At 40.4% G+C, this 72,089-nt stretch overlaps 1 protein-coding gene across 2 annotated transcripts; it reads left to right on the top strand.

The window, feature by feature from the left end:
* Positions 1 to 14,198: 14,198 nt before the first annotated feature.
* On the top strand, positions 14,199 to 47,244 carry Hdac2 (histone deacetylase 2). Of its 2 annotated transcripts, XM_087910866.1 has the most exons (15): positions 14,199 to 14,407; positions 28,626 to 28,738; positions 32,347 to 32,464; positions 34,495 to 34,569; positions 35,769 to 35,907; positions 38,108 to 38,249; positions 39,369 to 39,461; positions 39,537 to 39,645; positions 42,533 to 42,673; positions 42,940 to 43,048; positions 43,640 to 43,770; positions 44,109 to 44,264; positions 45,985 to 46,037; positions 46,211 to 46,268; positions 46,875 to 47,244. In XM_087910866.1, the coding sequence occupies exons 1-15, from the start codon at positions 14,356 to 14,358 to the stop codon at positions 46,922 to 46,924; spliced, it is 1,539 nt and encodes a 512-aa protein (XP_087766992.1). In that variant the 5' UTR covers positions 14,199 to 14,355; the 3' UTR covers positions 46,925 to 47,244. The 2 variants fall into 2 exon arrangements, with proteins under 2 accessions (XP_087766992.1, XP_048281193.1); XM_048425236.3 differs by lacking the exon at positions 45,985 to 46,037 and having other exon boundaries at positions 14,202 to 14,407.
* Positions 47,245 to 72,089: the final 24,845 nt, after the last annotated feature.

Below are 72,089 nucleotides of genomic sequence, written 5' to 3'. Positions count from 1 at the left end.
ATTTCAATGAGCCACTGTTTTAAGTTTTGAAAAGGTTGATTCATTATTCACACATTTGCTGGAAATTATGACCATCATGGGTATACCTGTACAAATTAAGACTGACAATGCTCCAGCATATGTCCCAAGGAAAATGAAATAGTTTTTTTTGTTTATTATAATATAAAGCATGTATACCACACAATCCCACAGGGCAAGCAGTTATAGAAAGATCAAATCAAACTCTAAAGGAAATGCTAAATATACAGAAAGGGTTAATAAATAACCTCAGAAATAGACTGCATAATACTTTATTAACTTTGAATTTTCTAGATGATAATGAGAAAGCAACAACAGCTGTGGAGAGACATGGGATAATAGAAAAAAAACTACAGAATTAAATCAGTCTGTATACTTTAAAGATGTGCTGACCTCAGAATGGAAACTAGGATATATGTTCCATTGGGAAAGGGGTTTTGTTTTTGTTTCTATAGGAGAAAATATGCCTAAGGATGCCATCAAAATTGATAAAGGTTCAATTTGAACAAGAGAGACCTCTAAATTAGAAGTGATGCTAGTTCATTAGACAATATGACCATTCAATCTAAACTAACCTACAAAATTAACAAATGCTTTTAATTGCTTCTGTCAGGTATTTAATGATAGCTGTCAAGGAAGTAACCCATACAGGAAAATGGTAGCAAAAAGTAGCATTGTTGGTCTAAGAAACTTCTTAGCTCTTCTGAACTGATTCACAAGTGGAATGTTAAGTTTGGAGTTCTGGTCTAAAGAAGCTGTGCAATGCTGAACACAAAGCTTAGCAGCCATGGTAGTGGGAATTTAAAAGGCAACGGAACATGTACAGTTTAGTCTAAGCTTAGGTTTCAGAAAGAAATAAGACTGTGTTGGAAATCCAGATAGAGGCCATTCTTGTTAACGTCATATGAAGAATCTTTCTGTGTTTTGTTTGTGTCCTGAAAATTTTAGCAAGGCTAAGTTTGGAAGAAGGCATCTCCAGATAGCATAATATTAAGGATTGGTCATAAATGCATATACATAATAGGCAGAGTAAATATAAGAGATTCATGGGCAATGAGGATCTGAGTTCAAATTCCCAGAGTACAGCTTAGAAAAAAAGCTGTGTGGTTAGAACAAACTAGGATTTACCACTCTACTCCCAATTTCAATGTGTGGAAAGATTTTAAGATTTAATACCCTATTCCAGGGATATAAAGAAAAATTTCATCTGGATAACAGTTGTTCGGTTTTACGTTTTCATGAGCTGTAAAACATTTGGGTTTTTTTTGTTTTTTTTTTTTGTTTTTTTTTGTTTTTTTTTTTTGCCTTCTTGCAAGTTAATGAGCTAACCTGCTAGAGATTCCTGGTTGCTGCAGAAGTCTGGAAATTTGGGGCAGGAGAGTCGGTATTTACTGCTCAAAGCCCAGCAAGCAGCATGAGAATCAGCATACCTGTGTCAGTTTCTTTGCCCTTAGCCCCACACGGAATATGTAATAAGCTCAGATGATATCTGCAAACGTAATGGGCTATATTGCAAAAGAGAAACCCAGTGCCAACAGCCAACGCTTTTGAAGAAGCAGAAACCAGGCCAGTCTCTTCCCTCTCATGGTGACAGATCACATGATAAGCAGGGTATGGTCACCTTGACCTACTTAGCTGCACACGTCTCTGTACCAACACTGATCAGTCTCAGGGAACAGATAAGACTTACAGTCTGTTATACAAGGCAAAACTATGCAAGACTCAAGGCTGATACTGGCCTGCTTCTTATAGAAATCCACTCCTAACTGTTGTTTGTAGAACTCAAATTTTCACATGACTGTGTGACTACTAATCACTTTGACAAATATGACTGGCACAACCTTCATTTTACCTAGTTTATATAGGACTTAGTTAAGGCATTGTCTTAGTTAGAGTTTCTATTGCTGTGAAGAGACACCATGACCAAGAAATCTCTTAAAAGCAAAATATTTAATTGAGGTGGTGACTTACAGTTCAGAGATTCAGTTCATTGTGACAATGTGGGACATGGCAGGAAGACATGGTGCTGGAGAATTACATGAGAGTCCTACATCTTACAGACAACAGGAAATGATCTTACTGTCACCCTGAGAAAAGCTTGAGCAAAAGAGACCTCAAAGCCCACCCCACAGTGACACATTTCCTCCAACCATCCCACACCTATTTAAACAAGGCCACATCCCCTAATAGTGCCACTCGCAATGAGATTATGGGGCCCAATTACATTCAAACTACAACAGGCACTATCAATATCTAAACTGTAGATCAAGCTTAATATATTGCATTGATCTCAATTATAACATCCAGACTTCTAAAATCCCATAAACCACTAGGCGCTGCTTTAGGAAGCCAATGGGTTTTTCCTTAATGCATCCTTCCTTCCGCCTATTATTTTTAAAAAATACTAGTCCTTTGGGAATTTATTATAATGTACTTTGATCATTTTTGCTCCCTCTACTAACTTCTTCAATATCTAAAACCCTGACCAACCTACTCATCTTTGTGTTCTTTCTCTCTTTTTCACTAACTCATCAAGTCCAACTTGTGCTGCCTATATACCCTAAGATATCTGGTCATCAGCTGGCACAGAGTCAACCCCTTAGAGGCCACACCCTTAAAAAAAACTGACTCTCCCTCTTTCATCAGGTATTGACTGCCAATAGCTTCTCAGTGAGGGGTGGGACTTTGGCCACCTTCCCTCTCCATGCTAGGTTTAACCACCTCCCCTCTCCATTCTCGGTTTGTTTGACTTGAGCTTGCAGAGGTCTACTGCTTACTGTCACAATCCTGTGAGTTCATATATGCATCTGACCTGTTGTGTCCAGAAAGCACTGATTTCTTATAGTCATAAATCTTCTCTGGCACTTACAATCTTTTCAGTTGGGGCTTCCTGCTTGTCCCTGCATGGTTCTGGAAGCCCCATCCCCACCCCCCACTCCACCCCCGTCTCTTTCCAAACCCCACCCACTCAGAGAGTCTCCAAACAAAGGAACGTTCCTCATTCTTAGCGCCTATTGCAACTTCCTCTCCTGTTGCCATCAGCCTCCCAAGTTCCCACCTAAGTGCTCAACTATTGACCAAACTTGGGTACAAACATAGCTTGTGGTAGACATATCATCACTCCCAACCTACAGTCAATAAAACTTTCCTGCCCTGGTTTAGGTATGCAAATTCTCTGGCTTCAATCTCTGAGACCAGTGAACCTACCCAGGAGTTGCTTTGCCCTCAATATACCTGTTGTTCTACATTTTCAGTCCAGCTCGATCTGGCTTACTGCATCAGTAGAGAAACATATGGGGGACAGAAAACCTTTTACTATCTTTCCTCCTCCTCTTGTCCAGTGAGCTCATGGAGGAGTGATATAGATGTCCCACTTAGAACAGAACATTCTGAATCTCTCATTCTCTTCACCTCAACCAGTAGTGGGTTTCTGTGTTATTTCCATCCACTGTAACATGAAGGCCTGCTTGTTGGGGTTTCTGTCCTGCCCAGTACCCACAGCTGGTAAGTCCCAAAGAAAATCACATAGAGCTCTACATGTTATAAACTGATTGGCCCATTAGCTCAGGCTTCGTATTAGCTCTTATAACTTATATTAGCCCATTATTTTTATCTATGTTAGCCATATGGCTCAGTAACTTTTTCAGCAGGGCAGGTCATATCCCGCTTCTTTTGTGTCTGGACAGGACTGAAGGAAAGCTTCCTTCTTCCCAGAATACTCCTGTTCTCATTGCCCCACCTCTACTTCCTGTCTGGTTGTCCCGCCTATACTTCCTGCATGGCTACTGGCCAATCAGTGTTTATTTAAAACATAATCGGCAGAATACAGAATTGTCCCACACCAATCCACTGCATAATGAAGCTTGAGAGAAGCACTAATCTAAAGGGATAGCCATAACTCATTAGGAGTCTGTTCAGTGTTATGTCTGTTTAGCAGGGTAATAGCAGTAGAATCTCCCATAAGATGTATAACCTGTCTAGCCATAGTTTCTTGATATTGATAACAGTTCCAAGTATGGGTTCTACCTTTTGGAGTAGGTCTTAAATCCAGTGAGATAGTGGTTTGTTACGCCCATGACATTCATGTCACTATTGCACCCTTGGACATGTCTTGCCTGGCTGATCATTACTGGAGCTCATTACTGGGTACACAATTTAGTATGACCTACACATTTCTCCTCTGGTGGTATGCCTAGCACCTTCCAGCACTATGGAAGCTAGACAATGGGGATGACATTTCTAGGTGAGTACCAGCTTGATTTCCCCATGTGTTTTGCTTCTTTAAGACTCCAAGCTGAGATTTCTCCTAGACTTAGTCATTAAGCCAGACTCAGCTGGGTGTGATGCCATATAGATTAATAGTCTCATTGGCAACAATCTCACCAGTGATTTGACAGGTTTTCTGGACTCAAGTGATAATTTCTGATCAGTTTAAGTTCAGGACAATTCTCTTAGCATGGTATCTAACTGACTCTTGTAATTGGAGACTGCACGTTCATTTCCTGACTGCCCAGACCCAAATAATCACATAATTATACAGAAACTATATTAATTAAAAAACGGTTTGGCCTATTAGCTCAGGCTTCTTTTAACTAACTCTTACATCTTGAATTAACCCATTTCTGTTCATCTATGTATCGCTACAAGGCTGTAGCCTACCGGTAAAGTTCTGGTGACATCTTTCTCCTTTCGGTAGCTTCATGGTGTCTCCCTGACTCTGTCTATTCTCTCTATATATCTCTTTTTGGATTTCCTGCCTGGCTTTACTCTGCTAAGCCATTGGCCAAAAGAGCTTTATTCATCAACCAAAACAGCAACATATGTACAGAAGGACATCACACAGCACACTCCTCCATGTAAGTAAAGGTTGCTGTTTCAGAAAGAACTTTGTGGTCATGTATGTGTGGTGGTAGACATAATCAATTTCAAGTTTCTTAAATAGTTGAAACTCATTTATGACCACTACTAGGGTACAAACTACTGTGATATCCGGAGCATAGAAATGGCCCTGTTTTTACTCAAATAAAGAAGAAAATAAGGTATTTTTAAGGAGGAAACTGTTAAGATTGTATAAAATCCCTAGTTGTATAAACATAATTCAAAACGACTAAGTTGATATTGCCACCAAAATAGTGACACAGTCCCCCAATCTAGAGGATCGTTACAATAATGGAGACAATTCTAATATCTTCCCTATTTCCTCATGGACAAGTAGTTAAATAGAGAAGATGGAGGAAAACATGCACTCAGAGACTGCCAGCAATTCTGAACTTGGGGAAGGTATGATAAGGACAGGAGATAAAAATTTGCAAAGCAATTTAGGGGCAGGGATGCCCAAAGTGAACCACAATATTGTCCTTCCCAGAAGCATGAAATACCCTTGGTTCTCAGGTTAGCACTGTGTGAGGGAACCCTGATTCCTTACTTCCTCGTAAAGTACTCCCTGCCTGGAAGCTGTATGTGAGAAGAGGCTTTGGAAATGGATATTTGGATCTTCACAGAGGAACTTAACTACATTCTTCCCCTGATTTCAGTCCATTTCCTAAAACATTTTACAGCCCGCTCTTGAGGAACTATGCTGCAGAAGCCTTAGTGGCCATCAAAGTGGTGTACCCTACCTTGCATTTCCCAGGTTACACCTGCCTTAGTCAGGGTCACTGCTGCTGTGATGAATCATCATGATCAAAGCAACTTGGTGAGGAAATCGTTTATTCTGCTTATGCTTCTACACATACTTCATCATCCGAGGAAGTCAGGACAGGAATCCAAGTAGGGCAGAAAACTAGAGGTAGGAGCTGATGCAGAGGCCATGGAGGAGTGCTGCTTACTATTCTTGCTCCCTATGACTTACTAACCCAGAGGTGGCTTCACCCACAATGGGATGTGTGCCCCCCCATCAATCACTTCTTCCTCCTCTTTAAGTATATGAATGTTTTGCCTGAGTACATGTGCATCACTTATGTGCTTGATGGAGCTCCTGGAACTGGGATTATGATTGGTTACAAGCCATCATGTGGGTGCTGGGAAGCACTAAGTGCTCTTGACCATTGAGCCATCCCTCCACAAACCCTCCAGGACTTTCTTAACTTTCTGTTCCAGCAAGCTGCAGGGAGACATGGCCTGATCCAGGCTGTGGGTTCTGGGCTCCATTTACAGACCTAAAGTCTGACTTTTCATTCTACTGTCACCTCCCTCAAGAGATAATCTGGTAGTCTGGCAGTCATCTGCAGCAAGAGACCACCCCTCAGGTAGGTTGTGTTACCCTCAGTCATGCTAAGGCAATGTGAGCAACTATCTCCTCAATGAAATAAAGTACTTTTCCTTCCCAGAACCCCTACCCTTTGGGCATGCTCTTACTGAGCCACTGCCACACAGTTCAATTTAAGCCAGCCTACCTTCTCTCCATCCTTCCTTTAGATAGCTGCTGAAGTTTACAGTTTGTCTGCCTTGTCTCTCAAGATCTGACAAAAACTGCCCTTGAATTTCCTACTGAGTCAGTTTCTGAATTCTTTTATTAGCAAAACTAAAAACCCTAAGACGGAGACCCAGTTTACCTGGTAACACACAGGTGCCCAATATAGAGATGCCCAAAGTTCCTAGTAACCACTGGAGAAAAGCAAATTCTGTGCTATGGATGATAGTTCAGAAACAATAGCTTTAGGAAAGAAAAAAGAAAAGAAAGGAAGGAAGGAAGGAAGGAAGACCTTGGAAAATAGAAGACAGTCTTGAACCTGCTTTACCAAGAGGCTCAGCCCCCCAACTGTTGAGCACTGTGCTCCCCAAGGGGTGAGTTTAGTTGCAGAGGTTCAGAACCATACTTCAAGATACAGAGCCACAGAAAATGGGCACTGTGTGTTTAGTATTGAATAAAGAGGATGGAGAGAGAGAGAGAGACAGGGGCAGAGGGAGGCACAGCTGAGAAAACCCTCTCTTCTCAGAACTTGAGCAATGCAGTGGTGAGAAGCAATTTTGAAAAGATACCTGCTGAAGTAGAGGCCCCATGGGTCTAAATGCAAAGAATTCCCCATTCATCCCTGTAAACTCAGAGCAACTGTTATGGGACTATGCTCTGATAGAGCCTACAGTGTATCTCTAGGTAGAGAGGAGGAGTGCTGATGCATGCAACAATCCGTGAAGTAGAAATCTGGTCTGAGACACAGAGTTGTATTACGTAGAGACAGATCCAGCTCCTGCATCCCACTTTCATGAGAAACCACGTGGAGCAGGTTTCACAGAGGCAAAATCAATTCCTGGACCGTATGAGGGACCATGAGTCAGGACTGGCATACACACTTCATACCAAGGGAATCCACAAAGGCAGGCCTAGTTCCTGTGTACAGGAATTTGAATACCCAGAACTCAGATGTGAGAATCATCTGGCTATGAGATCTGACACCCATATATCACTGGATAGTTGGAAATCTTTTTTATTCCCTCACTATTTCAGATGCATTCCTGATAAAGCTGTGTGCTTGGCAGGAAGGAGCAGACCTTCTCCTGTAGAGGAGGAATGGTCTTTGGTCAAGGGTATCTGAGTAGCAGTGTTTCCCTGCTAGAATCTACAAACAATGTCTCAGAACACATTGTAAATGCCAGGTAGCCATGGCAGCCCCCTCTGTAATTCTAGAGTTTAGAAGGCCAAGTTTAGAAGACAAGGGGTCCCCAGACCAAGCTGGGTGGCCAGACTAGCCATATTGGCAAACTTTGGGTTCAACTAACAGTCTCTACCTCAATAAATAAAGTAAAGATTGTTGAGGAGAAGTCCCAACATCAACATAGGGACTCTCTATGTGTGGTGGTTTGAAAGAAAACAGCCCCCAAAGGGAGTGGCACTATTAGGAAGTGTGGACTTGGTGGAGTAGGTATGACTTTGTTGGAGAAAGTGTGTCACTGTGTGTTGGGCTTTTTTCGGCCTCATATATGCTCAAGATTGTTGACAGACATTTCTGTCCCACCAGGTCCTGCAGTCATTCAGTCCCGAAGAAATACACAGAGGTCTACATTAATCATAAACTGGTTGGCCTATTAGCTTAGGCTTCTTATTTATTCTTACATCTTAACCCATAGTTCTTGTCTGTGTTAGCCACATGGCTTGGTACCTTTCATCAGTGGGGCATTCTCATCTGCGTCCTCTATGTCTGGGTGACGACTATAGACTGAATCTCTCCTTTTCCCAGAATTCTCCTGTTCTCATCCCACCTCTACTTCCTGCCTGGCTACTGGCCAATCAGTATTTTATTAAAAATAATACAAGAGACAGGATAAAAGACTTGTCCCATAGCACTAGATACCACCTGAAAGATGTAGAACTCTCAGTTACCTCTCCAGTACCATGTCTGCTCACATGCCACTGTGTCCCACCATGATGATAAATGGAATAAACCTCTGAAACTATAAACCACACCAATTAAATGTTTTATACTTGTAAGAGTTGTTATGGCATGGTATCTCTTCACAACAATAGAAACCTTAACTAAGACACCATGAATGCACAAATTTGCATGTGGACCCACACCCATGAGTGCCCACAAACATGTGAATATGCACACACATATCTATGTATATAACACACCCATATAGAAAGAAAATAAATAAATAAACCTACCCAAGAGTGTAAAGGGACTCTACAATGAAATATTTAAAAGACTGAAGAAACAAATTGAAGAAAACACTAGAAATTAGAAAGTCCTCTTCTGTTCATGGTTTGGCAGAATTAATACAGGGAAATGGCTCTAATATCAGAAGGGGTCTACAGATTCAATGTAATACCCATCAATATTTCAAAGACATTTTTCATGAAACTAGGAAAAAACTTATAAAATTCATAAGGAAGCACAAAGGATTCCAGATAGACAAAGCAAACCTGAACAAAAAGAGTAATCCTGGAGGTAACACAATGCTTGATTTTAAAGTATACAGCAGAGCTATAGTGACAAAAATAGCATGGCAATAGCACAAAGACAGAGTAGAGTAGAGAACCCAGAAGTGAATGCACACAGCATCTAATGTGTTGGCAAATACAGTAAGAATATCCACTGAGGAAAGGGAGACTCTTCAACAGTCAGCACTGGGAAGCTGGATATCCACATGCAGAAGATCCATATTTGAAACTGTATCCATATTTCTCATCTTGCATAAAATCAAGTAAAGGCCTGAATGTTAGACCTTAACTTTCAGAAGGAAACACATCAAGATACAGGCATAGGAAGGGCTTTTTAAAGAGGACAACTGACATCTCAAGAACAGACAAGTGAGATTAAAAGGCTTCTTCTGTATAAGAAAAACAAACTATGATGTGAAGACATGGCCTACAGTGTGGGAGGCATTCTTTGTTAGCCACATAGCTGATAGAGCAATGATTCCCAAACTGGGGGTCTGACACCTTTGGGGATCTAGCAATCCTTTCTTTCATAAGGGCTACATATCAGACATACCGCATATCACACACACACACACACACACACACACACACACACACATATATATATATATATATTATTCATAACAGTAGCAAAATTATAGTTATGAAATAGCAATAAAAATAATTTTACGATTGTGGTCACCACAGCATGAGAAACTGTATTCAAGGGTCACAGCATTAGGAAGGTGGAGAACCACTGTGATAGAGAATTAATGCTCAGTGTAGTGGTTTGAATGAGAATGCTCCCTCTAGGCTCCTGTGTTTGGACACTTAGTCCCTAGTTGGTGGAACTGTTTGGGAAGGATTAGTAAATGTGACCTTGTTGGGGGAGGCATGTCGCTGGGAGGAGGGCTAAGGTTTCTAAAGGCTATGCCTTCACAGTGTATGTTCTGTTTCCTGCTTGTGACTTGCAGGATGTGAGTTCTCAGCTGTTCTTGCTGCCATACCTTTGCTCTACAATCATGGACTACAACCTTCTTTAAGCCACTAAAATGCTATCTTTCATGAATTTCCTTTTTCGTGGTTTCTTATCACAGCAATATTAAAGTAGCTAATACAGTCAAAATATTTAAAGTAATTTGATATTTGGTAAAATAAAAAATTCAAACAACCCAGTTGATAAATAGGTTGTCAAGAAAAAAAAACAACAATGTTTAAAAGATGAAGTACAAAAGCCAGCATGAGGCACTGGCTATAGGAAGAAAATCCAGAGTTCAAGGTCATCCTAAGCTACACACCAAGTTCAAATATGCAAAGTTAGTATTTACCTCAACCCCAACTCCCACTACACCAAAAAACATAAAGTTCCAATGGCCAATCAACAACAAATGGAAGAAACAATGCTCAACATCTGAAACCAGAAAGGACACAAAAAGAAAAACTACTATGGGATTTCCTCTCACCCAAGTCTGAATGGCTGTCCAAAGTAAACAAGTGAGAACAAATACTAGCAGTGTGTGGTGGAATAGGTAGGGAGACCCTCATACACGTCGGTGGGAATGTAAATTTGTCTAGACATGATGAAAATCAGTATGGATATTCCTCACACCAATAATAATGAAGCTGTCATACAATTCACATGCCACTTCTGGCTGTACATCTGAAGGAATTCCTTCAACATATTACAGAGAGACCTGCACATCCATGTTTATCGCAGTAACACCCACAAAAGTCACGTTATTGGTGACTTTCAGCAGACAAATGGATAAAGACAAGCTACATGCCCAGTGGAATTCTATTTGGTCATAAAGAATGATATTGTGTCATTTTGTGGAAACTGGATACAATTACAATTAGGGAAATAAGCCAGACTTGAAAGATAAATGCAATGTTTTCTCTTATTACTGGACCTTAGATTTTTGATAGCATTGCTAAGCTATGTGTGTGTGTGTGTGTGTGTGTGTGTGTGTGTGTGTGTGTGTGTATGAGAGACATGTAAAAAGAGGGAGTGGGCAAGGGGAGGGGAAAAAGGAGGAGTAGAGAGGAGAATATGGATACAACATGATATACATGAAAGAAACTGTCTTCATTAAATCCATTAAGTTAAGAAGGAATATATTATATTAAACTTAAAAACAGACAAGTATATTATTAAGTGGAGAACCATTTATTTTCTGATTGTTAATGGCTAAATTCCACAGCCCATTCTCCAGGTCTGTTGGTTGGGGAATACTTGTCAGCGGGATACGGACAAGGCCACAGGAAAATGAAAGTTGAGAAAAATGTCGACCAACTAGAGAGTTTAGCAGACACGCTATGGTTCAAAAACCCTTTTAAAGTACAGTTTGAAAATGGTAGATAAATTCAGGGCTTAAATTATTCTCTTCCAGTGTATGATATTACTGTTCTGATTTACGAGTTAAAGTTTGCCGAGCTGCGGGAAAATAGAAGCATGCTTACGCAGAGATCAGAGCTCAGCTGGAGGCTTGCAGTCTGTGACAACACACTTTGTCACTGCAAGCCTCTACATTTTATATGCTCTTATGGAGCTGCTACACAGAATTTAACAAGCAAGTCTAAACTTTCTAGGAGGAGAAACAATTTCATACTATAACTCTTCCTACCAATTATTTTCCAACTGTCGCAATTATCAATAGGATCTAATTCTTAAGGTTGTGTTGTGTGTGCGGGTATGTGAGTGTGTGCACATGCCTGTAGTTTTTTGAGACAGGGTTTCTCTGTGTAACAGGTCTAACTGTCGTGGAACTTGATTTGTAGACTAGGCTGGCCTCGAACTCACAGAGATTGGCCTGCCTCTGCCCCCAAGTGCTGGGGTTAAAGGTATATACTCCCAGACTTGGCAACAGGATCTATTTTTTCTATTTTTTTGAGGCAGGGTTTCTCTGTGTAGCCATGGCAATTCTGGAACTCACTCTGTAGACCAGGCTGGCCCTGCCTTTGTCTCTTGAGTGCCTGGCAACAGGACCTATTTTGTGACATAGTCTGGAGCAGTTGGTTTCTAGACAATCCTGTTTCTAACCCTGATACGTTTAATATATCATCTTACTGAATAATTTTAGCATACTAAACATCTTCAAATACAATGAAGTTTCCATACACAGAACAGCAGCTAGAGAAGAATAGTTGAAGGCAAAGGGCAATCCTCGACTATATATTCTATGATCTATGCTTAGTTTGATTCCATCTTTTGTACATTATCTAAAACTTGATATTTTAAAAGGGTTAGTAAGAGTTTGAGCACAGTAAGTGATGTGTCCATAGGTTTTAGTAACTAATAATTTCAAGATCATTAAAGATGCGTGGAGACCTAAGTGTGACGGCAAATGTTGAAGACTTGATCAGTCTCCTTTAGTACCAGTTTCTGGTAACAAAATCCTTTATTCAATTCATTTATAGTTGTTAAATAATATCACAAGTTCTGCAACAAATTGATTTTTCAGCCTCTTCCCTGAGGTGTAAAGCTGGGTTCTAATGATGCAAAGAATAGCAGTAGCTATGATTACTCTTATGAAAGTGGTCATTACAAGATAGAACAGCTACGTGTGTGCTCCAAAACCAATTCCACATGTATTAGCTTAAGAAGCTTCCTCATAGTCATGTAAAAGTCATTTTATGGGTAAAACTATTTATACAGAAAATTCACGTGGATTGCTGAAAGTTCACTGGCACTAGAGAAATAATTATATCCAGGACAGGCTTGGCTTGTCCACCTGTGAAACTGTATCCTACTGATACAAGCAGACACGCTATGGGCAACTGTAACAGGTTAAGTGTAGCATGTACAAGGCACATGGTATTAAAAGTGCAGAAAACAGTCATGGGAGAAGGGAGGGAGCTAGAAGTCTCCCTGAAGAAATCAAGTCTTATTTCACACTCCACTGTCTTAGGTCCGGGGAAGAACATTTGTATCTACAAAAGGATCTCATTCTGTTTTTATCCTTGATTGACTTTGGAACTGAAAACAAAACTCAGCAAGCAACACTGTAGGAAACATTCACATTGAAGCTTGTATTTCTCCACTGTGGTTCCTGAACTAACCCTGTTAGTCTCCCAGGGTCTTGTTAAAAATAGAGGCTTGGGAGAGAAGGGGATTGGCAAGGAGTACCCTGGACTAATTCTCAATCTCTTGGGGGTAAAGCCTAGGCGATTGGTGTTTTAATCATGAGAGTCCTGAGGATCTGAAAGTACAAAAACAATTATTTTTGTTAGTGGCATAGTGTGGTCTCATTTCAATATCACCTCTTTAGGGAGGAGCCAGTGTGCATGTAGAAGGAATTGTAAGTGATAACAGTTAAGAAATGCGAGTGCTGCATTAGACTGTCAGCTTCCATCCTTTGACTGCGCCTTGCAAGTTGTCTTAGACAGTCACTCAGTAGATGTCATGCTATTAATCATAGGGACTCAAATGTTCAAATCCTTTCTTTGATTTCTGCTCTTCTCTTAGTGCCCAGGGAGTAGCACATCCAGTCTGATGCAGCAGGTAAAACATGTGAAGTCTGGAAAAGTCCCACACCCCTCGGGTTCTCACACCATTACTTAGAGCTTGACAGCACTGCGTTCCTCCAGCTACCCACACCTATGAAGAACAAACGGACATGGCACGTGCTTCCCGGCACTTTTGACAGCTTTACAAACAGGCAGCGGTGCTGACAGCCCTGCTTACAGATGGCTATTGAATGCCTATTAAACCCAGGAGGTACATACAGCCTGCCATTAACGCCTCTAAGTCAGTAATCAAGAGTAGTTATCAGAAGCTGGGGAGGGAGAAGAGAACACGCGAATGGGAAAGTGTGTGAATCTCCGACCATCACATAGGCGGGGAGCAACACCTTCTGAATCCCCGGGGAGGGCTCTGGCGGGTTCCCCTCGGGGTCCCCGCGGCACGTGGCGGGCTGGGGCCGGAGCGTCGCGGCGGTGGGGGAGGGGAGCGGCGTGGGACCCGGCAGAGGGGTCCAGACAGCCCGGGATACGTTTGAGCAGACTCCGAGTGCGCAAGCTCGATCCAGGCGCAACCAGTGCGCGCAGATCGGAGGGGGAGCCCGACGGCTGCGGGTCCCGGGCTCCGAGCGCGGGGCCGAGGCCGGTTCCTTCGCACCTCTGGAGTGCATGCGACACAAGTGTGGGCATACTGCTCCCGCCCCAGCCGCCGACGTCCTCTGCGAGCCGGCCGCTGCGTCCGTCCGCAGCCGCGCTCCTCCCCCTGCGGCGCCGCAGTGGTAGCGCCCGCCCCCCAGCCCCGCCACCCTGGGCCTCCCCCGGCGAGTGTCGCGCGTCGGCGCCGCTGCCACCCCCGCTCCCAGCTCTCAGCTTTCCCCGCTCCGGCTCCCGTCCCGCTCCGGGCTGCCCTTGTGCGCCCGCCGTCCCCCTCAGTCCCCGTTGTCTGGCCGCCGGGCCGCGGCGGGCGGGAGCAGCCGGAGGAGGAGCCGCAGCCGGGAAGGAGGCGGCGGCCCGAGCCCATGGCGTACAGTCAAGGAGGCGGCAAGAAGAAAGTGTGCTACTACTATGACGGTGGGTGGCCAGGGAACCTGCGGCGGGGCGACGGGGAGGGGGCGGCGGGGCGGACGCGCGGCTCGGGGTGCTTAGGGTGGCTGTCTGCGGGGACAGGGACACGGCCTACCCGGCAGCGCGGCCGTGGCCCGGGATCGCCCTCGCTCTTTTCGGGTCCTCTGCACGGACACGCGCAGGTTTGGGGTACACTGCCTCAGACCAGTCCCTGAGGAACCCCAGTTGGCACCCCGGGCCTGACTGCACAAAGCCGGCAGCCTGGAGCTCCGCCCCACGTCCCTGTCCCCTCCCCCGCTCGCCGGGTCCCCCTTCTCGCCGGCTTCTGTCTGCGCTGAGCTTCCAGCCTCACCCGGGACCCCGCGGCTCGGGTGGGGCTGCGGAGGAGTTACTCCTGGCGGGGGGCCAAGTTCGCAGAGCGGCGCTGTCTCGCCCGTGTTTCGCGTGGACTCCATCCGTCGCCTTTGTTCGCCGGGTTCTTTGAGCGCCACTTTCTCAGGGTTCATATGGAAGAGCTGCACTTCCTCGGTGACAATTAGGGGTTTTGAGTTGGCGCTAGGTAGGCCTGTGGGGAAGTGGTAAGAGGAGGGAGGCAAGCTTGGAGTTGTTCCTACTTGATGGGTCCTAGCTTGCCTCTGTGGGAGGTTGTTACCACCCACTTCTTTGTTGCTCTTTGTTCGCGATGCAGTTATACCCTGCTCTGGGGGGTTAGGAGAGCATCAGACCCAGTGTGGTGGGGACTCCGCTGCAGGAAACTTTGAGTAGTGGACTAGATATTGTAAACAGGTACAAGGTGTACAAGGTGGTGGTGAGGATTCTGTGATTTGGAATATGAGCAGTAGTAATAGTCTCCGACTTCTGTTTGCTGAGATGGTCCAGTTACACTAAGTAGTGCCCCGTTGTAAGGGTTTCCCCAAGACATTAGTAGGTAACTCTTGGGAGGAGGAGTAATTTGACGAACTAGCCTCATTGACCTGAAAGACCTGATTTCTGCAAAGCGATACAAAATCGGGAGCTGTTTGCTGTATTTGTTGTATTGAAGTCACAGTATCTTGGAGAAGGAGATTAGAGCCCCAACGACAAGGCCGAACCAAACAGACTTTAACTTGAAAATAGTCGTATCGTACGTTTTTTTGACTTGACAGAAATTTTTAATGCCTGTTTTTGTTGTTTGTTGTTGTTGTGTTTTGGGGGTGGTGGGGGAGGTTTCAAGACAGCTCTGTAAACCAGGCTGGCCTTGAACTTCCATAAATCTGCCTTCCTTTGCCTCCCAAGTGCCCAGGTGCCAAAGTGCATAGACTACCATGCCCAGTTGAATAGCAAATTTAAGAGGACTACATATGTGTTGAAATAAATGTATTTGCAATTACACCATCATGGGGGGCAGAGACGCCAATTTAAACATGAATTATATTGTGAAGTTGGATTCATGGCGAACACTTGTCCAGCATCCTCTTACCCACTGGAAAGGATGTAACCCTATAAATGAATTTGAAAAAATTATAATTATAGCCCCCCCTTTTGTTTTTTCGAGACAGGGTTTCTCTGTGTAACAGTCCTGGCTGTGTCAGAGCTCACTTTGTAGACCAGGCTGGCCTCAAACTCAACTGAGATCCACCTGCCTCAGCCTCCCAAAGTGCTGGAATTAAAGGCGTGTGCCGCCGCCGCTGCCCAGCCAAGAGTCAAGGGAGAAGTTTAACGGTCGGAACTGGGGCTCAGGCTCTTCAGCTGCCTGCCATTTTCGGTGATGGAGAACCATGCAGTACTCTGGTTGTTTGCGGAGCAGCGATTTGTCCCTGGGTCCTTGTGTGGGCGTGAGCCTTTGTTGAGGGGCGGGGTAGGCCCTCTGTGACCTCACAGAGATGGGTAGGATGGCGGGATTCTTTTTCAGTCGTGTGATTTTTGATGTATGCCCATACAAACTGCCTTATCTAGTTGTAAGCATGCAACTGTATAACTGATGGCGGAAATCTGCTGGATTGCCAGTCTCTTGTCCAGCTTTCTTGGCATGTCTTTAGAATGGACTTAACTTATATACATTCTGAATATTTGCTAACAAAATTGCAGAAATTACTAAATTGATGTCGTGATTATGCTAATTAACATGGGATGTCATGCTAGACTACACAGATTATTCTCTACACTTCTGTCTTCATTACCAAAACCCTGTTCTTCTTTTTTTATTAAAAAAAAAAGCAATGATTTTTTAGTTGTCTTTTAAAATGCGGATAGAGGATTCAAGTAAAGTAATTTTTGTACCAAAAAAGTGTATGTGACTTTTAGATGCACAAAGGGTTGGATTGGCAAAGGGCAATGCCAGTAGTAATGGGACTTAAATAATATAGTGATTGAAGCTAGCTGGGGTTTTGTTTTTTTGAGACATTGTAGTCTTGGCTATCCTAGAACTTGATCTATAGACTAGGCTGGCTACAAACTTAGAAATTTGCCTGCCACTGCCTCCTAAATGCTGGGTTTTAAGGTGTATGCCAGCAGCATGCTGCTCTAAGCTAGCTGGTTTTAACTTGGTAGAGGAAGGATAGGGAAGGAAAAAAAAAGGAGTGAGGAAGCAAATTCTGTAACCATGTGTGTCCATCTTGAGGTTTAATCAGGCCAGTAGGCACAGAGCCTCTTAACAACTCAGAGTGCTTACTGCTGGCTCTGTGTGCTTAATGAGGAATACATCTGAAGATACAGTTTTCTCTGTATGTTTTGTAGTCTACAGAAGTGTGCTCTTTAGATGACTGAGCCACTGATACTCAGTGAACCTTTGGATATGAGTACATGAGCGATCCCTGTATCGCAAAAGGAAATTAGAATTGTTCTTACTTAGTGGGCTTTGGCTATTTGCTCATCTCCATACTTTCCAGAAACACTTCTGAATGTTGGTCATTCTTTGTGACTCTTCTGGAACCCACTCTAGACCAGGTTGACCTTGAACTCAGAGATCTGCCTGTCTCTGCCCCCACCACTGCCCAGCACCACCACTGCCTGACAGTCATTCTTTTATATACTAAAAGATCAATACTTTGTAAAATGATATATAGCAAGTTATAGCTAATCAGATAAATACTAAGATCCTTTCTCACCATAAACTGATGTTATTTTTCTCTACTTTAGCATAATTTTGCAGATTGAGTTACATTTGGTTCTAATTGCAATGCTCACATTTTTAGTATTTTATCTGGAAATGTAAATTATGCCTTGTTTTGAGTGAAACTTGGGATCAGTCATGCAGTGCCTTCTGATGTATACAATAAAGAGAATTGAATGTATGCATAATGTATATAATTAAGCACCAGTTGCTTTATGCTTTGTTTATTTTTTCTATGATGGAGATAATCATAATCAGAGTGTTTGGAGACATGGTCCAGAGAAAAACAGCACAAATAAAGCCTATCTATCACAGTTATCAAAGGCTTGCTTCCCAGTGTCCTCCTTTACTACCAGATATGAGGCTTGTACAGAGCAGCCAGCTCTTCTCATACTTGTTTCACTTTGGTTTAAAATGGTGGCATCAGTGTCTTTTGCCAGGTAACTTGTAGTGGAGCTGCGTTAGCCTTTAGCTTCAGTAGCATGGGTCTGTAACCAAAAAAACAATTGTCCATTTCATGGACAGACCCATGCTAATGAAGTATTGAAGCAGTCTGTGAATATTTGATGTTTGTCGCACACAACATTTAAATTTGATAGGTAACTCTAAAGACATTTTCTGTGCTTTTGAATGCCATTCCCACAGAATTCTTGTGGCCTCCCTCACATTTCACCCTACCGGAGAGGCTTTCCTTGGTCCTCAAATGCCATTTTTGTTTTTCTGTCTGTCATTTCTATTGCTCAACTTTTTTTTCTCTTCCCACTAGAATAAAAGATTCATGAGGACAGTGTCTAAACTTGAACTTTGAATTATTGATGAAGAAATGACTAGTGAGTCTTTATGAATAGTGTAGGTAGAGCTCATTCACTAAGACATCCATACATAGTTTTTATTTTTTAAAAAGTTTTGATTTATATGTGTGAATGTTTTGCCTACATGATATGCCCCATGGTGCCCTTGAAGGTTAGAAGAGAGTGTTGGGTCCCCTGGAGCTGGAGAAAGGGGTGGTTCTGAGCTACCATGTAGATGCTGGAAACCAAACCTGGGTCTTCTTGAAGAGTGGTGAGTGCTCTTAATCCCTGAACCAGCTCTCCCTCCTCACCATGCTCTTTAGTTCTTGTAGTTCCAGGCAGGAGGATGGATGGGTCTACCTCTCACAGGTGAGAGCAGGGGACTACTCCCTTAGACGACCACTTTCCTTTCCCACACTGGTTCTTGTTTTATTGTCTAGGGAAAGGTTAATGTCTGAAATCCAAAGTTTTTTCATTTGTAGAGTTTTGTTCTGCTGTCGCCCAAAAATACACTAATAATTGTTTCTTTTCCTTAACAAAATTAAATGTTAAACAACTTCTTTAAGCAATTGGTGTTGGTGAAGAAAAGTGAAATTCCTTAGGGTCATAAAATGAAACGTGGTGCCATTACTTTGAGGTTCTACTCTGTCGATGCTCACAGTCAACCTCACGGTTCTGGTGGTTTTTATTCCAGTGCATGAAGCCAATTTTGGGCTCAGAAACGTGAGAATGCTTTAAGTCCCTGCTGTGTCCCGTGTAGACTAAGATTACTTACAAAGGACATGGATGTTTGTCATAGAGTAAGAGAGGAAAGGAACCCTTGGTAGAGTGACAAGACAAGCCTCTCAAGGAAGAAAATACAGCAGCCTTTAAGATGACCTCCCCACAACACTACTAAGGCCAAGACCTAAGAGTGTCATACCAAAGATGTCATACCAGAAGATGACATGGGGAGCCAAGGGGTGCAGGGCTAAGCCATAAAGGGCCAGGCCACAACAAACTTTATTGGCAAAGATTTTGACATATTTAGGAAGTATCCTGAAGCTTTTAGAGTAGAAGCCTATCTTAATTCGCAAGAGGTAGGATGTAGGCTGAAAACAAGAATTAAATATGTTTGTCTACATAAAATGAAACAGTTGTATTTTGGATAGAAATGGGTACATTTGAAGAATGTACATAGAAATGGGTACATTTGACGAATGTACATAGAAGTGGGTACATTTGAAGAATGGTTTATAGAGGAAAAGTGAAAAATGTTGACAGCTAGGACATGGGGTTAGAGCTGGGGAATTGTGATTTCTAGATTGAGCATTTGGATAGAGGAGAGACTAACACATTGAGGCTGTGTAGACTGCTCGGGGGCTCTATGTTGGCTGTCATGTATTTGAGCTCTTTATTTAGGGCAAATGAAAATACATAGGAAAGTGACCTCTGTGAGCCTGAAACCTAGGGAGGAGGAGAAACTATTGAGATTGTATTTCCCAGCGGACAAGCTCATAAATTATTGAGGTGTTGAAGGAGATAATGTGGAGAGACGCAGCACCAAGAGCCGTTCCTGAGAAAAGGGACAGGACAGAATGCTATCCCTGGAGTACTTGGACACCTCACTTCGTGACTGCCTGACCAGTAGCCGGCTCTTGTTAAATGGGTGAACTTGGAAGGGTGTTGGAGGAAGTGTGCTTAGGGAAGGAACTGGAGGAAAGCAATATTGTGAAAACCCAAGCCCGGGATGTTTTCCAGCAGAGGGCCAGCTGTGTGAGAGCCTTTTACAGGACCAGTGCTCTGTGGCTGACAAAAATTACATAGTAGTCTTTTTATTTGTTTTTTTCTTGATTACTTTTGACAGCTTATCTGTGTGCAGGGGTGAAAATACATTCGGTCCTAAAATTAAAATGATCTGAAAAGTACAAGTTTATCCTGAATTAATATAATTCCATTTATTATCTTTACTCTACTTACTGTGATAGTTACATATTTTTGCTTCAGAAATACATTTGATTATAGAATGTTGCCCCAGTTTTAGTACATTATGTATTTTTATCTTGAGTTGAGTTTTTCTGGATATCCTTGATTGCTAAAATGTATTTAAGCAAATGTATTTGAACAAAAAAATGGGATAACATTTAAATATGCCCAAATTATCTAACTGACAGAGACTATATAGGTCTATAAATTAAGAGAAGAGAAGGGCACTGCTGCTCTTCTAGAGGACCTGGTTCAATACCCAGCACCCACTTGGTGGCTCACGGCAGTCTTTAACTCCAGCACCAGGGGTTCTGATGCCTTCTGCTCTCCACAGGCACTGGGCACAGACAAACACCCATACACATTAAATACATTTTTTAAAGGATCAGTTCAGTTAAGATTTTCTTAAAAAGAAAAGAGCAGGACTTTAAGAAGTAAATTCTACAGGATAGCCATATACAAAATTGATACTGAGCAGGACAAGTTAGAAATTATTCTCCCTTCCCTCACTCTTCCAAGAATTACCTGTCCTCTGCCACTGGAGTGTTATTGTTAAAGGCATGAGCTGCGATGCTCACAAAATGGTTCTTTTTTTTTTTTTTGAGGTTATGATTGCTTCATTTTCTTTTTGCCCCTTCTCCCTCCAAACTTTCCTTTTTGCCCCTTCTCCCTCCAAACTTTCCCACTGCTGTCTTTCAAATTCACGACCTCTGTTTTCTTTAATTGATGTTACAAACATACACACACATACATATGCGCGTGCGCACGTGCACACACACACATACACACACACACACACACACGTATTCCTAAATACATAAATACAACCTGTTCAGCCTGTATAATTTTACTTGCAGATGTTTTCAGGTTGACCATTTGATATTGGATAACCAATTGGTCTGCACTTCCCTGGGGAAGACTATTTTTCCTGCCTTCATTACTTAGTTGCCTGTAGTTCTTTGTCTGGGCTTGAGGCCTCATGAGCATTCCCTGATCAACATTAGCATGTCTATTAGTGTGATGTAGGTGGGTGTTGCTTTCATTGGTTAATTAATAAAGAAAACTACTTGGCCTGATAGGTCAGAAAATAGGTAGGCAGGGAAGACAGAACAGAATTGTGGGAGAAAGAAAGCAGAGGCAGAGAGTCGCCCGCTATGAAACTGCCAGGTCAGACATGTTGAATCTTTCCCAGTAGGCCACAACCTCGTGGTGATATACAGATTATTAGAAATGGGCTGAATCAATATGTAAGAGTTAGCTGAAAAGAGGCTAGATATAATGGGCCAAGCAGTGTTTAAATGAATACAGTTTCCTTGTAATTATTTCGGGTAAAGCTAGCCAGGAGCGGAGCGGGGCAGGACGAAAAGCAGCCCAACGCGCCTTCAGGTAAAGCTAGCTGGGCAGGCGACAGAAAGCAGCCCTCCGTCCCTTCTACATTAGTGTCCTTATTCAGGTCATGTTTAGGCAGCCACACTGGTGAGACTTCATGGGTGTAGCTTCTGATGTGGCTGGGAGAGAGTCTCACAGCAGCCTCCCTATTCCTCTGGCTCTTACAGTCTTTCTGCTCCCTCTTCCCCAGTGATCCCTGAGCCTTAAGTGTAGGGGTTAATATTGTAGTCCTACCAATTGGTGCTGGTCTCCACAACTCTGCATTTTCAGTTGGTTGTGGTTTTCTGTAATGTGTAAGAACAAATATGTAGAATATAGATAGGGATGGTGCTGGTTTAGTAAAATGGCAATTGTAAGTTGTATTCCAAGATCAGCCCTGGGGAGTTGGCTAGGTTTTCAGTATGAGGCATGATTTCCCTCTTGCTGAATTTGTCTTTCTTATAATTAGAAAACTGTTGGTTACTGCAAAGGTATGCATGCCACTAGCACACTAATGATGCCATGGTGGTTGTTATTGGGATTCATAGGTGTCAGAGCTGGATGGGACTGTTGGGTGCTTCCTTCCTTGGAAGCTTACAGAACTCCTTTCTGTAACACAAAGGGTAGACCTAGAGGAGGCTTTCAGATCAGGTCTAGCTTAGGGGCCTCTGGGCCCAGCTTCTGAAACGCAATAAACAGTTACTTTCCACCTCTAGGGGATAACCAAGGCCAATATCCTATAAAGTTTTGGGAATCTCTTGGTCAACCCTGACCAACAACTGGAAAGAGGGCTTTTCATGCCCAGTATTGGGGATTTTGATGGCTAATAGCTCAGGAGGGGGCATTTGTATATTTATACACTGACTTATGTGGATTGTAGCTATTTTAGGCTGATAATATGATTATTTTTGACTTCTTGAGACATCCTTACTGTTATTTTACCCTCCTCCTTCTTTGCTCTTTTTCTCCCTTCCCCTGCCTACTTAGAGCCTCCTTCCTATATCCCCCTTATATTTCTTCTTTATCTTCTCCCTTTCTCCTCTCCCCTTTCCTTCTGTGCTGAGTAACTAAACCGCATATACTAGAGGAGGGTTCTACCTCTGATCCTAAGCCTATGGAGGGGTTCTGAAAGAAATAATCATCATCTGTGGCTTGACTGCACTTGGAAGTATATGTCTTTAGTTTGAGTGAATATTCCTAGTGAGAATAAAGCCTCAAAATTATGATAGACGTTTGTTGAAAGCTCTATGTATAGGAATATAAATTTGAGGCTCTTGTAGTTACATGTTACTTTCATAAATTAGGTAGGTCATTTATTTTGTTCATATTCTGTAAGTAACAAAGATCATGCTTTTATTAAAAACATTTATACTAGATTTTTTTTCTCTTTAGCCCTGGTTCTGACTCTCTTGTGACCCCATCATTGCTCTGCTGGAGACAAGACAAAACAATATTCAGTTTACTCCTCTCTGTGTCTGAATGTGGCGCCTGACAGCTAGTTGTGTAGCTTTGGCTGTGTCACCTAACATTTTCGGATGCTACTTCACAATTATAGAATAGTAGTACATCCACAAGTTGAAAAGACAAAAAACTGTTATAAAGTAGTAGATGAATGTTCTTTATATCACTTTTTTCCTCCAAACACTAGGATTGAAGGTTGGGTGGATAAGGAGAGGATCTGGAAGGGCTTTACAAAGGGAAAGATATGATCAAAATATTTTTAAATTTAAAATTGTTTTAAATAATAAGAATATGTAACAAGTATTTCTCTGTCCTGTGATCAACTCACAAATAATGACACAGAAACTTACTGTTAATTATGAAGGCTCAGCCTTAGCTTAGGCTTGTCCCACTAGCTCTTCTATCTTAAATTAACCCATAATTTTATTAATCTATGTCTTACCACATGGTTTTTACCTGTCTTTCATCTTGCACCTCCTATTTCCTCTCTGTCTGTCTGGCCTCTCTGCCTCTCTTCCCAGAGTCCTCTCTGTGCCTGGAAGTCCCACCTATACCCCCTGCCTACTTTTTGGCCATTTAACTCTTTATTAAATCAATCAGAAGGCATCTTGACAAAGACACATTGTCACAGTATGTATAAAGATTATTTCCCTCTTTTTGTCTAAATAAACAGGAAAGATTTTAACTCTTAATGTAAAACTATAGATAACAAGAACAGTTATCAAGTGAGAATTATATCCACAATGTTTAGTCCATATGTGTTTGGCAAATTTGGAGAAGGTACTGTATTCTCTATCCTATCTTAGTGAGTTCAAAGTTTTATATCTAAACCATTTTCTGTCATAACTCATATTACCATCCTAAAAACATCTTTTTAGACCATAAAACGCTTAGATAAACAGCTTTAAACTTTTATGTTTCTCAGTGTTATAAATTTTGCATCTCTTATGTAAGTTTCTTTTCTGAATTTTGTAACAAGGAAAACTGTAACTATAACTGGTCTTCAACCCATCCAAAGACCTGAGAAGGATATAATATTACCCAATTAAACCAGAGGTGTAAAACAAACAGCTTTCAAAACTGTAGAAATAGCAGAAGCAGCTGGTTGCCTGGACAGTCTCAAGGTTCCTCTGTAACATCAGGGCATCCATCTTTGACCTACAGGCCTAGAATGTCTGACAGACTTTTCTGTGAAACAGGAATTTTGAAGGGCTGTTCTACCGTTTCTTGGCAAAGTTGAGCAGTTTCCTTCTTTTGTGTCCTAATGACAGCACACTATCAGCAATCTAGGCCAGAGCAGTGTCTTACCCAGTGCCACCTTTGCCACAGCAAAAGTAAACTCCACATGGAGCTTATTTGATGCCCATCATCATTTTTTGAAGTAAATTACTGCTGCCAGGAGCAGATGTGGCTCACTGTCATGAAAAACCTTAGGTTTTTAAAACATCTTAAATGCCATATTCTGTAGGTTTCTGAGTGTTTGAAAACCACGTATCTAAATTATATCTCTATTTAATCTTGAAAACATATCTAATATAACTACATGTTTGATTATTATAGATGACTAGCTAGTAACCTGTATTTCTTAATTATATATTACATTTTGAATTGGCTGTATAGGTATAATAACTTAGACAAGAGTAAAACCATATATACGGTATGACAAAAATAACCTTAATTTTGTATCAGTATATAAAAATTTATGCTCAATATAAAATGTTTGAGACTAGTGGTTGTTCAAAACTAGACTCAACAATCCACCCTTTTATCTCATCATTTCTATGCTATATGCCCCCGTTTTCCCCTCAGATAGATATCCCTGAATCTAATCTCCCTTGTTCAGTTTTTTTCTGACCTTGACCAATGATAACTTGTAACCAACCCCAGCATATTGACAAACATCCATAACCCACCAAACACCCTACATCTTGAGAATTTGGGCATCGTGTTGTCTGGGGGCAAAGGCATTTTAGGAGACTCTGAGAAAATTGGGATAATGGTCAAGTCCTGGGACAGCAAGCTGTTTTTTGGTCTTGTGAGGTAAAATCTGAAGTCTGGGCTGAATATTCAGTGATACTGGACCATATCAGATAGCAGCTTTGAAGTTGTTCAAAGATTTTGTAACATTTTCTAAGATTTTGAGGAAACTGCAACAGAGACATTTGAGAGCCTGGGTCATCTGGGCTACTTACCTTTATTCATATCTGGTCTGTTTTATTTAAAACATAAAACCTTTTTAAAGGTAGCATATAAATCTGCATTAACACAAGTATGGAATGTACAGTATACACAAGTCAGTTAAAAATGATTTTGTGTTTTATGTTTGAGCAAGTAAAAGGCATCTCTCAACTCTTTAAGTTTGTTTGGACTGTATAACCAAGCTATAATATAAATCTCTGTACATGTCATATGAAAGGATGACATGCAATATTAGTCATGAGGATTCTCTAGCCAACAAGATTTATCATATCTCATCCAGTCTCGGAGCTGTTCCCATGTCGAGAGATCAGCTTGTACATCACCTGTCTTTTAGTCTTTCTTGGCTTTTTTCCCTATTGTCTGCAGCCAAGATCCTCAGGGCGTCTCCTCTGGTCAAATCTAGTCTCCGTTAAATTTGAAGGAATCCATAGCTTTTCATTTCCTGTGGAAACAAAAGCATAACCTCTCCCCCAGCGTAACACGTGGTTGGACTCCACTTTGAAGCCAAGACATCTCTAAAGTAGGTAGTCTGGTTTAATTCAGCAGTCCCTTCCACAGCCCAGTGGATCTCAGCAGTCATCTCCCTGTTCATTAGCATTCAAAACTTCAAAGTCAACAAAGTATCATACAGGATCCAGGTGCCCTGTGTATTTCTTGTCTTTACTGGGCTTTTTAAAAAATACTATGTACTCTGTCTTTAAAGACTTTATTATTTTTAAACTATTTTTTCTATGACTGTCTACAGCCATTTCTTCAGTATCTAAGCACATTTTTAAATGTAGTATGCCTTTTTAGAGGTTTTCAAGCACCTGCAGTGTTCTCTGACCACGTGTGACAAATCTTAAACTGCCATGTCAGCATCTGTGCAGCTCAGCTTAGCACATAGCACTGGTGACTGACTTCAGCCCGCAGGCATGTCTGTATGCCACCAAGCTTCGGTCTGCCTGACTAGGACTAGGAATCCACACCTGACTCCTTGTCCAGAACTCTTTTTTAACTTTCTCAGACCCTGTATTTGGACATTTGAGCCCCATATTGTGTGCCATACATAGTGAGTCTTTCTCAGTTCTGCCAGCTAGCACCCAAATGATAAGTAAATAAACATGGAAACTTGCTATAAATTATGAAAGCCCAGCTTTACCATAGTCTTGTTCTACTAGCTCTTACAACTTAACCCATGTTATTAATCTATGTTTTACCTACCATGTGACTGCTACCTCCCTTTGATCTTGCACCTCCTGTTTCCTGTCCATGTCTGACTAGTTTCTCTGCCTTTCCTTCTGAGAGTCCTCTCTGGGCCTTGAAGTCCTCCTATACCTCCTGCCTAGCTACTAGACATTTAGCTCTTTATTAAAACAACCAGAAGGCTCCTTTCCTAAGACACATCTTCACAGTGTACATAAAGATTATTCCACAACAGAAATAATAATTTGCAAAAAGTAATTGTCTACATAGGCCAACAAGATGTGCTGTTCCTCACTCTGCTGTTTGGATTTGTCTTTGAAAAGATGGTAATTGAAAAGATTACCACCATTCTAAGTGGTAAATAGTCTGTAGAAGATCGCTTGTATTGAAAATGAAATTAAATAAATTGGGGTACTATACCAACAAATTCAGTCATACTGTTAGGAGACAGGTTTTACAAAATGAATGTTCAGCTGGGGTCATGACAAAAGTTTATGGTCTCTAAATCAGATCATGAATTCAATGCCTGCCTGGGATACATGACTAGAATTTTGTCTTAATGGGGAGAAAAGCAAATGTTTCCTGGATGATTGTCAACTAGATAGTATGAAACATCTTAATCTTTGATTTCCTTTGTACAAGTGGAACAGTATTATTAGGGAAGTTTCTGAAGGGGGTTGTTTTGTTTTTGAGAAAGGGTCTTACTATGTGACTCTGGCTGGCTTGGAATCCTGTGTGTAGATAGATCAGGTTGGCCTTGAACTTACAGAGAACTCCCACTGCTTTCCCAAGTACTGGCTGTACACCCCTACTCTGAGCTTAACCGCTGTTGTTTTAAGTGCAGCTATAAGAGGTTTGGGGTCTAGCTTTTAGTATATAAACCTGTGTTGATACAGTCATATTTGCAGGCTGCTAAAATCAATTCAACTGTACTAACAAGTGTTTGAATATTTTATGTAAACTCTAATATTACTGGTAATTTCTCATTTCCTGCTTGATACTGCTGTTGTTAAAAAGTATCCCTTATAGGGCTGAAGAGATGGTTTATCTGTTAAGAACACTGGAGGTACCTGCTGAGGACCCAAGGTTCTGTTCCCAGTATGCATATGGTAGCTTAGAACTGATACCTTCCCTCCACAGGCACCAGGCATGTATGTAGTCTACTTTTGTACATGCAGGTAGACACTCAGATGCATAAAATAGGAATAAATAAGTAAACACATTTTTTTAAATGGAATCCCTTATCTTAGAAAAGAAATACATATTTTTTTCTAAGTCTGTTCACTTTCTCATTGTCAATATTTTATGATAAGGTAAGTACAACCTTACTTAAAAGTATTTTGTTGATGAAAACCAGATTTTAACATTATTTTATGTTTTACTTTAAGACATTGGGATTTAAGACACTCTAACAGACAGGCTACAACTGTCTAGTCATGATGACAAGACTGTTCTTAGTACCCCTGAAAATGCCATGAATGTGTCGTAGCATAGCAAAAATTCTTTTAGACCCTAAATTTCAGTTACCAATCTCCCCTAATAGACACTGAACATTTAAGCCCTCCCATAACACCAGCTCAACTGTAAGAGATTTCTGTGGGATACCAGAAAGTCATCCGAGAAGCCAATACTAGCTGAACAAATTAAATCATACCCCAAACTTGAAGAAATACATTTTATGTATCTAAATTTATAAAATAAACAACCAAAAAAATCCACTAAAAATGGGTTTCACATTAAAATTGGACAACTAAAAGCCAGAAAAATTTTCCTTCCTCTACAAAGAAATCGAGTCCTCGGCATGTATAAGATCTGCATAATATATTAGGTTTCTAGTATTTGAATGTTACAAAAGTAATCTAATTTTTAAGGGATTTTTTTTAAAGATTTATTTACTATGTACATGAATGCTCTGTCTTCCAGTATGTCTGCATGGCAGAAGGTGGCATCAGATCCCATTATGGATGATTGTGAGCCACCATGTGGTTTTTTTGGGAATTGAACTCCGGACCTCTGGAAGAGCAATCAGTGCTCTTAACAACTAAGCCATCTCTCCAAGCCAAATAATCTAATTTTTAACAACTCTTTGAGTGATAATTTTTTTAAGGTTGAACACACAAACATAAATGTCTGTGTTTTCTAATGGCCATCTTTTATCTTTTAGGTGATATTGGAAATTATTATTATGGCCAGGGTCATCCCATGAAACCTCATAGAATCCGGATGACTCATAACTTGCTGTTAAATTATGGTTTATACCGAAAGATGGAAATATATGTAAGTACTCCTTTGGCACTGTTTCTCTAAACTAGTGTTTGAAAGCTTCTTATATTACTGTGGGAGATACATTTAGTAAATGAAAAGATCTGAGAGAAGGCAGCTCTTTTGGTTTTATGCATCAGAGAAAGTCCACATAGAAGTGATAGTCTCTTCCTTCCTTGATTATCTCAAACCACCACCTCAGCCCACCCTGGTCTTGGGCTGTATTTCTGAAGAATAGCTTTGCCCAATATACCAAATATTTTTGTGACAATATTGTTGTGTGGCCTGTGCTGCTAAAAAGAATTGACGTGGTGTTAGTGAGATAACTTAATAGATAAAGAAAGGCACTTCCCACTAAGCCTGATGACCTGAGTTCAGTCGCCAGAACTCTCACAGTGGAAGGAGAGATCTAATTCCCCCAAGTTGTCTTTAGATTCCACATGGGTGCAATGAAACACACACCTCCAAAAATAAGTAAATACAATGTAATTTTAAAAAGAAAGAATTGATCTGGACTATTGCAAGATTTATAGAAAATTAATCTTAATTTATTTGGTTATCACATACATATATATGATATTTGTAATTTATAATTATATAATTATAAAACATATATGTGTACTCACACATATATATATTATATTACTGTAAATATATATATATATTACTGTTAATGATAGCCAGGTAACTAAAAAAGTTGTGTAAGATCCACAGCCACAGTATGAATTTGCACAATCAGGTCATGGGTGTATATAAAAAGTGTAAGATAGGATGATACTTAACTACTCAAGGAGAAGAGGATTTAAAACAGTTAACAAGTCTGTAAGCTAAGACCTTTTAGCCAGTCTTGTTCCATCAAACCACATTAGCCTGGAAGGAATCCACAGGTTCTCATCTTCTATGGAAACAAAAGCAGAACCTCTTTTCCAAAGTAACATATCCTTAGACTCAAATTTTGAAGTCAAGATACCTTTAAAATATATATGTATGTGTGTGTTGGTTTAGCTTAGCAGCCCATGCAATGAAATGTCTCTCTGTACTTAGCTCATTCACAGTCAAAAAATTCAAAGAAGACACAATAATAGACATAATCCAGTATTTTCCCTCTTTATGTGGCTTATTTTCTTACTCTGTTACTTTTTAATATTTAATTATCTTTTCGACTTTAATCTATGACTTTCTGTACTTTTTCTTCTCTCTCATAAGCCCATGTACATTTATCCAACACTGTGACCCATTTAAAGGTTTTTTTCATCTGAACCTGTTTTTATTACATATCTGTAATCATTTTCTGACCAGGAGTGCTTTTTTTTTTATGATAAACAGGCACTGTTAGGGCCCACTCTGTGGATAGCTCCACGCAGTCCAACATGGCAGAGGTTTGTTCACCTTTTTTGCGAGCCATGCTTACCTCCCCAGCTGCAGGGACATAGCAGGTCTATGTTCCCATTAAGCAGGTACTAGCACACTGCTCACAAAACCACATTTAAGTGTAGGACCTCCCAAAAGAGTCACACTTTGTGAGACAAGCATGAACCAGGAAGTTGCCATTTCTTAAAGAAGCTGTGCAGGTTTTGGTGCTAATACTGCATCAGGAAGCCTTCTTAAAGGAGTGGTATCTCTGCTTGCCGGCAAACAGAGCCTATCTGAAAAAAATGTAGCTACCGAGAAGCTGCACTTGACTCCCATTTTTGTGGGTCTAGAAGGCCCCCCTTTTTTCTTAAGCTTTTTTAGGTCTTATGTGGATCCATGCCAGACGGTAGGCATCCATTTTGTAACTAGAGACTGCTCGTTAGTTTTCCTGCCATCCAGATCGAATTAATAACACAGAAACTATATTAAGTATAACACCATTGGGCTGATTTCTCAGGCGTATTTCTAGCTAGCTCTTCTATCTTAAATTAACCCATTTCTATTATTTTATATTTTATCACAAGGCTCATGGTTACCTTCTGCTTCTTGGGCAACTATATGACGTCTGCCTCTTTTGACAGCTACGTGGCATATTTTTGACTCCACCTATTCTGTGCTCTGGTTGTGGTGGCACTTGCCGGTAGGATTTGCTGAAGGAGGTAGGAAATCCGAACAGAGATATATAAAGAGAGTAGGCAGTCCAGGAGACGCCATGTAGCTGCAGAAGGAGAAAGATGCCCAGAACCTTTAACATGACACATGTCTGCTTCTGCCAGCACCAGTTAACATCAGAGAGGTTGATGGGCATTGAAGAAACTCATTATGAAATTTGCCTTCGTTGTGACAAGGCTACCCATTTGGGCAAAAAAACTGCACTTGCCTGGACTGCTTGATGGTATACTGTATGAACTGGACATGCAGAACCCACAGAAAAGTGACTGCTGAACTTTCCAAAAGACAGAATGGTCCTTCAGGGTTCCTGCTTCATAGAAGAAACTGCCAGACATTCTGCAGGACACAGAAGAAAATGGCCAAGAAACTGGCCTTTCAAATTTTCTGCTTCATGGAAAAGTCTGCCAGATATTATGGGCCTGTAGGCTGAAGGTGAATGCCCCAATGGTACAGAACTTTGGGTGACTGTCCAGGCAGAGATATTTCTGTCAATTCTAGAGTTTTGGAAGTTGCTTACAGTGTACTTCCTGTTTACTTAGGTAATATTATATCCTTCTGGAGTCTTTGAAGAGTTGAAGACAGAGTTATAATTTTTCTTAGTTATTATAAAGGATAAATTAGATATAAAACTTTTGATTCACAAAGATAAAATAGATGATAGAGTATTTTTCTTAATTTGTCAAATGTAAATGTTACAACTAGCTGTTTTGTACATGTAATTTTATTATGTTAAAGTTGAAACCTCCCTTTTTAATTAGACAGAAAAGAGAAGATGATGTGGGATGTCCTTCTGTAAATATATTGGTTGAATAATAATAATAATAATAATAATAATAATAATAATAATAATAATAATAATGAATAAAGCTATTTTGGCCAATGACTTCGCTGAGTAAAGCCAGTCTGGAAGAGATGGCTTAGGTGGAGTCAAGGAGATGTCACATAGCTGCCAAAGGAGGCAGACACCATGTAGCTGCCCAAGAAGCAAGAGGTAACAAACAACAAGCCTCATGCCAAAATATAAGATAATGGAAATGAGTTAATTTAAGATGGAAGAGCTAATTAGAAATACACCTGAGACATTGACGAAACAGTGTTGTAATTAATATAGTTTCTGTGTGATTATTTGGGTCTGGGTGGCCAGGAAATGAACATGGTAAGTCCTGTGGAAGAAGTATGTCATAAGTGAAATTGAGCTCTTCAGAATGAAAATTAGAATAAATGAAAGGTCAAAGTAGATCTTAAGTTGATCCGAGCAAATATTGATGACAATCAGTGGCTAGAGAGCAATAGGGTGGGGTGGAGATGAGAGTCTGAACGTGTGAGCTTTTCTACCGAGCAGGAGTGGGTTTGGCTTTCAGAGGATCTGACTTCATCCTGGAAGACCAATGCATGAGTTTGTATTGCCTTCGTAATTAATGTCACTCAGGTAGATCTAATTCATTTGAACAGACTAATTGTGGGTACTCATACATCTCACTTGAGAATTCTGTTTTAGTAACTAATAATTCCAATTTCTTGGTGTTTTTTCTTTTCAGAGGCCCCATAAAGCCACTGCTGAAGAAATGACAAAATACCACAGTGATGAGTATATCAAATTTCTACGATCAATAAGACCAGACAACATGTCTGAGTATAGTAAGCAGATGCAGAGATGTACGTTGTGAATGACATATATTAGTAGTACTGAATGTAAATGAATCTTTTTGTTGTTGTTGTTGTTACTTTGTTTTTTTGAGACAGGGTTTTTCTGTATAGCCCCTACTGTCCAGGAACTTACTCTGTAGTACAAGCTGACCTTGAACTCACAAAGCTCCACCATTTTATGGGATTAAAGGTGTGCACCACCACTGTCCATCCCAGAATAAATCTTTTCAGTGACTTAAGTGATTAGGTATTTTTTTCCTACTAGTTTAAAATATTAATATAATTTTTAATTCAGAAGTTCTTTGGACCAGTATTAATGTTGCTTTAGAAAACAAACTTTTTTGAATGTCAGTTTAATCTTTTACATTTTATTTTGTTCCCATAATAACTTTGGGATTGGTCAGAGCACACTGTCTTACAAAAAAGAAAAATATACTTACTTCATCCTTTTGTTGTTGTTTGTTTTTTAAGGTTTTGAGACAGGGTCTCCCTTTCTAAGTCTGGCTGTCCTAAATCTTACTAATGCAGACTAGGCCGGCCTCAAACTCACAGATGTTGTAGGAAGGAGCGGGCTCTGTCCCGCCACCCAGCTAGCTTACCCCTGAAATAATTACACAAAAACTGTATTCATTTAAACACTGCCTGGCCCATTATATGTAGCCTCTTATTGACTAACTCTCACATCTTGATTAACCCATTTCTATTAATCTGTCTATCGCCACTTAACATGCTTACCGGCATGAGTCTAACCAGCGTCCATCTTGGGCAGGAGAATCATGGCATCTCTCACACTTCCCTTCTTCCCAGCATTCTGTTCTGTCTACTCCACCCACCTAAGGGATGCCCTATCAAAAGGCCAAGGCAGTCTCTTAATTCAACCAATGAAAGCAACACACAAACAGTAGACCCTCCTACACCACACAGAGGTCCACCTGCCTCTGCCTCCCATATACTTCAGTGGTAACATGCCTGCAGTTTGTCTGCTATTTGTATGCACTGTAACATGAAGACTGTTGCTGCTTTGGTGGATGGTTAGTGAAGTAATCTCCTACGTGTTCTTTCTTATGGCTTAGAGATTTTGTTATTAGAAACTATAGTGAATTGAAGAAATATTGCAGAATATCCTAAAATGTTCAGAATGCTGTCTTTTGATGCTTAGTACTGGAATCAGTTTCCTCAATGAGAAATGGACTTTTTTTGATGTACTTCAGTGAAGATTAGATTTTAGATTTAGTTTAGTTGCTAAGAATTTCCTAGGTTCATAGAACTGCAAATGTTTCTCTACAATAGACTATCCCATTTGATCGAATCAGAGCTGTAATAGGACAGATATTACTCATCTACAGGGTTTTTGTTGTTGTTTTCATTTCAGCACAAAAGGAACCAAGCATGTCAAAACAGTGTGACTTACGTATCTATATAAGTTATTCTCTTGTCTTCAGTACCCTTTCTTCTGTATCTTTGTTCCAGGAAATTGTTTTTTTATTTTCTAAAGTCAATGTTAGCTGCAGGAAAAAATAAAATATTTTAATTTTTTATACTAAAATACATTTCAAAGTTAGGGATACTCAGTGTTCCTAAGGAGTTCTAAAGATGACTTAGAAAGAAGGTGAAGCTACTTGATTTTTAAAATTGTGACTAATTTGCTGTCATTTAAGGAGAAAACCAGATTATGCCTGTTTTACTGTATATAGGCTTTTGATTTTGTTGTTGTTGTCTCTTGATTGGGAAGAGATACTTCACAGGTATCCTGATAAGATTAGTAATGGGGGAGAGGAAGCGAAGGGAGCGGAGAAAAATATATAGCTCAATAAAAGCAATTTTTAAGAAAAGATTTAGTAATGGTATTCCATAGACAACAATTTAATTATCTTGACTAAAATATGAATTATATTTTAAAATTGCAAATTTTATATTATTACCATGAAAGGGGTATGTTTTATGCCTGCCTGAAACAAAACAAATTTTAATAGTTTTTAAGAAAAAGCTTTCAATCATTTGCATAATGGGTTGAACTTAATGAAATTTGCCTTCCACAGTTAACGTTGGAGAAGACTGTCCAGTATTTGATGGACTGTTTGAATTTTGCCAGCTTTCCACCGGTGGTTCAGTTGGTAAGTGTCCCGAGTCACTGAGATTTAAACGTGATCTGGAGGGCGCTATGGTGTCTCTGTAGTTTTTGTCTAAAGCAGACGTTTTAGTGGCTGTAAGTTTGCCAGACTGTGCCACCCTGGTAGGCTCAAACTCATAGTCCTCATGCAGCTTCCTCCTCAACGATGAGGTTACAGACATGTGCTATCGTGGCAACTTAACAGTGATAAATTTGTTGTTTTATTTTGTGAGACAGTCTCACTGCAGTGTCCCGGCTGGCCTGAGTTTGTGGAGTTCCTCCTGCCTTAGCCTCGCAAGCACTGGGATTACAGGCATGTACTGTTACAGTATTGTTGTTCCATCTTCCATTGGTGTAACGACTCATAGCTACTGAGTGGACACCGTTTCAAGGTCAGCCCTCCAATGACACCACAGTGGTGACTGAATGTTTCATGTGGTGCTGGGGTATGGTTCAGATTTTCTTTGGGCTCCCAAATAAAGACATGGAGACTTAATTATGAATCCTTGGTCTTAACTTAGGCTTGTCCCACTAACTCTTTCAATTTAACTTGTTTCTATTTCTTTACATTCTGCCTCAGGGCTTTTTACCTTGCTTTCATTCTGTGTCTTCTTGCTTGCCTCCTCCTTGTCTGGCTGACTGGCCCCTGTGGTTATTCCTCCTACTTATTCTTTCTGCCTGCCAGCCCATCTATTATTCCTCTACTGCCTGGCTATTCACCGTTTAGTTTCTTATTAGACCAATCAGGTGCCTTAGGCAGACAGAGTGAAACAGCAACATCTTTCCATAGTTAAACAAATGTGTCATATCTTTCCATAGTTATACAAACAGAACACAACTTTGCAACACTGGGGAGGCATTTCAGGTTCAAAATAGCACATGTAGTTGTCTTTTAAACCCCTGTGCTTAAAAATTAAGACTTTAAAATTCCTCTGTTTAACAATCAAGAAAACAGTTAAATTGTATTTGCTTAGAGACTTTTTCTGCCATTTTTACAACAACTTTCCTTGTATATTGTGATTTAATTAGATAAACTGTAGGAAAATAGTTAATCTACGGAAAACGTATAATTCTAAGTTATAATCCTTAGTTTTTCAATGTCAAAACTTTTAAGCTTATACATGGCTTATTTAATAGTACTTCACTTAAAGAGATTTTGTGTAAATTATTTTATAACTACAATAACATGTTTCTACTTCCTAGCTGGGGCTGTGAAGTTAAACCGACAGCAAACTGATATGGCTGTCAACTGGGCTGGAGGATTACATCATGCTAAAAAGTCAGAAGCATCGGGATTCTGCTATGTTAACGATATTGTGCTTGCCATACTCGAATTACTAAAGTAAGTTCATTCATAACTTTCCCTGTGGTCAAATCTCTTAATTAAAATAAGAAATTATTTGAAAGAATATCAAATAAATTATAATAGATTAATGCTGATTCAATATGGACTTATCACAAGCCAATGCAGAGGTATAAGAAAATAGCAATTTTCTTAGTGTTGTTTTTCTGTGGCTTGAGAACATAATGGGTGTCAGCTTACATTGTATTTAAGCCCAGCCATGGCTTCTTTGCTGTTGAGGACTGGCCTTGACCAAAATATTTCTTGCCAGGATAGGGGCATGGGAATTCTAGAAATATAAAAATATAAAGACGCATAAAAAATAACAGGACAGAAACCATAGAAAGTATTGGGAGGGCATTCCAGTGACTGAAATCACCCACGTTGATTTTTCCACAGCTTTTATACTCAACGTAAATGGGCGGGGGGTTTAAAAAAGAATTTTATTAACATGATACAAAGGTTAACTCACACAGTCACTTTATCACGCTGAGACGTCAGATCATCCTTAGCATTCTGTTGTCTAGGTAGTAGTGAGAAACTACTCTAGATCAAGTATGCTGAAGGCCACCCCTCCCCAGGTGACCTCATAGTTACAAAAGAAGGGGAAGAAGTATGTTTGCATGTCTTGACCATTTATCAGGATTGAATGGGGCTCTACTAATGTCAAAAGAACCAAGCAGTCACACCTTGTCACTCCTGAGTTAGGTGCAACTAAGCTTGTCAACCTCCAGACCCTGACCTCAGACAAGGTGGAAATTAGGCTCACACTTTGTGCCGCCATATTTTGGATAATAAATAAACTGTTCTGAATCACCTGCAGTGACAAGACAATCATTTGACTACTTTAAATAGTGAATTTAATTTTTTTGAGATTTATTTATATTTTATGTTTATTGGTGCTTTGCCTGTATATATGTCAGTGCCCACAGAGGCCAGGAAAGGCCAATAGATCCCCAGGAACTGTAGTTACAGACAGTTGTGAGCTGTCACATGGATGCTGGGAATTGAACCTGGATCCTCTGGAAGAGCAACCAGTGCTTTTTTTTTTTTTTAAATTGTTTGGTTTTTGTTGTTCTAACCACTAGACCAACTTTGTACAACAGTGGCTTTTCTTCTTTCTTTTTTTTTTTAAACACCAAGTTTTTTCTAGTGGCACTTTGATGTAGGTATGGAACTAATGCCATGTCATTCTCCAGAAGTGCATTGGAGATGCTGTGACTGATCTGTAGTGTCCAGCGTGTCAGCGAAGCAATGAGAGTACTTGTGAGTGCTCATAGTTACTAGCTATTGATGGGGCCAAATGTAATCATCCTTTACTAAAACGTTTTATGGAAGTGGAAATTTGAGTGTCCCATGTTATAAAATATTCTTGGTTTGATTTAATTTTTGAGCCTTTGAAAACTGGGGAGTGGTATTGGCACAATGAGACATTGGAAACTGGGGAGGAGTGGAGACATGGACACACTTCCAGCACTTCACAGGCACCCGGGGGTGAGGTCAGCCGGGATGAGAGCACAGCCATCAGAAAACCAGAAAGGAAAAGGAAATGGTGTAAAATTCCACTCAATTCAAAACTCTTTAAAAAAAAATAAAAAGAGTAACTGGATTACTTAAACCACTGTTGCCATGGATTGTTTTATAATGATGAAATTTTGTTTTAATGATTTATTCATTGTTTTGTGTTCATTGATGTTATACCTGCATCCCCTGGAACTATAGTTACAGACGGGTGTGAACTGCCTTGTGGGTGATGGGCACTGAGCCAGGGTTCTCTGGAAGAGCAGCCAGTGCTTCCAACCAGTGAGCTGTCTGCAGTCCCCATCTTTCCTTTCCTTGGTTTTAGTTTTTTTTTATTTGTGTAGCCCTGCCTGTCCTGAAGCTTGCTCTATAGACCAGACTGGCCTAGAACTCAGAGATTCACCTTCCCAGTACAGGAGTAAAGGCGTGCACCACCACGCCTAGCAATGCTGAAATTTTCCAATATAGCAGTTGGCATAATCTTTGGGTGTGAATATATAGAAATACATAGCTGTCTTTAATGTGTATAGAAGAGGGCAGGCCTCAGAAAGTCCTAGATTTTCTTGATTGCCCAAAGGTCTGGATGCTCTCTTAGACTGGCAGTGAGATAAGAAGGGTTGAGCATTGTAAGATCAAGAACAAGTTACTGAATCCTGGCTTACTTCTGTTCTGCTTCCAGGTATCATCAGAGAGTCTTGTATATTGACATAGACATCCATCATGGTGACGGTGTTGAGGAAGCTTTTTATACAACAGATCGCGTGATGACGGTTTCATTCCATAAGTATGGGGAATACTTTCCCGGAACAGGAGACCTGAGGGTAAGACCAAATCTGTCTGAATTTGAGATGAACTTAGGAGGTTGCTAATTTATGGAGGAGCCCTGTTGTCTTGTTTTTGTTTTGTTTCTTTGTTACTGTATTTGTGATGGGATCTGGCCGTCTGGGGTTTCTTGGATAGGTATATGGCCTTGCCTTAGTTTAGCAATTGTTTGGGTCATTGTTCTCTGTTAGGATTTGTCAGGTTGTGGGCCAGCTGAATGGTGTGTGCTGTTTAGTTTTGACCATTTCATTTATGTATGAATGGAGTGTAGGAAATGGTTTCAAGTCAGCTGGCATAAGTGCCAATCTGAAAAAGTTCTGTGGTCTCTCCAGGTTCTGCAGGTTGTCCTTGGGTAGCAAGGACTGTTATCACAGTGGGAAGAGGAGTGAGGTGCAGGATATCACACTGTCTTCAGTGGTGGTGGATTGGGGAAGGCCAGACAGGGTCTTTATTCAGGATCAAGGGCACAGAGGACCACATGGTCCCAGGCTGTATAGGTGGTGTTTCCAGAAGACTGATTTGGGGTGCCTGCCTGGGGTTGTGGTCACAGCTCCATGTACTCATAGTGGCTCGGTGGGTGTGCTGGCTGCAGACAGTTGGAGGTATTGACTCTGGAGATCCCTACCAATGGTTCTGGGTCATAGGACTTCTCTCAGTTCAGGAATGATGAAATAAGTGGGGTCTCTATTTACATCTTGTAAAATTGTTTCATGCCTAATGAGATTGAGGTTTGTTAGAACTTTTGATTTATTTGTGTGGGGAAGGGACAATGACTGTGCCATGTTAAAGGATGCCATGCAGGAGTCAGTTCTCTCCTGCCCAGTGGGTGGGTCCTGGAGATGGAACTCAAGGAGTCTGACTCAGTGAGCTTTCACCAGCCCAAGCTACAGGACTTGTGTTTTATCTGTATTGACTGTATGCGCCTGTTAAGTTCCTTCTTTAAAGTTTGCCTTACAGCTTAGTAAGTACTTCTACAAACACTGGAATATGTACTTGTTTATTTTTTATTGTTTCCTTTTCAAAATTGTGTGTTACTTGGTCTTTTAATCACTTAAAAATGATAAAAGTGACAGACATTGTTATGAAATAGTCTCTTAAGATCTATTTCTGTGTTGTAGGATATTGGTGCTGGAAAAGGAAAGTACTATGCTGTCAATTTTCCCATGAGAGATGGCATAGATGACGAGTCGTACGGACAGATCTTTAAGCCTGTAAGTACTGCTTTCAGAAGTAAAGTGGAGCTGTAAGATATCCTTTGATACTAATGTGTCGTGTTTTGTGGCTAGATAATCTCAAAAGTGATGGAGATGTACCAGCCCAGTGCTGTGGTGCTGCAGTGTGGTGCAGACTCTCTGTCTGGTGATAGGCTTGGCTGCTTCAATCTCACTGTCAAAGGTGAGCACTGCTTCCCATGAAAGTTCTCATCGTTAAGTGCTGGAGAGATGGTTAAGAGCACACTTGTTCTTTTTGCAGAGGACCTGGGTTCAATTCCCAGCCCCCACATGGTGACTCATAAGCAAATGTAATTCCAGTTCCAGGGGATCTAGCCCTCCTGATTTCCACTGTACCCGGCATTGTACATACACATTATATATATGAGAAAAAAATTCTTTTGTTATCTTTTGCTTGCCAATTTGATGTGAAACTTTGTACTTGTATTTTCATGGATTGTTTTTCTTTTCTGGGGGTGGGGTATGTGACTGACTGGTTAGTTAATCTTGTTTCCCAGCAAGTACTTTCCATGTCACCATATTTATGGTAATTACGCATTTATCCATGAATAGTTTGTTGCCATCCTAACTGGGGCAGGAGTACCAGTAGTCAATGTTCTTATCAGTTATATCAATTTTTTCCAGAAAACCTGTCTTTGTTATCTGATTAAATTATTTCTTTCCTGTGCAGAGGCAAGGATTTTTTCTGATCTGCATGCACCCTTCCCTAATCGTTCTTAGATGTAAGAATGGGGCTGGGGTGCTCATTGCTTAACAGCAGCAGCAGTTTCTAGCTTAGCAGTTTTCCCTACTTGTACAAGTCATCTTTTTGCTGAGTTTTTGTTTGCTTGCTTGCTTAGTTTTCTCTTTGTTCATTTCTGAACTGAATTTCTAAATCTATTATGCTCAGCTATATCGGGCGCTCTGTCGCTGACCTAAGAACGGTCTTCTGATCTCCTGTTTGAACTCCGTGTCCTCATAGGTCCAGTGGGCATGGGGCTCTCTGCTTCTGTTACTGTGTCTCCCTGATCAATGTGCCCTCCATTTCCCGCTTTGTTGTTACATCACACTATGGTGGGACACTTTGTTTTTGTTTCTCAAGACAGGGTTTCTCTGTGTAGCTCTGGCTGTACTGGAATTTTCTTTCTCTATAGACCATGCTGGCCTTGAACTCAGAGATTAGTGGGACTCTGCCTCCCAAGTGCTAGAATTAGAGGCATATACCACCCACGCCTAGCTTAGAGTAAATATTTTTAAAGAATAAGCCTTCGTAGTTAATGTTTGGATTAGAAATGGCTTACCATGCACATTGCGTATGTTATGGTAGCGTCCTTTTTCCATGTGAAATTTTGAGGTAGCAAATAAATTTAAATGAAGACATCTTTTTTTGATTTCTCTTATAAGATATAAACAATTCTAAAATAGAACTTTTAATGTAACTAAATCTAGATGCTAACAACTGCTTATGCTTGCATACTGCAGACCAGTCTTAGGAATGTAGTATATAGTCTGTTACTCTACTTTGTATTGAGTTGGGCAACACAAAATTAGTTGCTAGCTTTCTTGGTAGGTCAGCATTCAGTTAACAGCACTGTCATGATGTTGTCTCTCAGGTGTTATAAAAAACTGTCTGGTGTCAAAGCAGATATGAGTTTCCTGAAGTGACCAATCTGATGTATCCTTCTTTCTTGGTGCTAGGGACTTATACCCTACCAATGAGCAGTAATCCCAATTCTAGTGGATACTGTCAGTGTTTGCTGATGTGACGGAAAGTTTTCGGTGTTTGTATTTATTTAATACCTTTCATTATAAACTGCATTTGCACACACAGAGTATATCTTGTATTTCAGCAGGTAAGCAGTTCATTTGTGTAAAGCACCTAAGGATGTTTGTAATTCCATTTTCAGAATTAGAATACAGTTTTCTGAGCTTCAGCTACATACTCCCAGGCCTAGTGAAATCAGTCAGCCACTGATGTCCAACTTGCCCCACCTTAATTGTGTTTTTTTCCATGCTTTCTCTTAGGGGTTCTAGCTTCACTTTATAAAACCCCTTTATAGTCACCACCAGCCTGGGCTGGATGGTAGGCTGGGTGTAGCCTGCTCTTTCCTGTGGACTGTAAAGTAACGTCTGTCCTTACTCTTGTCACATGCTTCTGTCTGAAACACCTGTTCCAGCAGGAGAGGCCTGGTTGAGAATTACATGAAGAAAACAGATAACTAAACATTAAAAATAAACTTCTTTAGGTAATAGGGATTTTATGCCATTTTAATTTTTTTCAGATATTTTCAACTTTGTTATAGAAAAATTGCAAAAACAAAACAGAAAAACCATCATACACTGAAATTAACCAGACCCAGTGACTATAACTTACTGATCATCTATACCTAGAGTAGCCACCATCTAAGTAACAGGCAAAAGTCATGCAAAGGGATTGTTTTTTAATTAAGGCTAAAACCAATAAGGAGTGGGGAAAATATTCTTTAACAACCATGAATTTCTGTTGTCATCACTAAGGGGTTTTCTTTCTTTAATGATTGAGTTAACGTGTCTGAATGATAATGGCCTCAGAAGTTACTGATAACTCATAACTTGTGCCCATGTTAGGTTTGTAGTCTTAGGCAAGTTAAGAAAATGATCCCTAATACAGCACCTAAAGACAGTCTGTAGTCACACTGTGTGGTCCAGCCTTCCGTAATTCAGCCACACGTGCCTGTGTGGGACAGGGAAGCAGAAGTTCAAATTTGTCTGTGGTTCATTGCTATGGTTTTTCTCTCCCTTGTGCCCTCTCTCATGAATATCTTCATTGTGCATGGTCTAACACTAATGCGCTTATTTGTTGTAGAGTCTGTCATCCCCTTCCCCCACCTTGTAGTCAGACTGGCTTCCAGATTCTGACCCCTACATCAGCCTCTAGGGATGTTTTCACTGGCATGAGGCTCTGTGCCTCGCTGTCTAGAAATCCTATTTTGGTTGAGTAAAATTTTGTTTGTTTTTATCATTTTTAAGGTTATTTTTAAAGTTGCTACAAAATACATATTTTGTTGTTACACAAATCTTCTTTGTTGTAGGTCACGCTAAGTGTGTAGAAGTAGTAAAAACTTTTAACTTGCCATTGCTGATGCTTGGTGGAGGTGGCTACACAATCCGAAATGTTGCTCGATGTTGGACGTATGAGACCGCAGTTGCCCTTGACTGTGAAATTCCTAATGGTAAGTGTTCAAGTTGTAGTGTCCACTGGAACATCTGGTATGTAGAAATAAAGGAATGGAAGCGTCTGCAGCCATACCCCGGGATGTGCAGTCTCCTCTGGTGGATGAACAGTTAGGTTGCAAATCTACAAGACAGCATTCCCTGTGTGTTCACTCTCAAGCTTTCCTGTGGGAATAGCTCTCTATCTGGATCTGGACTGTGTTTGTTAGCTCGTAGTAGAGACCAAGCTTTCAATATGTAACTTGTTTTTCATTGTTTTCAATAGAGTTGCCATATAATGATTACTTTGAGTATTTCGGACCGGACTTCAAACTGCATATTAGTCCATCAAACATGACCAACCAGAACACTCCAGAGTACATGGAAAAGATAAAGTAAGAAACCAGTTCGTGTTAATGAAAGCTTAGGAAACTTTAGAAGGTCAAATAGAGGATGTTATTTTAGGTGTGTGCATCAGTGTTTTAACAGGATTTGAAACGTTAAGAACACTGATGTTTTAATCTACTGTATGAACACAAATGTACAGCCTTTATAAATAAACATTTTTATTCAAATGCATTTTGAAATTGCCAAGGGCACTAAATTTTCCCCTTTCTTGCTTTGTTTGTATTATTTGAAACATTTGTTAGAGCTTTGTCTCTAAGAAATGTAGAACACACATCAGTATGGGCTGTGTCCTCTCTTCCATAGACTAGTGGTATGAGAGTGGACAGTTGTACTTGCTGCCTTATCATTACATGAGTAAATTAGTATTTATCTCTTGAGCCGTGGGTTCAGTTAGTGAGTGTGTGCACAGAATTGATGTTTCTTGTTCATTTAGTAGTTAACTAAATGAAAGGTGATGTTTTTTATTTAATGTTCTACCTTAAATAAAGGTATAAATAAATTATAAATAAAATTATAAATAAAATTTATAACAGGGATTTTACATAAAGTGGTTTTGTGTAATAAATTGTGTCATTTAGACAGCGTTTGTTTGAAAATCTTCGCATGTTACCACACGCACCTGGTGTTCAGATGCAAGCGATCCCGGAAGACGCTGTTCACGAGGAAAGCGGGGATGAGGACGGAGAGGACCCCGACAAGAGGATTTCCAGTAAGAAAACCCTTGAGACCCATTGTTGCACTTTTCTGGTTCATGATAACAAGACTTAAAACTGAAGGCACACAGGCATGTTTCACTATCACATGTTGTGATTTCCTTTTCTCCAATTTAATTACATATAGATTTAGCTTCCTGATATCTCAAAGCCGAATTAATATTACCAATTTAATTTTGTGTGAATACACAGATATGCCTATGTTCAGAAGTTAGGCACTTGGTATATTTGGAAAATACTCCATTTGCTCAGTGGGCTGATTGGAATGTTGTAACTGCTCATATATGTATCGACATAAGTGATGATTGTTGAACCTGTGGCTCTTGTGTATCAGTTCGTGCATCAGACAAGCGGATAGCTTGCGATGAAGAATTCTCAGATTCGGAGGATGAAGGCGAAGGAGGTCGTAGAAATGTTGCTGATCACAAGAAGGGAGCAAAGAAAGCTAGGATTGAAGAAGACAAGAAGGAGACAGAGGACAAAAAGACAGGTCAGTTTATAGTTTGGTGACTATTTCATTGTCACTACTTAAGAGTCGCACTATAGCTTTTAGGAGATCCCGCAGTCATGCCAGGGTCAGGGTGGATGCGCTCATGAGTCCCTTCTCCTTGTGTAAATGTGTTTCCGTCTAACGTTTGCTCTCTAATGCTTTCAGAATTCTTTTAAAGTTTTTTCAAGTGTGTGCACTCATATTTTCTTTGTGATATAGAAACTTTATCTCCTTGTTAACACAGAGTCATGTCGCAGAATGGAGAATACATGCAGCAAAAGGAAAGATGGAGTAGTTGTAAACATTGATCCTCTGAGCAGAACTGCATCTTAATATTTGTAGCTCAGGGTAGGCCTGAATTCACAGTGATCCTCCTGCCTCATCTTATGTGCTGAGATTAGAGACATATGCCAGTACACCTGGTTCAGAGCCAAAATTCTAAAATAATTTCAAGCTATTTAAAGTTGTCTTAATGAAGCAAAGGTTAAGTTCCATTGTCCTTTGAAAAGTCGCTTTAAACTTGAAGATTCTTTAGGAACTGAAGAAGATAAAGCAAGAAATAAAGAAAGGGACCAAGGAGCTAGGGCGCAGAGGATGGTTTCTGATGTCTTTGTGTGTTTGAATGCTTTATTTAGCATGCCATTATAGCACCTCCTTCAGGATTTTCCTTCTCTGGTTACTGTGCGGAACTGTGCAGAGCTAAGGAGTGGGAAGCAGCCTCTGAAACACAGTTCCTCGTCCTGACAGTGGTAATGAGTGCAAGGTGTAGGTGCCCTGTTGATCGTGTAGGCCTGGCTGTCTGGTCACTTACTGTGCTAGCCTCAAACTCAAGCCGTTGACCTTGCCCAGATTCCTGAGTGCTAGCATTACAGTTGTGTGCCACCACATCCAACTCAGTTTCTTTCTATTTTAAAACATCTTCCGCATTTTCTCTTTCTTCCAAATAGGAAAGTGATAGGGTAAGTTGTCTCTTGCTATTTTAGACAAAATTAGTGCTATTTTAAACAAACAAACAAAAAGACAAAAATGTATAAGCCAAAACCTACAATAAGAACCTGCCTTGGCTTTGCTACTAGGAGTAAAAGTTCAGCAGCCAAAATTAACCAAAAACTAAAGTGTAGTAAATTTCCCATTTTCAGCACTCACATGTGTATGAAAGTTGGCATGAATCACCCACACTGTCTGTAATACCTGAGATGCTGGTGTTCCTACACCTTGTCCTTAGGCCATTGCTTCATAACTGTTGTCCGTAGAGAAAACACTCCACACATCTGGCAAAGTACTTTTATTACTATATTTTAACTTAGGAAATTCAATTTAGTGGTAGCTAAAAATTACAGGTCAGAAGAATGGGATGTAGTTCTTGTGGGCCAACAGGACAGCTCAGCAGAAGTGTTTGCTGCCAGCCAGGCTCTGACGTTAGAGGATGATGGCTGATTTTTGCAAGCTGTCTTCTCAGCCCTGTGGATGCCATGTGCACCCTCTAAAGAAATTAATGTTTAAAACAGTGAGTTGGCTTCTGCTTGCCTTCAGGATCACATGTCTTCTTACGGCAGACACATTCGTCTTCAACTCCTGAAGTCTTAACCACTGCCTTCTTGCCTCGGGAAGATAGGCTGCACTCTTACCCACGGAGAGTTGTTTTTATCCTTTGGGATCTCATTTCAGTGTCCTTCCCTACTGACAGCTCTCCTGACCTGTGCTCTACTTTACTCCCAAGGTCTTCACAGTACTTGCAATGCTGTGGTGCTTCAGAACCGGAAGTTAGAGCAGGTGCGAGCACATCATCACTGTAACAGTGCTTCACTCAGCTCGGAACCTTAGGATGCTTTCTAGTCATGGGATCCATGAGTAGTGAGCTTAGTGCAGCTGTTTATATTTTAAGATAAAGTGAATATATTTTATCTATTTCAAATTAGGATTTAATCTTTTCTTTCTGTCTTTAGATGTTAAGGAAGAAGACAAATCCAAGGACAGCAGTGGTGAAAAAACAGATACCAAAGGGTGAGCGAAGCTTTCCCTCAGAGACTGTAGCAGGAATACTTGTGCTTGGGGGAGCCATGTATGCCTTACATGCTGGGATAACCCAGAGAACATCACCCTACAAGAGACCTTGTCTTCTGAGTGGGGGTATTGTGTCCTAGACTATTTTTCCTCAGCCTTTATGTTTGTGATCATGGTTTACAGAGCACTCAAATTCCTGTGCTTGGAGGATTTGGTATTAGGAGATTTAACATGAAGCCTGCTGGAGAATTTTATTGTCAGAACACATGATTGGCTAGGTGTGGAGGCTGAGGCTGGGGGATTGCCATGAATTTAAATACAGACTGAGCTACATAGTGAATTTTAAAACATCATTCTAAGCTGAAGAGTGAGCTTCTGTGTCAAAAGAAGCATGCATGCTTGCACACATATTTGCATGCTAAGTTTAAGGATAACTTGGGATGCTTAGGTGTAGAGCTACCAAAAGATTAGGAGATTGAGACTCTGATAGCTCAGAAACAACACTAAAGTACTTGCATGAATCTAAAAGGCTTGATCAGCAGCTAGGTCAGTACTCTTAAACCAGGAGTGCTATTTTTAAAATTTTTACATTACTTCTTTCGACAGAGCCAAGTCAGAACAACTCAGCAATCCTTGAATTTGACTCCCCAACTTAAGGATCCTCTTGAAAAGTGAGACGATACTGGGCTAAGAAACCTTTGCTGTTTGAGGACTCCTGGCTTCATTTTATACTGTTTTGGCATGGACTGTATTTATTTTCAAAATGGCTTGTTTTTGTTTTCCTTGGCAAGTTTTATTGTGAGTTTTTCTAATTATGAAGCAAAATTTCTTTTTTTCCACCATGCTTTATGTGATTGTATTTAAATTGATGTGTCATTATGTCAAAACACGGGATCTATTAAACAAAAGCAATTGGCCTTTCTGAGCTGATTTTTCCATCTTTTGTAATTATCTTTATTAAAAAATTGTACTTGGATCGTCTTCTGTCTGTTCATTGCAAAGACTTTTTACAAAGTTAGTGACTTGATGTTGTTTGTAGGACCGGAATATACCAAAGGTGATTTCAGTTTGAGTGACGACCCTGGGTCGTTAAGGCACTCCCTGCTCACTCTAATGGGTGTTTTTCACTGCAGTAGGAGTAACACTGTAATGCTCAGCCGTTGTCATGAAGACAAATTGCATAACTCCAAAATTTATAACCTATGTAGCTGTGGTGAAGGAATCATTTTTAAACTGAACCCAAGACTCAAAAATTAGAAATGGAAATTAAGACTTGAAAGAGAAATAAGTCTCTGCCAAACCATCTCTAAGGGTTATTTCTTCCTGGACACACACCCTGCACATGTGCATGAGGGCTGTTTAATCAGAATGTCCTCGTGTTGTAAAATGAACTCTGCTAGCAAAATCTGGTCCTTGTCCTATAGTTAGATCACAGCCGGTCGCATAGTTGTTCAGTCCCAAAGAAATACACAGAAGCCTACATTAATTATAAACTGGTTGGCCTATTAGCTCAGGATTTCTTATTAACTCTTATGTCTTACAGTAATCCATAATTTTTGTCTGTGTTAGCCATGTGGCTTAGTACATTTTATCAGTGAGGCATTCTCATCTTGCTTCTTCTACGTCTGGGTTATAACTGCAGACTAACCTTTCCTCTTCCCAGAATTCTGTTCTGGTTGCCCCACCTATACTTCTGCCTGGCTACTGGCCAATCAGTGTTTTATTAAAGCAATGCAGCTGGCAAACCTTTCCAGGATATAAGACCATTGATCCATAGCACTTTAGAAGCATCCTACTCAAACAATTCAGGAACCATAGTTGCTTAGTCTCATTTCTTTTTATACAGCTAAAAGCCTCAAGGCCAAGGACCAAGGATCATCTGGAAGAGTCAGTCATGTGGCAAGGGAAAGTCGCAATCACCTACATCCTTGCCTCATTAAAAATTACATTTGACTCACTCATAAATGGTTTTTAAAGCCAAGAAAACCAGCCCACAAATCACAATCCCAGAGAACCTAGACAATGATGAGGACCCTAAGAGAGGCATACATAGATCTAATTACATGGGAAGTAGAAAAAGACAGATCTCCTGAGTAAACTGGGGGAGGGGAGAGGCAAAGAGGGGAACAGAGAAAAAGGTAGAGCTCAACAAAAATCAATTTAAAAAATTACATTTGAAAACAAGACTTCAGTTTGGAAATCCAATCATTTATTAAGCTGTTACTGATTTGCCCAAGTTTTTATTCTTTCTCCATGGCATGTTGTCTAAATCAGTTTTGGTACTATTCAAGATAAGCTTGAAATCCTTTGTTCTACCAAAGCTCCCAGCATTCTCCTAGTAGCTAATCACTATAAAATGGTTTCCGTTGAGTGTGTATATGCACACTTTCATGTGATTGGGCATGCACACACCTATGCAGGTGTATATAGGTGTGCAGGCATACAATCATTTGTGTGCAGGTATACATTCATATGTGTGCAGATACATGTGGAGACCAAAAATTGACAGTTTCTTCTTCCTTGTTCACTCTCCACCGTAGGTACTAACTGAGGCAAGCTCTCACGCTAACCCACAGCTCACCAGTTTAAGTGTAGCTGGCAAATTTACCTATCCCTGTCTCTTCTTCCTGAGTGGTAGAGCTACAGGCAAGCAAAGATATCTGCCTAGTGTGTCCGTGAGTACTGAGGATGTGATCTCAGATCCTAACGGTGGGTACTTTACTCATTGAACCATCACCTCCTCAGCCCTGAGGCCCTTCAGTGTTCTCTTGTGAATTACCATCTTTGTGCCCAAATTTGTGTCATTTAAAATGAGAAAAAATAAAATGTTTCCTGTTGGGTACATTATGAGTGAGGTTCAAGTAAACAACTATGTAGAGTGCTGGCAATCACTGTAACAAGATAAAGGGCAGTGAAATGGTTCAGGAAGGAAGCTTTACACTGTCGTGTGTTTTTATAGATCACAGATAGGCTGCATTTGAGCTGTTGTGGTTTGATGCCTTCTCATTTCAAATCAATAGCTAATGGTAGATACAGAAGCAATCTTCCAAGGCTTGGTTTCCTAGCGGAAAACTAATAAAATTCAGCAATGTTCTGGGAATATTAATCTCTCAGTAATTCACTAAAATGTAATCCCAAGGAAAATGGTGGCCAAATGGGTCGAAGCACAACTAGTACTAGCTGTTTACTGCCCCGTGATGTAAATGGAAAGCCACAGCATTTAGAAACTGTTCCATTGCTTTTCTGCCACCGTGCCACAAGATGGCAGTGTCTCCATTCAAAAAGAAAATGGCATGTGTGTGAGAGTGTGTGTTGTGTGCATTTCCCTGCAGTCGGCTGTTCTGTTTAACAAGCTGAAGACCCTTACTAACATATTCCTTCTTTTCTGAGTTTGAGGACCTAAACCCAGAGCTTGGCAGGCAAGTGCCTACCACTCAGCTAAATCCCCAAGTCCCATATTCTTTTGAATGTAATATTGGGCTAAATCTATTCAAATTAAACTAGAACTTGGAGATTGAGGTTTTCCTGTAAATAGGACAATTGTTACACTAATTTCGAAGCTTTATATCCATAAAATGCTGTATCTGATAGCGGTTGGGTATTGTGGTTTTTCTGGTTGGAAGTAGAATGGGACTGAGTACTGCAGTCAGAATAATTTTATTTCGGCTGGATGGAAAGCTTGTTCATAATGTAATATACATAAAGGAGAACCAAGAGTTGTTTCCAGGGATTCAAGTTAATCTGGTGAAACTGCTATTGAAGGGAATTGGAATGTAATCCCCCAGCTGCTGTTCCTCAGTCTTTGGAGTAGAACTGTGAGTGTGATTGTTGTGTGGTAGAGTGCCTGCCCAAGGCCTGCTTTCTGTCTCCAACGTCTTGGCTGAGTGAATGAGAGTGGATTCCTCAATGGCATTCTATGTGTTCATAATAAACTAAGAATATTTCATTATAAAATATGGAAAATGGGTATATGTTGTCATGTTTTCTAAAACTAGAGCTATGAACAGGTGAGATGCTCTGGCTAGTTTACCTGGCATCCAGAAGTTTGCATTTAGGAGTGAGGGGAGCAGTTATAGCTGAAATACAAGGCAATATTTTTAAGGTTGTGACATTTTGGGGTCTATTGATAACCTAGATGTTCCCAGCATCAGTCACACATTATCTAAGGAGTCATCTTTTTCTTTCTCTAGAAATCAGCATTTCAGGGGTTCTTGCCAGGAGTGTGGTACTCAGTGCACTGAGTTCAAACCCGCACTGTTCATTACACAGACAAGAGCAGAGAGGCAGTCATCGCCATCAAAGCTAAACTGCGTGTGGTGTCTCGCACTTGTAGCCAGCGCACAGGAGGCTGAGGCAGAGAAATTAAGCTCCAGACTAGCCTAGGAAACAGACCTGACCCAAAACAAAACAAAATAAAAAACTAACTAAATAAACAAATAATGCACCCTGCATCTACCTGGCAAAGACCAGCAAATGGCGTGCCACTGGGAGCCAGTGAAACAAGCCACAAATTTAAAGACATGAAAAGCTGTGTCTCGAACTCACAATCTTCCTGCTTCAGCCTCTTGCACTCCCACATCCAGCTCCTCTTTTCCTTTTAAAGGGCACTTAACGCTATGTCCTATGTGAGAAAGTCAAGCTTAATACTCTTGCTGAAGCTGGCATGGAGGAGCCTCATGCCTTTAATCCCAGCACTTGGGAGGCAGAGAGGGTGGATCTCTATGAGTTCGAGGCCACCCTAGTCTACAGAGCCAGTTCCAGGCCAGCTAGGGATACATAGAGAGACCCCATCTCAAAATCAATAATTAATTAATTAACTAATTAATTAATATAAAAGACTGGATTTCTCATTTCCTTAGAATCTAATATGTTATTTCCCACTAAACGTTTAAAGTAGGGATTTCAGACCGGTAAGAGCAGAATGCCCACTTTGAATCCATAACATGAACTTACCATTTCTCGGGAAAAATTCCAAATTGTGACTAGTTGTCAGACTCTCCAGGAGTTCAGTGTAAAAGCAACAGTGTGAATTAGAAAAACACTTCAATCACTCGCTTCCACTTTCTTAATGACCAACTTAGCCAGCTTAGGTGTGCCTTTGTGCTGCTACAGCTTGATAATAAGCACTCCTAAAATCAATATTTTTGAAATCCAGTTTAACAGAAAGTGTCTTTTTTCTATTTTTAATTTTTTGAGAATTTCATACATGCATATATATATATATATGTATATATATATACATTTTCATCATAGTCACCCCCATTTCCTTCTCCTAACTCTTCCCAAGTCAACCCTTATCCCCCCTCAACATGATATATCTCGAAATGTAAAGCATACCAAAGGGCTCTTCCTCATTAGTCCTATTTCTGGACCTAGACACTCAGAAGTTCATATTATTTCAGATCTGCATGGTCTGTGGGGGGCCACAAGTCTGGTTTTCATGATGTGTACTCCAAGGTCCTAATGAGGATGGCAGACAGCCCAGTTTAGCTTGTTGTCATTACTGAGCACCAGAATACCAGTGTGCTAAGAACAGAGTTCTGGGTGCTCCAAGCCTTATATTACATTGCTAATTTACCTATCGAGAATGAAGTGTGTTTTTGAAGTCTGGGAAGTGGAACATCAAGGTACCAGTATCCAGGAGGGCCTCAGTGCTGCACCATCCTGTGGCCCAAGGCAAGTGGATGCTCAAGAAGGCCTAGGTAGCCATAGTTGTACGACCTTAAATCCCAGCACTTCAGAAGAAGGCTGATTCTCAGTGTGTTTGAAGCCAGCCCGGTCTAACTATGTAGCCAATCTGGGCTATATAGTGAGATGTGGTCTCAAAAAAAAAATGAATGAGCAAATGAATTAATTTATGAAAATTGATGAGAAGAGATTTATTAAAGGGAAGGCCAAACATGTTGGTATGATAGGCCCACTCTCAATAGCTAATTGACATGAAAAAAAAAAAAACATCAATTCATGGGGCTTGGAGAGATGGCTCATGAATTTAGAACTCATTCTGTTCTGGTCTTTAGGGGCACAGATACAGACCCCAGCCCCCTCATCAGGTGGCTATAACCACCTGTAACTCCAACTTCAGGGATTTGATGCTCTCTTCTGGATTCTGAAAGCCCTTGCACTCACATGTGTGCACAGAACTACCCAAGACACTCACTGACATTCACAATCACAGTTAAAATAAATCTTTTCAAAAATCACTTATGGGGACAACCTTACCATGTCTAACCTCGCCTCTCCATTTAACACCTACCTCCCATTATTGTTGTACTGGTGATGAAGTTCCCAGGGCATGACTTTATGCTGACAACTAGGCTTTCATTCCCACTGCTCCCTGTCTTGTACTAGGCCTGACAAGCCAGAGTCCTTTCTGGACTTAAAGTCCTCACTAATCCAGATAGCCAATCTGGTTCATGAGAGGTGACTTTGAAGATGAAATACTTTTGCATTCCCTGTGCTATGAGATCCTTACAGTCTAAATCAATAGTATGCCTTTACATTTTTTCACTTCTCCCCACCCCTACCCCAGTCCCCACTAAGATACAAGGCCTAGCCATGCTACCCTTCAATGTGTGACTCTCCCACCTCAATCTCCTGAATGCTGTAGTGCTGTGGGACAATGGTCTTGTACCCAGAAAGATTTGTCAGTTGTATTGGTTTAATAAAATGCTGATTGGTCAGTAGCCAGGCAGGAAGTATAGGTGGGGCAAGGAGAACGGAATTCTGGGAAGGGGAAAGAGGAAGTTTGCAGTCATCATCTAGACACAGAGGAAACAAGATGAGAATGCCTCACTGATAAAAAGTGTCAAGCCACATGGCTAACACAGACAAAAATTATGGATTATTGTAAGATATAAGAGTTAATAAGACATCCTGAGCTAATAGGCCAACCAGTTTATATTTAATGAAGGCCTCTGTGTATTTCTTTGGGACTGAACAGGACTGGGTGGGGCAGCAACCTCTGTCAACACTGTGATTTCAAACATGTGCCTCCATGTCCAGTTGTGTTGTTTCTTGCTAACAAAATGCAGCACATTCTTCCTCACACCTAAATGTTTACTTTATAGAAATTTATCTCGGTGAAAGCTGTGATTAATTCACTATAGTGAGTATTGCTTTTGAGAAAATATGTAGAACAGAAAGCAGAATTTAACTGCATTCAGTCCCCAACCAAGAGACAGAAGTTTGTTACAGGGTTTGGGTCATTAGGCATTGACTCATCAAAAAGAAAAGAAAACAAAACAGCAACAACAATAACAGCAACAAAAAACAGAACAGAATTTTCCTCTCCCTGTACTGATATGGCTCCTACAAATATGAGGAATGAATTCCGAAAGTTTGTCAGATATTTCTACAAGAAATCTTTCAAGTCCCAACTAACAAATGACCATAAAACAAGAGGGGCAAGAATTCTGTCTGCCTAGAAAAACAGCCTCTGAGCAGCCACAATAGCCATTGGCAGGCCCTCTGAGAAGCTGCAGTGGCCATGGGCAGGCCTTCTGAGTAGCCGCAATGGCTATGGGCAGACCAAGTCTGCTTTCCACAAGAATGCTAAAACCACAAAGAAGACTGTGCTCAGACTTCAGTGTGCTGTGCCCCACTGCAGTGAATAATGGTGGCTGGGGAGAGATGTGAGCATTTGAACTCGGAGGAGGTTCAAGTGAAGGGCCATGTGATCCAGTTCACTTCATTTGGTTATAGGTGGTCTTTTGGATGAGAACAAATCAGAGCTATCAGGAGAGCGGGGAGAGAAAAGAAGGGAGGAAGAGAGAGAGAGAGAGAATTCTCAAGCAGTGACAAAACAAACCCCTGCATGAACTATCCACTTAGGAAGCAGTTGCATCCTGGACTGAGGCAGTGCCATGGGACAGCCACCTCCCCACCAAGATTGAGATCCAGACTTTGGAGGGCACACCTGTGGGAGGGCACGTTTGTAGCTCTGGCGAATGCACAGAGGTCACTAGGGCCCTATAGCAAAACTTACTGGAAATGTTCTATCCTCTGGAGCTCTGGGGCAAGTTGTTCAGAAAAGACATCTCATGGGAGAAGCTCCCAGAGACTGGCTGAGCTGCTCAGAGCTAAGAGAAGCGTCTATCAGCCATGTTGCTGACCACTGGACAGTGCGGGGCCCTGGAACTACACAACTGGCTGGTAGAATTCAGCAACCTGCAGAGACCTCTTGAGAATAAGAGAGAAGTTCTTCATTCCTCAATCATCTTCTATTGGTGAAGTTTTACGCTGCGCCAACTGGCAAAGTGGGAATATTTAATGGGTTTAACTCTTAACATTGCAGCACAGACAATGAAGGATGCATTTCAAGTTGAAAGCAGTAAATGGACAACTCGACTGTTATCCTGTCCTACCTCCCAGCATCATTACATGGAGGATGGAGTTTCCAAAGCATGGATTTTGGAGGCCTGTACAGTTGGCTAGACCCAAATCACCTTTGCCTTGCTCTCCACTCTCAGAAAGCCCTTCAGCATTCTCAGCCACTGTCTCCACCTTCTTCTTTTACTTTTTGTTTTTGAACATTTGCTCACAATCTTTCAGCAGAGCTTTTTGTTTGCAAAGGGAGACTGGAATTAAAATAATGGAGCTGTGTGTCCTTTAGTACAATTAGTAAGACGATGAGTTTGCTGTGTTTAATCATAGAAAGAGGGAACTCTAAGACCGAGCTGTTTCCGGGCTGGGGAAATGTCTCAGTAAATAAAGGCATCTGATGCCAAATCTCACAACCTGAGTTCAGTACCCAGGATCCTCCTGGTGGAAAGAGAGAACCGATTCCCACAAATTGTCCGCTGACCTCCATGTAAGCACTGTCACATATGGCTCCATACACATACACACACAAAATAAATAAGCGAAATGTAATAGAATAAAATGCTTCTTTCAGAACACTTGCTGAAGCCAAATGACATTAGAAAATGTGTGTAACATTACATTTAATAATGCTATCTTGGCAGCATGTAGACCATTAAATCTGGACTGCATCATTTACTGTCTCTGTGATGACATTGGACATATTTCCTACATCTAGGTCTAGTTTCCTTCTCCAAACGTGGAAATAATACCGACTTCATACAGACCAAGATTAAATGAGAGATTAATTTATCTCCAGGTCTTCCAAATGCTCCACTAACACAGGAAAAAGATTTTATTTTTGTTCAAGAGATCCAAAGATATAAAACAAATACCTCACAACATAAAAGCAGATGATCATTCTGCAAAGTTACTGAGTGGTAACCGAAACCACCAGCAAGGTAGATGCCTGGAAGCAAGCCATTGTTGTGCTTCCAGGATGGTTTAACATGATATAGAACACTTTTTCCTTTAGCTAGGAAAATGTATACTTCCATAATCATTGTTTATAGTTGTATTGGAAGTTCCAACAATGCAATTTGGCAAGAAGAGAGAAGACAAGCAAACTTGGAAGAAATAAGAAAAATAATTTGCAGATGAAATGATGCTACAGAGAAAATCTCAGAAAACACTACTAGAGGATTCCAAAGCACCCCCTCCCAAACAAAATAGCTATTGTCATTGGTCTTGACTGCCTACCAAAACTTCATAGTTAAAACCCATGAAGACATCGAATGCCTTGGTAACAGGACACAGAAAAATCAAACGAGTACTGATCTAGAAGCTCCCTCCTTGTTGATCAACTCCTGTTGTACTAGGTAGAAGCTTTCATGCAGGCTCCTGAAGGGTCAGTCATCAATGGTCTTACCAAGAAGTGAACCCTGCAAGCTACAATAATCATTGGCTCAACAAGATAGACCCACTTGGTTCAATAACGCCTTGAATGTCATGGGAGTTGCCAGTCACTTTCTGATTGGATTTACGGCGTATCACACAGTAGGAAATGCACATCTGGTCCTGTAAATCTGACAAAGAATCCATGGCTGGGAATTCATAGGCTCTAGGGAAGAACTACTTTTATGATTTACTAAATGAACATAGTATCAAGCTATCTTGTAAGTACTTAACTAATAGCCACATATTAGCACAATTCTCACCTCTCATTGAAAACTCTTCTCTTTTATAGTGGACAGAGATTAGTATAGAGAGCCACAACTGGTCAAAGTGTGGAGAACAAGAGACTGAGGAATTCTTAGCCCTAAGTGGGACATCTGTATCATGCGCCCTACCCACAAAGGCCCACAGATTCTCCCAGAAGAGGGGGCAGAAAGATTGTAAGACCCAGAGGTGGGAGGACTACTGAGTAATGGTGTCTTCTGGATATGACAGGGCTGTTGCACCATGAACTCACAACAGCTACAATCACAAGGCCTGTACAAGACCAAGTCATTCAACATTCAAACATGAACAGAGCAGAGGTTCACAAAGACCCACCCTTAACTGAGGGATTATTGGCAGTTGATATTTTCTGTGGAATAGACAGACAGTTTTCTTCAGAGGTATGGCCCCGAAATGTTACTGCCTGTCTCCATCATGTTGGTCCTACACCCATGCACATATCCAGAGTATGAAAACTGAACTAAGCGGGGAATAAAAAAAGAGATAGAGAACAGGAAGTCAGGACATGTAGGCAGAGACCACTTGTTCATTCCTAGCCATACAGACCCAGAACAATCACACAGAAATGAAACTGTGTTAATTAAAACACTACTTGTCTTTGGCTTCTAATTAACTAACTCTTACATCTGGCCAAGCAATAAAGTTCTGGCTGGTAGCTCACATCATTCCCTTTAGGCGAATACATGGTTTCCTTTGACTCCACCTACTCTCTGTTCCTCTCTCTACTTGGAATTCCTGCCTTGCCCTATTCTGCGCAGCAATAGGCCCAAAGCAGATTCTTTATTAAGCAATGGTATTACACCACACAGAGGGGGATCCACATCAGAACAGAGATGTAAGGGAATGGATCTAAGAGGAATAGGAGCAGGGAGAGACAGTGGATATGATCAAAATACATTTGTATACCTGTATAAATTTCCAGAAGAATAAATACATTAAGTATACTATTAGAGGTAATAAAAGAACTGATTGTTGAACAGTAATCTATAAAACATGTTGACAAAACAATTCCATATACTATCACATACAAAAATAAAATATTATTAATCAATTTGTAGATTTAGTCAAGGAATTCAATGACATACTAAAACTATAAAAAAAAGTTGAAAGAAATTTGATAGGCCGAAATAAATGGCAAAACTAAGAAGACCCTCTATTTGTGGACTAGAGGATATTAACCCTGATATTCTACTACTATTCAAAGCAATCTACAGATTCAGGTCAATCCCTATAAAATTAGGAAAGCCAACCATCAAATTTTATATCTACAGGGTCTTGATACATAAAAAATAAATAATCTTAATGTTGGAGGAGTTCTGATTTCAAAGCTAACTGCAAAGCTACAAATGTCACAACAGGATACTTCTGTAAGTTTAGATCAAATGAATACAACCATCTCCCAATAAATCCATGCATCTCTGAGCAAAAAGTTTGTTAATTTGTTTCTTTCTCTCTTCTTTTCTTTCTTTCTTTCAGACAGATGCATAGCCCTAGATGTCCTGGAGTTTCTAGTGTACACTAGGGTGGTCTCAAACTCACAGAGATCTTCCTGCATCTGCCTGAACAAGTACTAGGGTTAGGCCTACACTACCATGCCACCAGGGCCTTGGAGTCTCTTCAATAAATGATCTTGTTCCATTGGCTATTTACACAAAAGAATGGTGTTAAATCCCTATCTCATATATAGATATAGAGAGATGTGTATATATACATTAATTCAAAATAAATCAGCTACCAGGGCCAGAGAGATGGCTCAGCAGATAAGAGCATTGAGTGGTTTTTCAGAGAACACAGGCTCAATTCTCAATGTCCACATGGTGCTCACAGCCATCTTTAACTCCAGCTCTAAAGGATTTGGCACCTTTCTTGGCCTCTAGGGGCACTAGGCAGGCATACAAGTGGCATAGACACATATACAAAAGCAAAACACTCTTACACACAAAATAGAATATGCATTTTCTTAATTAAAAAATTATCCAGCTACAAAAACACAGAGCTAAAATACTAAAACTCTGAAAAATCAATGGCTATATCATGATTTTGGAGTTTTCAGCAGATTCTGAGGTGTGGCACTAAAAGCACAAGCAAAGATCTGAATTGAAATCACACCAAAGAAGGTACATAGAGATCTTCCTGGGTCTTGACAGCCATAAAATACATGGAGGGGTATTCAACATCAATTAGAGGATTGTGAGTCAAAACCAAGGTGAGAGACATGTCATTTGTGAATTGTGGACAGAAGCATAATGTGCAAAATAGATACAGCCAAAGTTGAAGAAGATAAATCTGACTGCTCAGGTAAAAGGTAAAGTTATGATTATTTTAGATTTTACCTTGTATATTTACCCCTGCTTTTCTAAACTATCGCTTTTAGACAGGGTCTCACTATGTAGCCCCAGCTGCACTGGAACTCAGAGACGGTCCTGCATCTGCCTCCCAAATGCTGAGATTAAAAGAATGTGCCACCGTACCAAACTGGCTATTGTAATTTGAGCATAGGTGGCTAATATTTTATGTTAGCAACCTTCACAAGAAATATTGTTAATTGTGTGAGCATTCTTGCATCTCAGCTAGGAGAAAGCTCAGTCAGACTGGGTGAGAGGCTCCCTTAACTTCTCACAACCCCACTATTTTCTGGAGTTTCTAACCTGCCTCGAACCAATACCTGTAGGATGAGGATGCACTGACCATTCCTGAAAACCCCTCTCAAAATTGTCATCTTTGGCCTGACAATAAGGTTCATTGGGTAAAGGCACCAAACCTGAAGACCTAAGTCTGATGATCCCCAGGAGTCATGTGCTTGAACCATTGTTTAAGTTTTAATAGTGAGCATATATCATATATAGCAGAACAGATAATTTCTCAAGTTTTTCCACATTTGCTTTGTCTTACTGAGAGAATGGTGGTGAAAAGTCATGAACCCTCCCTGTTTATCAGACCTGAGACAGAGTGGCTAGGATGGGGGAAGCCATCTCTTTTTTTTTCTCATTTGATTATCAGTTTATAGCAAAGTAACATACAATAAAAAACATACACAATTTATTAGCATTGATTACTAACAAAGAAAAGGACCTTAAAATCTATTTAACTCAGATTTAAGAAAAAAATCTATTTAGACACAACAAATATATTTTCAAATACTTGTTTTGCACTGGGGTTTAGACAGTGTTCAATATAGATTTATGCCTGGCAGTTACTGTGTTTTCATATCACATCTGATTCTTGGAATATACAACCCCATTTCCCTAATAGCAGGAAAGATGTGTGTGTGGGTTTGTGTGTGTGAGAGAGAGAGAGAGAGAGAGAGAGAGAGAGAGAGAGAGACAGAGACAGAGACAGAGACAGAGACAGAGGGAGAGATGGAGAGATGGAGAGAGAGAGACAGAGAGAGACAGAGAGAGAAAGAAATAGAGGAGTCAAGAGCTGATATTCTTTACTTGAGTAGTAAAACACTGAGAGCAATGAGTTTTCTACCAATAGCTCATGGAGGTCAGATCCTGATGTGGGATTCCCCTCTGTATGCTGTGAATATGTTCTATTATCATTGGTTAATAATGAAGCCACTTTGGCCTGTGGCATGGCAGAATAGAGCTAAGTAGAAAAACTAAACTGAATGCGGGGAGAAAGAAGGCAAATTCAGGGAGATGCCATATAGCTGCCGAAGGAGACAGACACTGGATCCTTACAGATAAACCACAAGCCTCATGGCATTACATAGAATAATAGGAATGGGTTGATTTGAGATGTAAGAGCTAGCCAATAAGAAGCCAGAGCTAATAGGCCAGCCAGTATTTTAATTAATACAGTTTCTGTGTTATTATGTTGGGTCTGGACAGCCGGGAATGAACAAGATGTCTTCATCTACAAGATCCCTTGGAACTGGAGTTAAAGATACTTGTGAGCTATTATGCAGGTGCTGAGAATTAAACCTGGGTCATCTAAAAGAGCAACAAATATTTTTAACCACTGACCATCTCTACAGTCCCTTATTTTCTATTTAATTAAATAAAATCATTTTATTTTAGTAAACTAACAAATAAAAAACATCACATAGCAAGAGCAAGGTAGTCAGTCACTTTGAAAAAAAAAAAAAACCTTGCCAAGTCTCAAATTCTGGGCATCTCAGTGACTTCTATACAGTTGGGGTGACCATTCTGAAGCCGGGAGCTTCCCTCTGAGTTTTATACTTTCATTATCAACTACATTTTAATGAACTTATCTACAACACACACAAACACACACACACACACACACACACACACATACACACACATACACACACACAAAACTGTTCGAGTCAAAACTACAGTGGAAATAGCATGGCATCTTCTTCCGTGACTCAGCGTCCTATTAACTTCCTTTCACTCATCCCCCTCACCTCACATTATCCTTTACTGGTTTCCTTTCTAAATGCTACAACACCATGGTCAGTCTTTCATCTGTTTACACACATCCATGTGTACATTACAGGCTAGATTTCACATATGAGGAATAATGTCTGGGTTTTGTTTATCTGAATTTGGATCTCCTTGCTTAATGTTAAGTTTTCCAAGTCTGTCAATTTTCCTGCAATTTTTCTTCAAACCAAAGTCGTATTCCATTTTGTATATTACGAGATATTCATCTTCTAATTTCCTGTTGATGGCCCTCTCTTAAAAGGGAGAAGTGGATTATGGAATAAGACTGGCCTTTAGATCTTACTCCCCATCATCTTCCTTTGCATGCCTGTTTGCATTCCACTCATATTTCAGTTGTCTATATTCATAATGATCATTTTCTTGATGAAGATAATTATGTTAGTTTGTAGTGAATCATGCCAAAACTTAGTGTCTTTAGATGACAACACTCACTTTAGCATGATCTCTCCTAGTTCTGAATGTTGGCTTCATCTGATTCTGGGTCTCTTAAGCGTTTGCAGGTGGATGAATTTGGAATTCTATTGGAAGCTTCCTGCCTTAGTTAGGGTTTTATTGCTGGAAAGAGACACTGTAACCATGGCAACTCTTATAAAGGAAAACATTTAATTGGGGCTGGCTCCCAGTTTAGAGGTGTAGCCCATTGTCATCATGGTAGGAAGCATGGCGGCCCATAGGCAAACATGGTGCTAGAGAGGCAGCTGAGAGTTCTACATCTGTATCTCCTGGCAGCAGGAAGTCAATGTCATCCTGGACCTGACTTGAGCATTCTTAGACCTCAAAGCCCACCCCCTGGAGACGTGCTTCCTGCAACAAAGCCACACCTATTCCAACAAGGCCACATAGTGCCAATAGTAACAATAGTGCCAGTCCTTAGGAGCCTATGGGGCCATTTTTATCCTTCTGCTTGGGATCAGTGCTGGTCTCCATTGAGCATCAGGCTACTGATTAGGACACCAGTGGAAGGTCTTTCCCTGTGACCTGACTTTCATCATGCCTTGGCTGGGTTCGAAGATCAAGCATTCAAGCATAAACACCCAGCAAGAAGATATACAACCTTTACCAATGCAGTCTCAACTCTATAACTCTCATTCCACTGTGTTTTGTCAATAGGTGAGCCACAAAAGTCTGCCAGATTTGAAAGATAGAGATGGAGATTGCATTTCCTAATGAAATGAGTGGCATAGTTCTGAAGTCATAGTGTAAAAATGTCATAGTTTGTAATGTGAAATCAGATTTCCTAAGGCTCCCGTCGTGCTGGCTTTATATACTTCATCGGCATGGCTCTAAACATCGCCTTCTTTTTCTACTAGTGGAATATCAGGTTACCCACCTTGGAATGAGTTCCAAAAGGACAAGGGCATTGTCTCACTCTCCACTGAAGATGAATCTCCAGTGTCTAGCACAGAGCTGAGCACACAAGCTCTCAGATATGTGGAAAATGGATAGAACAGAGCAAGCCAGATGTGCAAGACTGAATAAATGGGTCCAGTCTTACTTCTGCCACTGAGGTAAAGGTCATCTGATACTCTGGGTTCATAGAGCATCATTCAGTGTGGGAGCATCTGATTCAGCTTCATGGTTAGAGCCAGTTTAACCCTTCAGAGGAGAATCCCAGGAGCTCTGCAAGTTCCCAGGGTAGCTGGCAGCTGGTCTCACTTGCCTCAGTCTGGATGTGTTCTTTTAGATAGCGTGGTGATTGTGATGTGAGAAGGTTCCTTGCTGTGAAGTTTTTCTTCATATGTAGAAATTGTGTTGAGGAGAATGACTTTGAGCCAAGTTCCTCATCCAACTTTGTACTCTCTATTAGTGTGGACTCAGAAGTTTCCATTTTACCAATTGCCACCATTATTCTAATGTTTAAACTCTACCAGATTTGGTCATTTGGAACCTCATTGACTTCTGTATCTTTGTATGTAAACAATCATGCTTCAAGCACTTTCACACACATTGTCTATTTCAAGAGAATATTTAGAATTTTTCCATTCTTGACTCAGAATCAGTCATAACTTGAGAGAGCTTGGGTTCCTGTTAGCTGAGGGTAATATTTAAAACTTATTGTTTATAAGTTGATATTTACAAATTTTTAGTGTACACTCTTTGCTATTAAAATTGCAATTTCTTCCAAACTCCATTTGTGGACAAGACTTGAGAACACACACATACAAACACACACACACACACACACACACACACACACATACACACACACATATTCTAAATTTACCTGTACTGAACATCTCGAGTACACGTTGATACCTTAAATTTTACTCTTACACCACAAGTTTTATTCTACAACTATTTCTTTTTTACATCTTAGTTCCTTATCTATAAGTATTAAATGAATCTCCTATTAGGCCCAACATTTCTAATAGACTAATGGCCTATATGAAACCAACCTCATTCCCAACATGGGGGGTTTGCTTCTTTCCCCATGCGAAGGCTTTGATACCAATAAGGTGCTCTTTTCACGTGTGGCTTCATTGTCCTGCTATGACATTAGGTACACATACAATCTACCCTTCTATGTGCACTCCCTACTGTGGCCCTAAATAACTTGTAGCAAGCTTTCTTATAGGGCTATCTTTGGATTACCTGTCCCCAAATAGTGACACGGAGAGTTACTAATAATTATGGAAGCTTGGCCTTTAGCTTAGGCTTATTTACAACTAACTCTTACAATTTATTAAGCCATAATTTAATCTATGTTCTGCCACATGACTTGGCACATCTTCTTTGCTCCAAGTCTGCTGGTGAAATCTCCTTTCTTCCTCTTCTTCCTCTCTCTCCCCAGAAATCTTACCTATCTTCTCCTGTCTAACTATTGGCCATTTGGTGCTTTATTAAACCAATCAGAAGGCTCCTTGGCAAAGACACATCTCCACAATCTAAACAAACATTCCACAACAACATGTGACTGACTTAGGGCTATCATTACTCTCTAGATGCCTAATTTGTAAAATATGGTTGATAATATGGAAATGTTGCCCTCACAGGTTTGTTATGGGCATGCCAGGGGATAAGGTATATAAAGTGTTCAGCACATGCCTGCAACATCCTATGTGTTTATATAACATTAGTTATTAACCTAATTCTAAATTATTATTAGAGCAAAGGCTGGTGTTGGATGTTCATTTAAGACTTTTAGTTTGGTCTAAGTTTTCTTAACAAGGAAGAATTCAATGTAGCTAAAACAACTTTATCTCTAAATAGTTGGGCCTCCAATAGGACCAAGTAGATCTTCGCTTTGAAGTCAAAGAGTTGGTGGATAGGAATTGAAACCACTTTACAAATCAACCCCCAAGATTGTGATGGTGGTTTTCTATTGCTGTGTATGATTTTCACTCAGGATAAAAGCACTAGAGTGCTAAAGACAGTTATGGAAAGCACACAGGTAAAGAAAAACTCATCTCTTTTCTCCCTTCAGTCACAAGTATAAAAACTGATCAGTGCTTCCCATTGCTGTGTGGCCATTGAAAGAAAAGAAAGGGACATTTAGATTCATGGAACTGGCAATTTTATAAGCATTTTAAAGCATGATTTTTAAATACTGATATTCATACGAAATAATCTTTAAGATGGCCACTTTAGTCCTTAAATGGCAATCTAGACATACACTCTTGAATAGATTTAAAGGAATTATATTTTATTAACTCAAGAAATACTAACTATCCCATAATTTTGATATGGGTCTGTTTTCTTGATGTGGAAATGTGTATATAGAAATCACATTAAAGTGGGTATATGACAAATATACAATGTGATTATTGTCAGGTGCAAAAAAGAAACCCCATCGAAATGCTTAAACTGATGACATGAACGCTCCATGGTATAGCTGAAGGGAAAGTCTTTGTGATAGATAGGAGAGAGAGAGAGAGAGAGAGAGAGAGAGAGAGAGAGAGAGAGAGAGAGAGGAAACAGCCCAAGGCATCTGAAAGAGTCTAGAACAGAGAGAGTAAATAGTAAACTAAATATGACCGACAGAATGGACCTGGTCATGAAAGAAGCAGGAGTGGAGGGACAGACAGATAGACATAGAGAAGCAAAGAGGGAGCAAAACTCAGGTAGCAGGGTTATAAGGAAATGAGTAGCTGAGGGAGGGAACCTACTGAGCTTGAGGGAGCTTAGGGTAGGAGTGGGAGTGAGAAGGGTTAAGACGCTGGTTAGACTCATGTCAGTAAACCACAGACAAGTGGTGATACACATTAATGGAGATGGGTTAAACTAATATGTGAGAGTTAGCCAATAAGAGGCTAGATATAATGGGCTAGGCACTAATTTAATTAATACAGTTTTCTGTGTGGTTATTTTGGGTATAAGCTAGCCAGGTGGCCGGCACAACAAGCAACCCGTCGGCCTGGATGTAAGCCAGTCTGGGACTGGACGCAACCCATTCCTCCTTCCTACAGATTGGCGCCCAATGCCTCAATGTGGTCGCCTAACACCATATAAAACCTGAGAGGGCTTGAAAAGGAATTCTAGACACACAGGAAAAAAAAAACCAAATAATGAAAAAGCAAAATCAAACAGAGTTTACCACAGCTTTTTGCTGTTTGCTGATGACATGCTGCAAAAAAATTTTTCTGACTCAGCAGGAAGAAAAGTGGTGCCATTTTAAAACAAGACTTTCTGGGCCCTGCTGCTGCTGTAAACTCCAGCTATGGAGCATTTGTGGGCCCAGATGTTTGCGTGCCCACTCAGGGTCGGGAACAAAGTACCTGAGACCATGCCTGTGGCTTGGCCCTCCCTGCCTGTGGGGGCAGCAGGATCAGGTCTACTAGAAAGTGGCGGTTTTGAAATACCAGTTTCTGGTATTTCAATACCAGCCCACTTAGGCGTGGCCTCTTATTCTATAAATGTTGGTGTAAAACATGTGCTTGCTCTCTCTCCTGGCTTCTGGATTTGGTTCCTATTCCCCGTTCATGCAGAGGACTGTGCTCTGTGAGTCCACCCCTAAATAAATAGCCCTTTATTATACTCAAGTCTGAACTTGTGTGGGATTATTTTATAGTATCCATCATTGTGTTATAAGGATAATGAGTAGCTGGGGGAGGGAATCCCGTGAGCTGGAGAAGTTTAGGATAAGGGAGGAGGTGAGATGAAATGTGACCGGTACTTGTGACATTGAGGGTGTCTAGGAGGTCAGCATGTGCTGGGATGATAATAGGCACCAAAGATAGCCATATGACTCCTGCCTTCTGGGACTTGAGGAAATGACATTTACTTTGGACCTAACAATCACATTTTTGCTCATACTGGAAGAACACAGAGAAAATCTGGAGGGACAAACAAATAGACAAACAAAATCTGGAGGAATAAACAGAATATTTGCATAAGATGGGTCTGATATAATCTTTCATTTCTTATGTACATTTCTATTTCTATCTATATGCAATGAAATATATTTCAATTATTTTTTTAGATTTTATATGTGTATGAATACTTTGTCTACATTTGCATATGTATACTACATGCATACCTGGTGCCCTGGGAGGCCAGAATATACATTCTTTAACGTGCTGGGAACCAAACTCAGATCTTCTCGAAGAGCAATAAGTGCTCTTAACTGCTAAGGCATCTTTCCAGATGTGAATATATATATATTTGGTTTTTTGAGAGTAGATTTCTCTGTGTAACCATGGCTATCCTGGAACTCACTTTATAGACCAGGCTGGTCTTGAACTCAGAGTTCGCCTGTCTCTGCCTCCTGAGTGCTGGGATTAAAGGTAGTTTGCTCTTGTTGTTGTTTAGACAATGTCTAGGTTAATTTATTTCCTCTTGCCTCAATCTCCCAAATACCCAGCTTAAAATATCAAAACAGTCCACTGACTGAAAAATGTGATTAACTTAACGTTCACAGAACTATGATTTACAGTTTCTAGCTTCCTTGCAATGAAAAAAAAGCAGAAGTTCATAAAAATCTCATTGAGGAAAAAATTGGGAAAACCTGCCTATGTTTTTTTAAAAACTAGAATCTGAGATTGTTACCAGAAAACATGCCTGCTCCACTGCCTGATGTTTCTCTGCCACCACATTAATTTCTCTTAACCATGCCCCCCCCCAAATATCTATGCCTCAAAGAGTTTTTATTGATACCAGAGTGAGAAGGGTAGTGTCCAGAGTAGGGTGGCGTTTAGAGTAGGGTGGCGTCCAGAGTAGGGTAGTGTCTAGAGTAGGGTGGTGTCTAGAGTAGGGTGGTGTCTAGAGTAGGGTGGTGTCTAGAGTAGGGTGGTCTCCAGAGCAGGGTGGTCTCCACAAAGGGGTGGTGTGAGTTTCCAGTGCTTTTACAGATCTTCGCCTGAAAGGAAACATCTTCTTTTGTTTGTTTATCTGTGTTTTTTTTTCTGTACTTATTAAATTTTTCAAAGATAGGTTGGGGATATTGCTCAATTGAGAGAGTTCTTGCTTAGCATGCACAAAAGCTCTAGGTTCAATCATCCACATCACATGTATGTAGCATGTATGTATCACATATCATGCATGTACTTATCATTCCAGCACACAAGAAGTGAAGGTAGAATCAAGAGTTAAGGTCATTCTTTTCTGTATAACAAGTGGGATGGGTCTAGAATCATCTGGAGAAAGTCTTAATAAGGAATTGTCTGGCTTAGGTTGCCCTAGGGAAATGCCTGTGAGGAATGTTTTTTCTTAAGGTTTCATTGAGATGAGCAGATCCAGACCACTGTGGGCAGTGCCACAGTCTGGGTTTGAGTCCTGCCTGAACTGTTTGAAGAGGAGAAAAAATGCATTGAATTCCGAGAGTGCATGCATTTACTGCTCCTTGCAGTGAGGGTGATGTGACCAGCTGCTTCAAGTTGCGGCTCGTTTGACTTCCCTGGAATAATGAACCAAACTTGGAATTGTAAGCTAACATCAACTTTTTTCTCTCCCAAATTACCTGTTGTTGGGATATTTTATCACAGCCAGGACAATGAGTTTGGAGCCAGCCTCGGACTACATGAGACCCTGTCTTAACAAAACAAAACAGAAACTATGTTTTCAAAATAAAAAAAAAAATGGGGAAAGTTTCAAACAATCAAAAAGGATGCAACTAAAAGTTTAAAAATGACCAAGAACACACAAAGAAGCCTGCAAGTCAGGTGTCATCTAGAAAGCAATGGGTTATGGGGAAGAGTTGAGCAAGTCGTCCGGTTACTGCCATCTTCCCCATCTGTTCCCTCCTACACATCAAGGGTCCCTCCCTGAAGCACAAGGAAGCAGGTCTGGGAAACCTACCAACAATCTATGATGGAAACTGGAAAAGGAGACTAATGTTTTGATTCAGCGAATATTTGAAATGATTTCATCCAAAGGAAAACTATCCCAATTAAAGTGCCAAGCATTCAAAATCCCCAAACAGAAAACAGATGCAATGTGTGTTCAGTTCAAAACTGGCTTGGGAATAACTCTCCTGAAATTGAGTGAGGATACATTTAAACGTTGTAATTCAGGCCAGAACTTTGGAGAGGGTTTTTTCGAACAGACAAGGGGTTATTATATACACATTTGGTTATCCTACGGCATGTGTGTGTACCGAATGCAACAAATATGACTGCTATATGGCCCTGGAGTTTCCACAGACTTTTTAAGTGACTGAATTACTGATTGCATGAGACACTTAGCTTTCAGATAGATATGACTGGTAATGTTTTTAGTCCAAAATTTTTAAAATAATTAGCAAATGGGTTAAAAAAAATCTACTTCCCGACATCAAAAGTTTTTCTGAAAAAATTTCTGCTTCCTGATTTGGAAAATGAATTTGGAGCCAAAGTTTACTTTCTCTTTGAACAGAACCCTCCATAGAAGTTTTTATGGTTTACTCTTTTTAGGAAAAATGAAGGTTATTGCATGGGTGGAGACCTCGAATTGATATTTTTCACAATAATTAGGCATTGAAGAAAAAATGTTTGGAAGGAAAATAAGATCATAGTTTAGAAAAAATGGCATTAGAATGGCTACATTTTAGCTAATCCTCCAAGAGTCTCAAAAACTTTCATCAGTTCCAAAGATCACTTCCACATGTTTTTAACCAGAGTTCCAATGGTGGGTTCCAAATTGTGACATTTTGCAGCTAATACTGTCATCAGTATTTTGTATGTATTGTATTTATTGTTGGTGCTATGTTTTGTTTCAACAAGTAGGATTTCCCACATCTTGAACATGTTGTTTTAGTAACAGTTCTTACATTCAAAACAAATCCTCACAGACTTTACTCAACAAATGTGTATTGAGTCATTGCAATGTAGAAGACACTATGAAATTTTCACTTGAATTAAACTTTTGTATTGTTTAATTTGTATGCTAATTTGATTGACTGATATTCAGAAGTACGTTTCCAATATAATTTTTGCATTTATTCTGTTCCTCACTACCTATGATAGTCAACTCCAGCTGTCAACCTGATGAGATGTAGAACCACAAGGGAGACAGACCTCTGGGTGCACTTGTGGGGTTGTCTTCGTTAGGTCAACTATGGAGGAAAGACCTGCCCACTGTAGGTGGCACTACTCTCTAAGCTATGATCTTGTACTGAATAAAATGGATAATGAGAAATGAGCACAGATGTTCATCTTCTTCCTGTCTGTGGATACAATGTCTCCAGCTGCCTTGGGCTCTGCTCCCTTGGCTTCTTCAGCATGTGGGACTTTCCCAAGGAACCATGGGCTGAAATCACCCTTCCTCGGTAAGTTGTTTTTGTTGGGGTGTTTTATCACTGAAATAGGGAAGAAACTTAGATACTAGTCTACATAATTAAAAATGTACCACTCTAGTCCCAGTTCATAAAGGGGATGGATATGTGTATGTTATACAACCAATAAAATAAAAATTATAAATCCTGTTTTAAAATGTAAAGAACATCAAGTGTTTAACTGAAAATGTAGAGATACAGTGTATAGCATGAGGCATATACATAACTATCTAAAGTATTATGAGAGAGGACATTGTTGGTCCCAATTCCCCCCATCTCCATAGGCATAACACTGCTTTGCAATGTTCTCCAACAGTAGTTAGGACAGAGTTTTCTAGCTTGGGCTCAGGCATGTGAATTGTTATGATAAATAAATGGCATAAGACAGCAACCACTGATGCTCTGGTTGAATGAGTTAAGCATGTTTCCACCTTCTCTCTTAGAAGGACCTGCCAGGGATAGTTCACAGGTACTAGAAGAAGGAATTTAAACCTTGAAAGGTTTTTTTTTTCCTAGCCTGTGCTGCAATACTTACATAAACCCAGTCAAGAGCAGAACTCCAGCCGGTGGGTAGCTTGAGCATAGATGAGCCTCATTATGTTACTATATCACAGACACCACAGCTAAGCACTGCACACTAGGCAAGTGAATCAACAGAACTTCCTTCCTCACTCCTCTAGAGGTCACAAGTCTGAGATCAAAATATAAGCAGATTCTGTTCCTTCTGAGACCTGTGCTCTTGGCTCTAGGTAGTTGTCTTCCTGTTCACACAGGATTATCACATTATGCATGTCTGTATCCAAAACCACTGTTTCCTTACCAGGACTATAGGTGTATTAGGGCCACCATAATACCGTCATTTAACTTAAAGACCTCTTTACAGATTTTGTTTCCAGATACAGTTACATTTCAAGGCTGGGGATATGTGTGTTACAGTCTAGCACAAAGCGTCAGCCAACCACAGCGCAGATTCCTCAAACATTAGGCATTCCACGGACTTGCGGGTCATAACAATAAATTAATGTTTGGGAACTAAAGAGACGACTCAGAGGTTAAGAGCACTTACATCTCTTGCAGAAGACCTGGGTTCAGTTCCCAGCACCCACAGCTGATCTATGGACAGCCAGCTCTAACTCCAGCTTCAGGGGATCCCATGTCTTCTCCTGGCCTCCATGGACACCAGCACTCAGCTGTGCATGTCCTGCACCCTGCACACATACATAACTAAAAATTAAATAAGTCTTCAAGAAATTAATGTTTCATGGTATTTTGTTTTGGAGTGTTTGCTTTCCAAACAACGGCTAACAAATAATATAAAAAGTCATTCATCCCCACCATTAACCAAGAAGCTATTTGCAATTGATACCTATTGGAGGGGAGGAAAATTGGCTTTCTTCAATGGAGTGTTGTAGCAGACAAGGGGCCTTTTGTTCATTCATTCTGGCCGCTTAACCCCAAAATAATCACACAGAAACTGTATTAATTAAATCACTAGTTGGCCCATTAGCTCTAGTTTCTTATTGGCTATTTTTTATATCTAAATTTAACCCATTTTTAGTAATCTGTGTATTGCCATGTGGCTGTGACTTACTGGCTACAGTTCTGGTGTCCATATTTGGCAGGGCTACATGGATTCTCTCTGACTCTGCCTCCTTTCTCCCAGCATTCAGTTTAGTTTTCCCCACCTACCTAAGTTCTCCCCTGCTATAGGTCCAAAGCAGTTTCTTTATTCATTAACCAATAAAAGTAACACATAAACAGAAGGATTTCCCACACCACTGTGTCACTGGGTATATCAAGTAGACTCCAGGGCAGGCCTCATGAATCAACACAAAAGAACTGCTTATTTTCCTGTCCACTTTCTTTCTTTTTCCTTCCTTCCTTCCTTCCTTCCCTCCTTCCTTCCTCCCTCCCTCCCTCCCTTCTTTTTTTTCTTTTTGAGAAAGAAAAAACTATGAAATTAGATGGGTGGGTAGAAGTGGGGAGTATCTGGGAGGAGTTAAGAGAGAGAAAAGACTATGATCAAAATGTATCAAATGAAAAATGTAAAGATATTTTAATAATTGTTAGGTAATGAGATATATACCAATTTTAAAATGTTTTCTTAAAGATTATTGGTATTGCTGGCTGTGGTGATTCACACCTGTAATCCCAGCACTTGTGAAGTAGAGACAGGAAAACCAGGAGTTCAAGGTTATCCTTAGCTACATAGTAAATTATGATAGTTTTGGCTGGAGAGACCTTGTCTTAAAAAAAATTCTGTTGATAACCTCCTCCTGCCTGGTCCATGGACAGCTGTATTAAGTACACCTAAAGAACTTTCTTATTTGTGAGCACATACCTTTGGATTTCTTTTACACATATACTCATGTCTTTATAAGAAAGCATTATAGATGTTTTAAACTGCCTTGACTTTCAACATATTTTTTCCAAAGATAATGTCTTGTGTCAATAAATCGGTATATATAAGGTCTTGAGTAACTAAATTTAAATTTGTAAATATAAAGTTGCATTCTAATTAGAATTTGTTTTTTACTTATGATTATTTAGGTTGCATTCATTTCTCATGATAAGTTTTTTTTCTATTTTAAAGTTTGAAATCATATTTTTACCTCATTTTAGGAGGTAATGTAATTGTAATTGTACAAAAATTGTAATGTGGAGACAATTACATAC

This window comes from Myodes glareolus, chromosome 1, assembly GCF_982192425.1.
Source record: "Myodes glareolus chromosome 1, mMyoGla1.1, whole genome shotgun sequence".
NCBI lineage: Eukaryota > Metazoa > Chordata > Mammalia > Rodentia > Cricetidae > Myodes > Myodes glareolus.
The sequence above is the reverse complement of the archived record's forward strand: the minus strand, read 5'-3'. Positions and strand labels throughout refer to the sequence as shown.

Excerpts from the sequence above, each read along its gene's own strand:
- Hdac2 (XM_087910866.1), top strand. The coding sequence starts at position 14,356 with ATGGCGTACAGTCAAGGAGGCGGCAAGAAGAAAGTGTGCTACTACTAT. Across the intron at positions 32,465-34,494 it reads TAGTAAGCAGATGCAGAGAT|TTAACGTTGGAGAAGACTGT; the intron begins GTACGTTGTGAA and ends TGCCTTCCACAG. Across the intron at positions 44,265-45,984 it reads GACAGAGGACAAAAAGACAG|GTCTTCACAGTACTTGCAAT; the intron begins GTCAGTTTATAG and ends TTTACTCCCAAG.